At 45.2% G+C, this 72,089-nt stretch overlaps 2 protein-coding genes across 2 annotated transcripts in view; both read right to left on the reverse strand.

The window, feature by feature from the left end:
- Positions 1–7,451: 7,451 nt before the first annotated feature.
- Positions 7,452–32,214, reverse strand: ITM2C (integral membrane protein 2C). Its single transcript, XM_039727970.1, has 6 exons — positions 32,057–32,214; positions 17,592–17,729; positions 15,826–16,014; positions 15,451–15,561; positions 11,080–11,230; positions 7,452–9,249 (listed from the first exon to the last, which is right to left on the reverse strand). Exons 1-6 carry the CDS (start codon positions 32,168–32,170, stop codon positions 9,158–9,160), a joined length of 795 nt encoding a protein of 264 aa, XP_039583904.1. The 5' UTR covers positions 32,171–32,214; the 3' UTR covers positions 7,452–9,157.
- Positions 32,215–52,334: 20,120 nt separating this feature from the next.
- The window catches only part of CAB39 (calcium binding protein 39), a 41,276-nt gene continuing 21,521 nt past the window's right edge, over positions 52,335–72,089 (reverse strand). The window contains exons 3-9 of the mRNA XM_039727932.1: positions 65,677–65,841; positions 61,804–61,922; positions 59,546–59,714; positions 58,490–58,549; positions 56,717–56,782; positions 55,758–55,901; positions 52,335–54,941 (exon numbers count right to left, since the gene is read on the reverse strand). Of these exons, the coding sequence (XP_039583866.1) occupies positions 54,753–54,941; positions 55,758–55,901; positions 56,717–56,782; positions 58,490–58,549; positions 59,546–59,714; positions 61,804–61,922; positions 65,677–65,841 (912 nt within the window). The 3' untranslated portion in view covers positions 52,335–54,752. The remainder of the gene's footprint in view (positions 54,942–55,757; positions 55,902–56,716; positions 56,783–58,489; positions 58,550–59,545; positions 59,715–61,803; positions 61,923–65,676; positions 65,842–72,089) is intronic.

Below are 72,089 nucleotides of genomic sequence, written 5' to 3' on the forward strand. Positions count from 1 at the left end.
GGAGCTGGCAGCATGACGACTCAAGATTTTAGCCTTTATAGTTTTCAAATCCTGTGCTGCATTAATGTATAACTCTAAGCTTCATATAAAGTGTTAACTAGTGTCTTCACGTTTTGGTCAGACAAAACAATTCCTGAGATCCAAGGACATCTTACAGCTTCAGGCCCCAAAAAGTACAAACAAAAGTGAATTGGGGGGAGCAAACTGGGGGTAAGTTACTTCATTAGCTGAAGCTGTAATTGGAGGATTAATACCTGATATGTAAATGGACCAAAATCATAATTGTCTGAAAAACTGGTGCCCATTGTCCATCTTGGGCGTAGCCTCTGTGAGCATTTTGCACTGCCCAAGGTGTGGCTGTTGAAGGCCTTCAATAAACACCCACTGCATTCTCTTAATCTTGTCTAGCCTCTGTTTTAGGTAGCCCCTCCAAGGCATCAAGCAGACACAGAACCCTCTCCTCCCCAGTAAAACCACTCTTTTTGGCCACGCAGGGGGATGTGAGCAGTGCCAGGATACCCCACCACAGCTGCGTGGGGCTAGGATTACCCAGCCCACACGTGTCACAGCACACAACTCAACAGGCTGAGACACACAAATATTAGAAGGCCTTCATCAGTTTTACAGCTCCTGCACCCAGCCCTGCACGCTGCTGCCCTTCCAGCAGAATGTAAGAACAGTGGCTGTTTATGAAAAATCTAGGGAAAGAAGCAAACTGAAGATGTAAAGCCCCACCAGCTCCCTGTGTGGATGAGCACAACACACTGCTCTGGCAGAGGTGATGCTTCAGGAACAGCTACAGCAGATGAACTCAAATTGTCAAGGAGATTAATACCAAATATTTACCTTTTAGGGCAATTAAGCAACTTCATCAAAAGCACTGAATGAAAGAAAAGTGCATTTCTTTTGCAAACTTTTTTAGAGAATTGTCATGCTTTCCTCTTCCCACTTAAGATTTTAGCCAGCCATTTGATATTTGGTAGCTGCTGTTATAAAGGCAACTTGGTTTGAGTTTGTTTATTGTTGGCTCATGCGTTTCATGGGCTAACACTAAAATACTGGGTCAGGGAGAAAGAGTGAGCATTTCTATTCATGACATCTTAATTGAAACTTTTTTTAAAGCTGTTATAAAGCACAGAAATAAAAGGTGCAAAAGGCTTAATGCAAACCTGCTTCATGCTTCAGAGGGGCTCAAGCTACGCTGCAACTGTCTGTACTTCTGCAGCATTCATTTGTCTTGGAGAGGGGTGTGAGTGTCAGCTCTAAGCACCTCCTTTCCAAATACAGCAAAATGCTTCTCAAAGCGCTTTGATCAGGCAACTCTTTTTCCTCAGCCTGCTGCTGCCAAGAGAGGAGCCCCTCCCTGCAGTGCTGGGGATCTGGATGTCTCCAAATGAATGGGGAACTGAGACCAAAATAGGGCAGCAGGCAGAATATGCTTAATTGGCCTTCATTTCCTTCCCAAGTCCTGGGCTCAAGCTGAGGCAAGACTGACAGCTGTGACCCTTCAAACAGGCAGCTGTCCCCAAAATACAACAAAGAGCTTGGTAAGGACCTACTTAGGGCAGTGTCTGTGGCTGGCAGGCCAGGGAGGTAGCACAGAGGCAGCCAAGGCCTGGGGCTTGGGATGCAGCTCAGTGTTCATTCCCAACAATCCCAGTGCCATCCTGCATGACAAAGGCAAATGTGACCCAGAACAGCTGCCATTCCCCTGGCCATCCCAACAGCTCCCATTGCCCTGGCCATCCCAACAGCTCATTCTCCTGGCCATCCCAACAGCTCTCATTGCCCTGGCCATCCCAACAGCTCCCATTCTGCTGGCCATCCCAACAGCTCCCATTCTCCTGGCCATGCAAGCAGGTCCCTGCCTGGGGCTAACCACATCTCCCCTGATCTCGACCTGAGGCAGTTTCACAACCACCCTGCCCACAAAGGGAAACACAGCACGTTTAAACAGTTCCTGCCAGCGGTGGGGTGGGAAATCACCTGTTTGCTGTTCCCAGCCACATTCATTGCCTGCCGTGCATTGTCTGCCACATTCACACCGCAGGGGCTGCGTGTGGTGCCATGGGATCTTTCCAGCATTGCTCAATAGCTGGGCGTGCTGTTGGTTTTTAAGGAGGATGTTGTGTTAGGCTCTCATACCTCAGTGAGCAACCTCAGAGGCAGGTGCTGCTGCAGCCCTTCAGGGTGTGTGCCCTGTGGCAAGCGTGTGCAGACTGTGCTGCAGCCAAAGGGCCATCTGGGATGTGTATAAAGCTCCTTATAATCCAGGGACTCTTCAGTGGCATTGGAGAAGGCCAGGGATGGGGAGTGCTTTCAGAAATCTGGAGTTAGCATCCAGCCCACACACTGAGCCCCCCTCCTGCTCCCTGTCCCCACAGATGGTCTGACAGCCCGATCTTGCTCTGAGGTCTTGCTGAAGTCATTACAAAGCCAAAAGCAATCAGCAGCACAACCTGGCACGTGGGGCTGCCAGCCCACACAGCCTCCCCTGCTCCTCTCCCCAGGAGCTGGGGCTGCAGATGGCCATGCAAATTCAGCCTGTAGATGTGGGTGTCTGTGCATGGTTTATTCCATCCTGAGCTTTTATTTTTCCTGAATGTTTATGCAGTGACCTCCTGTGCTTATTCTTAGCTTGTATAACAACAACGCAGCAGCTTACTAGGCTGCTCCCAAATATTTGACCTACAAAATGATCAGTCTAATCTGGAGACCAAGCTGAACTCAGCCAAGTAATAAAATGCTGCCTCACCTTACTACTTGTAGCCCTTAAAACCTAACCCCACAGCTGTGTCAGGCTCAAGCCTTTCTCCAAAGGGTAACTGCATTGGCCTGTATTTTCCTACACATCCCCCAGAGACCATTAACATGTGCTGCTGGTTTAATTGCCACAAAGAGTCCTGTATATTCAAAACCACTGAGCTGCAAATCATTCATTTCTCAAATCCAGCTTGCCAAATTTCTTTGTGCATTGCAAAGCCACTGCCCATTTGCCCACAGGTGCTTCCCAGGCCTCCTCAGTTCCACCAGACCCTGGCACAAGGGCAGGAGAAGGTACCCAAGGGCCAGGGACAGCTGCAGCTCCCAAAACCTCTGCAGAAGGTATTGCTCTGATGACACTGCTGACACTGGGACATTTTCAGGTGGCAGCTCTGGGTATCCACAGTACCAGAGAATGTCAGCTTACAGATGCTTCTCTGAGTTTTACTTGCAACAATTTTTGGAGAAGGGAGAATGACTTAAGGGATTGACTGTCTTTCTGGCAGTGCCAAGGACATAATGACCATCTGAAAAGGGGGAGAAATGAGATGGGGCTGGATCCAAAGCCTTTCCTCTTACTTCAAGGAAAACAAGTTACTCCATGAATAACAATTGGGAGAACAGAGTGACATTCCAGAAAAACCTCTTGAAAAGAAAACAGATTTTAATTTCAGAGGTTTTCTTCAACATAAAGTTGTCTTCTTTTTGGAAACTTCTTTCCCACTCAGACTAGGAGAATATTCAATCATTGCATAATGTGATTTCAATTCAAATACAGATCTAAAAGTTCAAGTACGAAATTACATACTTGGCCTTTTCACATTAATTAATCCAAATCAGTAGAGTAACACACTGGCTTTCACTGGAGAACATCTTTGTGCTAGTGAGAACAGTTAATTAGAGCTGGCACAAACACCTTCCATATCCAGCATGAATAATAATATTCCCAGAGCAAATTTTCTCAGCAAACTTGAGGAAACATCTGATTCTTGATTCTTCAGCCCACCCACTTCTTCAAAAATTTTAAATAGAAAGAAGGAGTTAATTGATGAGCAGCCCCTGTGCTCTTCCTGCACCAGCTCCAGCCCCTCCTCTGCTGTGAGCTGCCAACACCAGAGGTGCCTGAGCCTGTATGATCAGTCCCAGTGCCAAGGCTGCCCTGCACGTTGTGCCACTTCTGCAGCATCCTTCTGCTGCCTCCAGCAGGACATCACTCAGTGACAGATGGGCCCAGGACAGGGGCTGAGGCTCTGGGATGTGCTGCACCACTCAGGTCTGCTCCGGATCTTCCCCTCAGCTGGGGCCTGTAGGGTGAGCTCTGCCGTGTGAGACCACCTGGGAGCACCCCATGGAAAAGCGAAAGGAGATGATGGGGAAGTGATCACTGCTGTGGAGGTAACTCCAACCTAAATCAAGAGATTTTCCTTTCATTCAATAGACACCAAAAGCAGCAGCCACACAGGGACAACCATGTCTGCTCAGCACTCCCCTCCTTACCTGCAGACACAGCAAGTCAGAGCCAGCTGAGCTCCTGAGGAAGCAGAGAAACACACGGGGTCATGTACACAGCAGCCAGGAAAAGCAACAGCCAGTGAGCGTCACCCTGTCCTAAAGTCAGTTGTGTGCTAAAAAATGCCACTCATCAGAAGCATCTGACACACAAGGGTCTTCACATTGTCTAACTAAAGAGACTCAGAGATGCAGGAACTCCTCAGCTGAGCAGCCAAAGGCATCCTCTAAGAGATGTCCTTACTCTTCAGAAACAAAGACTCCTAAATTAAATATGACAAGTTGGATGGTCCAAATGTTGCTTCAAGCTTCACTTCTCTTCCCAGTCTCATAGGGCCCTGCTGGCAAGTAAGGCTGGACACTGTTTTGTAGATATTTTGGTCAACATAAATGTTTCTTTTAACACAAAATGAACAGTGTTTCATTTATTCACATGCTACTTCACCATTTTAATTCAGGATTTTTTGATAAAAATTGTTTTGAAACAAGAAATAATAATTTAGCTACTAAAATGTCAAAAACAAATGCTTTAGTTTAACATCAGGAAGTTTAGCTGCTTCCACCCCTTTTTATACTATTACTTTTTTTTTTAAGCTGGAAATATTCACTAAAGCTCAACACATATGTATAAGAGACTCTGTTCCCTCACACTCTGCTTTTTTTTTTTCATTTAATCCAGAAAACATTCCCTGTGATGGAGCTGCAGCACCTCAATGATTTCACTGGGACATCAGGAATTCTAATTACCAAAAGAGCAAGTGACCTGGGAAGCTATTTTTGTTGATCACATAGCTGTCCAAACATGCCTTTTTCTCTCTGGGAAGCTGTGACAACATCCATAATACTTGTTCCAATACCATTCCGGGTGGGATTCAGAACAAGGGCAGCAAAATGCTTTGGGAACAACCTGCACATCCTAAGGCACATACATGAGCACGTACAGGAGAGAGAACAGCCTTTCCTTAGCTTGGCATCATAATACTCCAGAGAGCTGCTCCTGTTGGGAGCAGTCCATCCCCAGCAGGGACATCTGGCAGCTGCTGCCTGCCCAGATCCTGGTATGACACATGAGCAGGATGCAGCCACGCCCCACCAGAAAGGGCTCCCCATCCTGCTGGTGGAAAGCCAGGCCCTCCATTCTCCATCAGTGCCTGAACACTCCTTGTCCCAAGGCTGCAGAGATCCCCAAGGGCTGCACATCATGGGATGGACTGGACTGGAAATGCAACTGCAGAGAGCTTGTAATAAATTAAAAATTCATTTATGTTTTATAGGAGACACTGAGGTACCTCCCCTCGACTGCTAAGTTAATAGTTTCCCAACACTTCTTTTTAAAAACAAAACAAAACAGAGCTTGGAGGAGGATGCTCCTAGATCTAGACCAACTTTGACTTGCTGTGCACTGTCTGGCAGAGCTAAACAACTGCCTGAGCCATGCTGCAATATGCAAGTATTAGAAAGTAAATTATATTTGATGCCAGCCATTATTACAGTGACCCATATTTTAGGGTTTCAACTGCATCTCTGCCAGTCTTCCTAAAGCAGGTTTTATTGCCAAGCTTGTATACGTGCCACCGTTCAATCAAATAAAGCAGCCTTCTGCCACAGGGTGAGCAAGATTAAGTAGAACTGATTTAAGTGCTCTTAAGAACAAGGGGCAACAAATGCAACCTCAGAAAATAAAAATCTGAACCATGAAGGAAATTTTGAAAACACAGTTTCACAGCACAAGCTGGTTTTCTCTGGAGTGGACAAGTCTCAGTTGGCTGACTCACTGCTATCTGGATTTACTGGAATGCATCAATCACATTTTCAGTATCAGCATTTCAGCCTTCAAGAGGCATGTCTGAAAGGTTCAGGTTTCCCACAGAGTGGTGCAGAGTTGCTTCCTCAGCCCAGAGCTGATAGAAGAAGAGGGCAGTCAGGTAGAGCCAACTAGGCCAGCCTGGGAGAAGAGGCTTTGGCAAATACAGTTACTGTAAGGTGCAGCTCCCCTCAGAACCCCAGGATGGAAAAAGCACCCATACACTGAAGAGTTAAATGCAAAATTCAGCAAAAATGACTGTAATGAGTGAAACATGAAGTTCCTCCCTGACTGACCAGAGACTAACTGTAAAAAGAACAGTCAAGTTCAGGAAAAATATTCTGACACTTTCCAACCAGAAGGATGAAACAGGAGGAGAAAGCCTGGGAGGGCACTAAGGGACCCCTCACTGCTGTGTGTACTGAGGAAAGGAAAAATCCCAAAGGCTGGCCCTGCAGAGCCAGCCAGAAGGCAACTGCAGCTTAGGTACAATGGACACATTTTTGTAGAAATCAAACAGCTGGAGGAGCAGGGCTGAGCACAAAGATGCAGTGGCCACGAACCACCCAAGCAGCAGAGGTATCTGTCTGCTTCAGAGACCTGAGCTGGGCTACTTCCCCACACAGGCTGCCCTTGGATATTGTAAATGCACGGCGAGCCCTGTGGCAGGGAAGAATGATGCATCTGACTCCATGTTGTCAGAAGGTTAATTTATTACTTTATGATACTGTATTATATTAAAGAATACTATACTATACTAAAGAATGCAGAAAGGATACTTACTGAATGATAAAAAGATGATAATGAAAACTCATGGCTCTGTCCAGAGTCCCAATGCAGCTTGGCCCTGATTGGCCAAAGAGTGAAAACAACTTGTCCAGAGTCCCAATACAGCTTGGCCCTGATTGGCCAAAGAGTGAAAACAACATAATCCACAACATAATCAGTGAAACAATCACCTGTGGGTAAACAATCTCCAAACACATTCCAAAGCAGCAAAACACAGGAGAAGCAAATGAGATAGGAATTGTTTTTCTTTTCTCTGAGGCCTCTCGCTGCCTTTCAGCTTCCCAGGAGAAAAACCCTGGGTGAAGGAATCATGTTCAGAGAATATGAATGCCACACATAGGTGTCCCAGGGATAGGAGAGGGGAAGGGCCCTCCAGAGCCTGCAGGCATGAGCAGCTTCCCAGTGGGTCAGCCACATCCCCACAGCTCTCCATGCCCTCGGGAAGGGCCTCCCCACTGCAGCATCCTCCCACTGCCCAGCTCCTCCATCCCACTGGGCTGGACACCCCAGCAGCTGCCTCCCATCAGCAACAGCTTTGTGGGGGGCAAGTGCTTCCCATTCCAGAGAAACACACACACTTCACAGATCAGAGGTAAAAGACTTTATTATCCCATGGGTTTTTCCTAAGAAGTAAGATTCCCACCAGACAAAATATACAAAGCATCTTATGTTTTCTTTCTACAACTGCATTCTCATCCTATGGAACAGTGACCACATGAGCTGACCCCAAAGAACCAAGGTTTGTCCTGACAGCTGCGGGACTGCACAGTTAGCACATCCAATGACCAGTTACATCATGCAGAACCAGAGGGGAGGGCAGGAGGCCTGTATGGCACCTGAGTGCAGGCTCAGGCTTCTAGAAATGAAGAGGAACGCAGGGCTTAAATTTACCAGTTACTGCCATTAAGTGAACCAATTCTCTGACCCACTTCTTGTCATCCTCTTGGCAATTAAAGGCTGGGGCTAGCAGCAAGTTATTGCTGGGAAAACACAATGCTAGAAAAATAAATGCCCATCTGGCAGTGGGAAACTTTCCACACCAACCTGCAAGAAGTGCACATAATTCTTCATTTTACATCAAGCTTAAAGCAGAATGAAACCAAAGTTCCCTCCTCTACTTGACAGAAATTAATATTTATAGCTATGTTTATGTAAAATAATAAATACTCAGCCTCTAATGATATACTAATTCCTATTGCAATACATGACCATCCTGAGATCCTGTTTTGTTTTCATATAATTAACTCATAAAATTAACACTCAGAAGTTTAAAATATATTAACTTTGCATTTTGGTTCTGCTGAGTTAATGATTGTACTTGCATTTACTTTATCCTTCCTCTTCCAAAACAACAAGCTCATTTCAACAGATGGTGAACAGGTCCAGATTTGCTGGAAACCAATTAAGAAGAATGTGCCAAGTTGAAACTCACCCCATTCTCTGAAGCCAAAAAACTGCCTGCATTTCAAGAACCTAATTAGTTTGAACTACATTTATGGAATGGAAGAAAGAATATTTAATTACTCTGCAATTCTTCTGCCTGATGATCAATAGAAATGCAGTTTTGTTCAAACAATTTCTCTGCAGTATATTGATCAGCTGAATCTTGCCTTGTGTCCGTATCTGTACTCCACTGGTGCCTGCAGATAATGTGATACACAGCTGGACTACAGTGATTACTATCAAAACAGCTTTCACTGGAGGAGTTACACAAGAATACACACTGTTAAAAGATTTGAAAAATCTGCTTCTTGACTTGCCAGTAAGTATCAGTTCTGCTGCTGACACCACCTTCCCTCTGCTGAGCTCTCAACCTGCCCTGTCTGTAGCTTCACAACTACTCCTTTCCAAAGTGCACCTGGTTTAGGTCATTATATCAGCCCCAAAATGGAAATCCTCCCCTTGTGCATACACCCTCTGTCCCAGTGCCATGGCAGCCTCAGAGCAATATCCCAGCCTGAAATTGCTCAGACAGGAAAAGAGCACCTATTGCCAGCATTCCTATTTCTCAGCCATCTCTTCTACCCAAACCTGCTCCCAAAAGAGATTCCCATCCTGTGGTGTGGAAGAAGCTGCATCTACCCCCAGCTATCTTGGAGCACTGTGTAAATTTAAGCCCAGCCAATATCTTGGGTAGGTAGCAGGGAAGAAAGGGTCACAAAGGACCCCAGAGGTTAGAGCTGCACAAGCTGGGGGCAGTATAAAAAGTAGCCAGATTACCATGTCTAAAGAGAGGGCTGAGAGCATGTGTGTGCAAGCAAAGCCAAGGAAGGTTACATCTGGAGAGTGGCTTTATGACTTTTGGCAGATAACAGTTTCGACCACAAAAGTGTTTTCAAAGTGACGAATGCGATGACAGTTTCCAGCCTCACGTCGACTGATACCTAGAAGTGATTTAAAGAGAGGAGAGAGGTGAATCAACAAATTATAATCTGTAAAAACCGAAGCAAGGAGGGGAAGGAGAGCAGATGAGATGCAACTTCCAAACACTGAAATGGGGGGACAACATAGCCCATACGGAAAGCAGCATTATCTGTTCTATGGAAGAATTAACAATCTTCTCTAGGATACAGTCCTGCAGTAAGAGCTGCTATGGGCTGAAGGAGCCATCTGCCAACAGCTGGTTTCAGCTGACAGCCTCTCAGTGTTATCTCAGAGACCAGAAAGCCCCAAGAAACCAGCAGAAGTCACAGGCTGGTACAGAGCACAGCCAAGAAGTGTTTAAAACACCTGCTCCTTTGTATCCCTGCATGCCTGATCCTGCTGTGGCTCCAGCCTGGGCTAATGCTTCCCCCTGGGTAATACTTCCCCATGCCCTCCAAATGCAGGTCCTCAGCTCTGGGCAGCTCTGCTGGCAGCTCCTCCCCCCTTACAGCAAACCCATGGTGCCCCAGTGACAAGCAGGACCGTGCCAGGGCTCCATGGGAGCAAACCAATGTGTGCCAGCAGCTCCTCCATGTCATTGCAGCTCCCACGGGGAAAGCACCATCAGCTACAGCCATGGGAACCTCTGCACCCTGCAGCTTCCCCGGAGATCCAAACCCCACTGACTGTAGGTCCATGTTCCAGGTGAGCCTTTAAGCATATCTTAAAAGCAACTTAATACAAATACTGCTATTAAAGAGTATTTTGCAGCAATGTTACCATTTCAATATAAGGTACATATTGCTAATTTCAATGAAATCATTTTTACACAGTCCGATGTTCCCTCTTCATAATGCTTTCCATACTATTATGAACTTAATTAATTAAAGGCAATTTGCAGACCTAATCTGCTCTGAATAGCTGCCACTGAATCAGGTGCCTTCATTAGGGAAATTTTCCAAACAATTCCCAACAGCACTGCTATTAGTGCAGCCCCAGGAGCCCACGTGTAAATGAATTGCTGGCTCCTGCAATCATTTTTGCAGGATTTGTATTGGGCTGATGGATGACACAAACACAGTAGCCAGCACCCGTTTGCAGCAGCATCCTGAAGTTGGGCTTGGATTAACTGGATGGGAAATGCCTCAAGACAAACCCCCAGAGGGAAACCCAGCTGTGACCATGAAGAGGCCAGCATGGCTGCACCAGCCACAGTGGGGCTGGGACATGGGGTGAGGAGCACGGGCAGGGCTGTGATGAGGGTGAGGACAGGGGCAGGACTGTGACATGGGTAAGGAGAACAGGGCAGGACTGCGATGAGGGTGAGGAGGATGGGACAGGGCTGTGATGTGAGTGAGGAGGATGGGACAGCATTCTGATGTGGCTGAGGACAGGGGCAGGCTGTGCTGAGGCTGAGGACAGGGGCAGACTGTGGGGTGGCTGAGGACAGGGGCAGGCTGTGCTGAGGCTGAGGACAGGGGCAGACTGTGGGGTGGCTGAGGACAGGGGCAGGCTGTGCTGAGGCTGAGGACAGGGGCAGACTGTGGGGTGGCTGAGGACAGGGGCAGGCTGTGCTGAGGCTGAGGACAGGGGCAGACTGTGGGGTGGCTGAGGACAGGGGCAGGCTGTGGTGAGGACAGGGGCAGGGTGTGGTGAGGCTGAGGACAGGGGCAGACTGTGGTGTGGCTGAGGACAGGGGCAGGCTGTGCTGAGGACAGGGGCAGGCTGTGGTGAGGACAGGGGCAGGCTGTGGGGAGGCTGAGGACAGGGGCAGGCTGTGGTGATGACAGGGCAGGGTGTGGTGTGGCTGGACAGGGGCAGGCGGTGGTGAGGACAGGGCAGGCTCTCACGCCGGCGGGCGCCGCGCCGCCGCAGCCGGTACGTCTCCTTGCCGCTGCACAGGCGGTAGATGAAGGAGCCCAGCTGCTCCATGTCACTGACGTGCTCCGTGGCAATCATCTCCTCCTGGATTATGTACGTCTGAGGCAGGTATGTCCCTTTCTGAAACGACAGGGTTTCCACTGAAATAAGGCACAAACACTCCCTGAACTCAACTGTTTCATGCAGAGCACCATGGACAACCAAACTGTAGAAAATTCATTCGCTGCTGAGGCTCAAGCTCCACTTAATGAGGCCAGTTAACATGTGACCTTGTCCTCGCAAGAAACTGTCCCTTGCTACTAGCACAGTGCACACAAAACAGATGAGATCCAAAAATGGAATGATCACATAAGGGGTGAAGTCAGTGTAGGATCAACCCTGTTATAAACTGACCCAAATTTTAGAGCAGGATGCCCAAAACTGTAATTCTGAGAGTACAACAAAGCCATCTGGAGAGAAATAAAAGCTTAACCAAAATTCCAGGAACTCCCATGAAATGTGCACTCTACATTTACTTCAAAAGAGAAAACCCAATACCACCAGCCCAGCCCAGATTTCAACATTCTCCTCTCCTCTCTGGTCCATTCAGCAGAGCCACAATGATGTCCTGCCCTTAGTGCCCACAGGAATGGGGACTGGAGATGGGCCATGGCACCACATTCAGAGAAGAACTGAGCTCTCCACACACCTTCAGTGCCCCAGGAACATCTGGCACAGTGACATCCCTGCTGTTGGGGTAGAGGCTACTATGAAGGCCAGGGTGATGAGTGAAGTGTCATGGCAGAAAGCTACCAGGGCACGGAAAAAAAGGGGTTTCTGTGTGTCCCCCAGAGATGGAGGTCACATCTTCCCCTGCAGGAAAGAGTTCAGCTCAGCACTGGAGATTCTCTGCAAGCTCATTCCCAGGTGCTCAGGGCATCTTTCATGTTTGGACATTGCTGTAGGAACAAACAGCTGTGTAACAAGTGCAGCCTGTGCCAGGGGGCACTTGTGAGTAGATACTAACTAGATCATGAAGCAAAGAATCACCTCTGGTCCCTTTCCCTTAACAAGAGTCAAAGAAATAAAAGAACTGTCAGACCCTGGGGCCAAGGTAAGCATAACTGTTTCAAGTTGAAAGGCATAGCTGGGTGTGTGTTCTGTCCCCATCTGCAGAGCTGGGCAGTTCTCTGCTGTCCATGGGGCAGTTTTCTTTATCTCTCCCACAGCCAATCCTCCCTCCAGGAGATCTCTGCTGTCCATGGCCACTGAGTGTCCCTGCAGGGCTGATCAAATTCCAGCATCCCATGGGGAGATGCTCTGCCCAGGGCAGGAGCCAAGCATTCCTACCTGGATACAATCTGAGCCTGGAACAGCACAGCAGCCTTTGCCCCCTGCATTCCCAGAGGAGCAGCTTTCTCCTGCCCTGCATTCCCAGAGGAAGAGCAGGCCCATCTCCAGCAGCCCTGGAGCTGCAGAGGAAAACTCCAGCGTTGTGCAGGATCCCTGCTCCAGCAGAAGCACAGCTGGCACTGCAGGAGGGCTGAGCCCCCATGGGATGGGACTGTGCCCCCACACTGACCCACAGGGGACAGGGCATGTTCTGGCTCTGGCAGGGTTGGGGTTTTTTTGTACTACTGCATTTGTATTTTTAATTTTCCTAGTAAAGAACTGTTATTCCTATTCCCATACCTTTGCCTGAGAGCCTCTTAATTTCAAAATTATAATAATTCAGAGGGAGGGGGTTTGCATTTTTCATTTCAAGGGAGGCTCCTGCCTTCCTTAGCAGACACCTGGCTTTTCAAACCAAGGCAATAACCACGGTGAAAAGCAAGCAATAGCAGCATTATTTCAGGTATCACCTCTTCTGTTTCCCAGGACTGGTTATCTCCACAGAGACATACCTGGAAACACACTACCTTAGCTCAGTGTTTTGCTGCTGGGCTGGCACAGCCAGGTAGATCAATAAGGCTGTCCTCTAACACTGCTGGATTAGAGAATTAGTGCCAGTTTGTACTACACTAACACTACAGCTCTGCAGGGAATTCCATTATTGATTTTCAGGGGGAGAAGGCAGAGGGGCTGTGAGATACAAGCAGTTCCTGGCAGGGCTGTCACAGGAACAGCCAAGGTGGGAACTTGGGATGTGCCACACCCTTGGCCTGGACAGAGGGCTCAGAGAGACAGACATGAGCACACCAGCCAGTTTCTCCACTGTCTCAGGCTGAAAGAGCTGTGGCAGGTGAAGGGGGAATCACCATTCCCCCATGGCAGGACTGTGTAACAAAGACAATACCTTCAAGTCTCTGCCAAGAACCTTCAGCAAGCTAAAGCTCTGAGCATCTTGTGTCCTGCAAGAGATGTGGATCATCCATCATTTAACTGGGTCACCTCCAGTCTCCTGCTGCTGCATGGGGGGAGCATCCTTTTATGTCAGACACTGATGCAGCCCTGGTCACTGAACTGTCACACCTGTGCAGAATAAAGCCTGAAAGAAGCAGGCACAGGGCATGTGGCAGCCACTCTGCAAAGGGGCACCCTAGCACCAGGCTGGCTGGGATGAAAGAGCAAAAGAGGTTCCCCAACTCCCTGTGCTGCCCTAGTCTGCTGGAGTTAATTGCTGGACTGTGATTTGATTCCAGAAACAGGAATGCAGCCACTGAACAGGTCCAAAACTAAACTTTCTGCTGGGAATTAGTCTCATTCATTAAGGACTTGACTGCATTCAGAAATACAGAGAAGGCAAAAATCTCCAAGTCCAAGGACCAACAAAGCTCACTCAGCATCCAAAAGGCAGCACTTTTGAGCAGCAGGACAAGTCATAAGGGCACAAAGATCCTTCCTGCAACAGGAATAAACCTGAGCTTTCTGCCTGACCAGCAAGGCCACCCCTCCCACATGTGGCCATGAAGATGACAGGCCCATAGGATCACAGCTAATTCAGCTGGGAAGGACCTCAGGACTTTATCTCACCTGGTCTTGAAAACCTTCAAGAATTTCACGGAGGCAGTACAACCTTCCTGGATACCCTGTTCCACTGCTTCACTGTCCTCATGGTGAAAAACTTTTTCTGAGCCCAAAACCAAGCTAACCACTTTAAAAGAATGTCTCTAAGGTTAAAGCCTCCAGAAACAGACTGGACACTACTGAGCACCTATCTCGATAATCAGGAGGTTACTTAAATTCACACCTGCTTTGGGCTCTTCAAGCACATAAGACCACTTTAATTGTATTGTTATCCCCTTTTTAAATTAAATGACAATGCATTATTTTTACTGACCGAGAGTTCATATCTGTTATTTTAGGATGTGACCAACATTCCCAATCTCTCCGTTGTTTTCCCTCAGCTTGTGCAATCCTGCCTTTTCCGTTTCCCTCTGCCCCAGGGACTGGTCACCTGCCAGGATCAGAAGCTGTGACAGGTCTGGAGTGAGCTGTAAGTAAATGTGTGTTGTACTCCTGCGGGGTTCCCAGTACATTTGCCATACAGTCACAGTGCATGAAATTGTGAGGACTGCTAGGAAACAAACTGGGAGTCTGACAGGGACTGGAGATCAGGCTCTCTCCGGGCATAACTGTTTGTCTCTGAGCTCACACTGCAAAGTTCACCATACTGCACACAGCAGGAAGTGAGCAAAGAGAATTTAAGAAAGAGTAAGAATTTGATTGTCTTTTTGTCCCCCCTTTCTTTTAAACAAACCCTCACAGGAGTGATAAAAGACCCAGGCTCAGTGCCTTGATTTACCTGCAGAAGACTGAGACAGATATGGACCTTTTGCAGTCTGAAAAATCCTGTGCTTTTTTCCTACTGTGAAGATTAAATAGTATTCTATTTTAAGATGGCTGCTTTCAGCAGCACAGGCTTCTGAACTGAACAAAATCGCTGGTACTAAACCAAATTAATGCTGGCTGTGAGCATAACTGCATGAGCCCAAGCCTGGTGCTGCAGCCCAGAAGGGAGGGCAGCACAGATTCCCCCCAAAAGGTGAGTGTTGAAGGCCTGTTCCTCCCCAAGGAACACTGAGAGCTCTGCAATTGACAAACCACAGTGCAAAACACAGGAGGGGGAAAGGAAGGAATTTTTTCTTTTTTCTCTTGATTCCTACAATCAGTAAACACCAGAGGGAAGGAACCTGCTGCTTCTCTGTGTCTCCCTGGTCAGGCTGATCATCATGCCAGCGTCACTATGCTGTCTGCACAATCACTACTTCAGCTAAACCTGCTGAAGCCTTCACTCTCCATGAGATTCAGGGCCAAGGCTCACTTCCCCAGACACAGCAGCTCTGATTTCCCAGGAGCTGCCAGCTGGCAGCCAGGAGCCCACTGAAGGAAAGCATGCAGGAGCAGGGCTGCAGCTGTACCTTCACGTTGACCAGCAGCTCCCACAGGTTGCGCGGAGGCATCACGATGGTGGTGTTGAGCTCGATGACGTAGCACTTGTCCAGTGTTATGTCATGATACGCTGTCAGACCCTGCATGCAAGCACAGGAACGACACTGAGCCTCTGCAAAGAACTCTGGCTGGGAAAATGGGTGAGAAGAGGGATTTCAGGGAACACAGGACACTGCATTAAACAAACCTCCCTACCAAGCAAGCAGAGTGGGTTGGAAAAACCTGGGGAGGGCCTTGGGCAGGAGGACACTCAGAATAGATCATGTGACAACAGTGACAGTGCTAGGCCATGAACACAGAGCTGGCCCCATGCTGGGCCCCCACAGGCCCCAGGAGCTCCTTACTCGCTGGAAATCGTGGATGATGTCTGCAGGGTCACTCCCTCCAAACTGGGGCACTGGGATGTTGATTTGCTCGTAGTTCTCTTCAATGTAGATCTTGACATCCTCGTGCAGCTCCAGCTGCCCTTTGAAGGGCGAGTACAGCGAGTCTTCGTACAGGACCCCGCAGTGGAACACGCTCTCACGGGGCAGCTGTGGGGACAGATCCAGGCAGGGTACAACACAACCCCCCAACAGCTACAGCAAGCGTGGGCAGGAGTGTACCCCTACTGGGTAACACTCCTCAGATGTTTGAAGATATTTTAAGATCAAGCTTTTTACCAGAAAACATTCTTGGTGAACCCAGTGCAAACGACCCCTGTGAAATGATCACATCTCACTTCATGCTAGCCAGGTCCAAACAGAATAACGAAATCCCTGCCAGCTTTCATAAGCAGTAATTCAGAAAGGCAAACTGACTGCCTGCAAGCTCTTCTATTTCCTCACCAGGCTGTTCACATCCCTCCATGGCCATGGCTTCCAGTAACTGCATTTTTCTACAGGAGGCATAGAAGAAACTGCCTATTTTCTAGGAGGCATAGAAGCTTGGGCCAAGTAGAGAATCATTTCTAGAGGCCTTTGTAGCTTGGAGTGCAAAAGGAACAAAACAAAGTGGATTCACCCCGCAGTAAAACAGAAGCTGCTGTTCTCTGAGCAGCCTGGGAGGTGTCCCTGCCAGGGCCTCCCTTGGGGCCAGGACTGCTTCTCCTAGGGAAGTGCCTCCACCAAAAGCCCAGGGACAGGAGTCCTCACCTGGGACAGGGCTGTGTGTGAGGGGAGAGCAGCCCTGGGGCTGTCACAGTATTTCCAGATGAGATGTAAATGAGAATGGGTAGTAAAGCACTGATGATTTCTTGAAACAAAGACTGCAAATTAATTTTACAGCAAGGAAATTTATGGAGAAAAGGAGTATATAAAAAGACTCTTCTGCTGAGTGGATAAGTGCTGGCTGCAGAGATGGAGGCAGCAGCAGTCCTGGGAGAACTCATTCACTAATAGCCACTCCACAGCACAATGAGGGCTGCAGTGCAAATCAGTGCTCTGGGGTTTCTTGGCTAAACACTCAGCAAGCCAGAGCTCAGCAGTTTCCTCCTCAAAAAGCAGCTCTGCCCTGTCTCATTCCCTGTGTTCTGACCCTCCACAGTGCTTCCAGCCCAGTGCCTTGGCCAGGCCAGGCCAGGCTTTGCAAAGACTATGTGGAAGAAAAGGTGCTGAATTTAATGGAGTTTGTGGTCTCACTTTCTACATCATCTCCCACTTAGTTCTTACTTCTCTGCTTACTTTATTAATAGCAGCACCTATTTTTGTCACACCCACAGAGTTTCTCTGTGCTAGAGCCTACCAAACCCACTGCAAAAAGCTGTTCCCTTGCCTGTACTCCCCTGCTCTCTCCAGGTTTGCTCTCCCCTTAACAGCCATGCTTTCAGACTGCTGTACCCCAGACAGCAGTGATGTGGGGTTTAGAAGGTACAACTGGCAGGATATTTTTATGCAGTTGAAAAGAAAGCAAAACGAAGCCATAAGGGAGGGTTTCTGGAAGGCCCTTCCTGGCACTGGGAATGGAGGTCAGCCTGAGCCTACCACCTTAAGAAATGCTCATCTGCAGTGCCCAGCAACCTGGCTCCTGAGTTAGCACAGCGCAGGGCAACAAAACCCAGCAGCACCTCTCTCAAAGGTGGCCTGGCTGCTCGCACTGATGGAGCCAGAAGTGCTTCCCACGTGTCTCCTACCTGGGTGATGAAGAAGTATCTGTAGACGTACATCGATGCGAAGACCAGCCCCAGCAGCAGCACCAGCAGGCCCATGGTCAGGTAGCACACCCCGCTGAGTGACGACCGGCGGCCCTGCGCCGCGGGGCCCGGCTCCTCCTGGGGACACAACACCAGCCCTCAGCTGCTGCTGGGCCACCAGCAGCCTGCTGGGCCCCCAAGGGTGCTCTGGGGTACCAGCAGCCTGCTGCTCCATACAAGGGTGCTGCAGGGCACCAGCAACCTGCTGTCTGCTCCAAGGGTGCTCTGGGGTACCAGCAGCCTGCTGCCCCCCCCAAGGGTGCTCCCAGGGCACCAGCAACCTGCTGGGCCCCCCAAGGGTGCTCTGGGGTACCAGCAGCCTGCTGCTCCATACAAGGGTGCTGCAGGGCACCAGCAACCTGCTGGCCCCTCCAAGGGTGCTCCCAGGGCACCAGCAATGCACTCTTCCATCCAAAGGGTGCTCCAGGGCACCAGCAACCTGCTGCTCCATCCAAGGGTGCTGGAGGGCACCAGCAACCTGCTCTTCCACCCAAAGGGTGCTCCCAGGGCACCAGCAATGCACTCTTCCATCCAAAGGGTGCTGCAGGGCACCAGCAGCCTGCTGCCCCCCCCAAGGGTCTCCCAGGGCACCAGCAATGCACTCTTCCATCCAAAGGGTGCTCCAGGGCACCAGCAACCTGCTCTTCCACCCAAAGGGTGCTCCCAGGGCACCAGAAACCTGCTGTCCTTTCCAAAGAAGTTGTATTGTGCAATGAACAGGGCAGGCACTGCCCTGCACAGCTACTTCAACCCAGCAACAGTAAAACACTTGAGCATTTTGCCTCCCTTACGCCAGACACACAAACAATATACATTATATAGCTATATATTTCTATGTATTGAAAAACAATGTGTGTCTGTGTGAACATACACAGACATATGTATCATCAGCTTCCCACCAATTGTTCAGAACAAAGACAAGCTTTTTTACAGTGGGATGTAAAGACTGACCAAAAATAAAAAAATAAAATCAGGAACTCTTAGTTCCTGGCTACTGAATGTAACAGCATTTATGTATTTATAGTCAAAATTTTTAGCTTAAATGCTGCCACTCATGGCAGAATTTCTAATTGGAAATTTTTGTGATGGGAATTACTGGTCCCAGAGAGGTACCTCCTGGCCCTGCTAAGGTGAGCTGACACAAACAGATGCACTGATCTCAACTTCATTTTCAAGCACATTGCAGCACAGCTCCCAGGAAAATGGACAGAACATCAAAAGAAAACAGACCTGTCCTCTTCAGAGTGCTGCCCAATCTACACAGACAGTACCCAGCTCACCTTGTCACAGCCCTGAAAACAGAGGGCAGCGCAAAGGCAGGGTTACCTCCTGGAGACAGCTCATCCCAACCCCTGATGCTCTTGTTTTTACTACCAAAATAACCCTTCAAATGTTAAGCAGAATGATGTAAGGCCTTTCAGAAGCAGATGAAAGAAGCTGGTTGAGAGATGCCCCAGTTTCCACAGAGAAGAGCTGAAAGCTGCCCTCAGCTGAGCAGGCAGGCTGGGGAGAGGCACCAGGGAGGGCTCTTGCAGATTAACTCCCTCTGTGCAGTCTGAGATCTGATGTGTTTGACTACAGACACTCTCCACAGCTACTTGGAGACTGCTACGAACGGGAGGAACAGGCTGGAAAGCAAACATCAGCCTCTCATTTCTAAGGTTCCTCAGTTCTTAAAGGAAGAGATGTTTCTCCAGAATAATGTGTTCAAGACCCACAGGGTGCTGCCAGGGCTGAAGCCCCAACAGGACAGGGCCCTGCGCCCCTGCCACCCTCTGGTGGCATCTGCCCAGCTCTGCCCAGCCCAGCTGGCAGCAAACCCCTCTTTCCCCTTTCCCTACCATGGAGCAGCCCTTGCAAGGGCAGCAGTTCAGTGCCAGGCTCAGAGGCATCATTCCTGTCCCAGACTGGGACACCCCAGCATCACTGAGGCACCTGTGGGGACCCTGCCAGGTGGGGATTCCCTGCTCCTGCCCTGCGCCTGAGCTCCACTGAGATGCAGGAACAGTGCCAGAGCCAGGAGCCTGCAGCCCCTCTCCCACCCACTGACTTTTTATTCCTAGCCACATTCAGCCTGGTAACTGCCAAGACCAAATTGCTTTGGGAGAGCTACAATTCCAGCACACCTCCAGGAGAAATTAATCTACATTTATTTCTCCTTCATCCCAGCTGCTGAAAGACCCACGGCACCTGGATTCACCTCCAGCTCCCTGCACTGAAGGATCACTGCAATCAGTTTGCTGCTGCTCCTCCAGCAAATAAAAGGGATGAGCAAGCTGAAAACTATTACATTTTTCCTCTCCTACTGCAGACAATGGGCAGCAACTCTAACAACCATAAAGAACAGAAAGAAAGAAACAAAAAAATCACATTACCAGAGGAAGTTTAAAGGCTCTCTGACATGAACCACTAGGACAAGGAAGTCATGCTGGATGTCAAGTGTTTCACAAAACCAGCTTTCCCCAGACACTTGTCACCACAGAAAGAGTGCAGACGGTGGGGGTGAAGAGCAATGAGACGATCTGCTGACACTGAAGCAAGGCTGAGAAGATGTTTAATGCTCTGCAAGTGAACCATATCCGAAGGGTGCCAGGCTGCTGTGCAGTTAATGCACCGCTGCTCCTGCGGTGGGCTGGAGAGAGGCTTCATGAGGACACAGCCACTCAAAGCGAAAAAAATACTCCCAATAAGAGAAAAGCTGTGTTTGAATAATGGTAGAGAGGGGAAATAAGCCCACAATGGTTTGCTACTTGCTAGGGCAGCTCTTTGCATGACCAAAGACACTGTGAGACTTCTGACCTCTCGCTGCCAAAGATGGATTCTGCTCCCTACAAAATATTCCTGGCTTCAGGAAAAATGCCAGAGCTTTGCGCTGTGGAAGAAGGTGGGAGAAGCAAAGCAGAGCTTTTATCTGGAAGAAGTTATTAAACAAGCCCCCAAATTTTGAGGGAGGAAAGAAAAAAATCAACAGCAACCATTCTGATGGAGCAGCAGTTTAGGCAGTGGCTTCTGCAGCCAGCCATGCCAAGGGGAACAATTAACACAGTCCTGCAAAATACTGCATAAAAATCACCTGGAAAACCTGACTAAAAATGTGTGTCTCCATCCGCCAGCCCCACAGATGGAAAGGACTCCAGCCTTTATCACTGTGAATAAATCACAATTAAATGCAGCTACAGCAGTCTGCACCTCGGCTTGGGGCTGGAGGCATCCCCAGCACTGAGAGCCCATGGATGGAGCAGTGCACAGCTCTTCATCCAGGATACGCCATCTGCACCAGCCTGGAAAATCCAAGCTTGTTGCACAGGCTGCTGCCCTGCTTGTGCCACTACACACCTCCTTCCCCACAGGACCCCCACTCCCTGAAGTAGAACTGTTTACAAACAGGGTACTCTAAAAAACAGAAAATCCATCACAGATTATTTCCATCTCTTCTTGCCTAGGAATGCCTGGCTCCCCAGCAAGGGGAGAATAAAACTTGGCAGCAGGGTTTTCCTGAGCAGTTCATACCCTCAAGGTGTGCATTTCCAAAGGACAAAAATCAAAATATTAACACACAAGAAAGCTGTACATTCACCAGATATTTAACAATATTCCAGAGAATTCATTAACCAGATGCACTCCTTGCAAAAAGCCATCCTATTAATTTCCTGCCTTGATCAAGGTTGGGTTTTTTTGGCCAAGAGGAATGGGAAAGGTTGGGCTCAAAACCATCCCTGGGCAGAGGCAGGGACAGGTATTTCAGCTGAGTAAACTGGCTTTCCTCTTTTCATTGTTTTAAACACAATATTCCAAGAGCTGGATGTATTTTACACAAAAATGAACATACGGCCCTTCCTCCCCTCCCTGGGCTGAGCAGAGGACAAACATTTATTTGTTTCTCCATGAAAGAACAGAAGGAAAAGCAAGAGCAGTGGCAGAAGGGCAGCACACGCACAGTCCAGGCAGTAGAGATGTGTATGTGTGGAAGATGCACAGACACACCCCCAGCTCTGCAGAGCATCCCACAGCCTCTCCACGCAGCGATCCCTTCTTTGCTCCATTTTCCTTGGCAGTGCCACTTTGCTGACCCTACAGAAAGGGCTGGGCCAGCTCCCTTTCCAGGGGACCATTTCAGAACAGGCAGTGGGTAGAGTTCCTTATGCTCTGCAACCCAAGGGGAAGCCACAGCTCGCTCTTCCCCTGCATGGACAATGGGAGAAAAAGCACCCACCTGTCACAAAAAGCACCTGCACATCTTGGTTTTTTGCCTGGCATTGTTCTGATAATCCCTCATTCCTGGGACAGTCAGAGGCAGCTCCACACAGAAGCCTGAGCTCCCAGACATGCTGACTCTGACTGCTGTCAGGCATTCAGCCCAGCACCCGCAGCAGACAGGATATTGGAATATAAAAAGGAATTCCTTCCCTCAGATAAAACAGGCTCGTCACTATGACTCAGTGCCCTGCCAGCTCACAGGGCCAGCACAGCAACAGAGTACAGGCAACAAATACCCAGATGGGAAAGGATGGAGGCATCATACAGACCATGGGGTAGAAGAGGCTTGAAAGCAGCCTGAGGGGTGGGGGGAAATCCTAATTCAGTCTTTGAGGATTTTCTTTGGAATTTCAGGTCTTGCTGAGGGCATTATGAAAATGGCTGGTGTCTTGTTATCCCTGTTTGGTACTGAATGGTTAAGGAACAGTTCTCCCACAAGGGCGTGGGGGACAAAAACCTGGTTGGGTACAATATCTGGTCCAAGGTTTGGAAATCAAGTTCAAAGGCCACAGTGAGTCAGAGGAGGGAAACCTCCCAGACACCTGTGGCTGAGCCAGCCCCCCAGCTTCACAGCGCTGAGCCTTTGGACACAGCGCTGGAGGAGCTGCTAACAAGAACCATAACTGGTGAGATGCTGCCTTTGGAATTTCTCATTAATACAGGAGAAGGTTATAAAAATAGAAATGTAACATTATTGCTCCTTCATCACCCATGTCTTGCTGAAGATGACAGAAGTGAGAAAATTAGAAGTGTCGTGTCACGCCTCGATCCCTTCCCAAGTCACACATTGTCTCAGCAGAGATGGGCTCAGCTCGTGGCCCTTTTCTGCTGCTGCAGCTTCAGAAACAGAGCAGGCCTCCACAAACCCTGGTTCCTGCATTTCTGAAACACACAGCCTTGAAATCTTTCATTTTAGGTGTAGCAAGGCCTGACAGACTGGTGACAGAGATTGGCAAGTGTCTAAATATACACCCCCAACAGGAAAAGAAGCGTGGGGTGACTAAAAATAGTAGATGTGATTTTGATGACTGACAAGTGAGGAGAGAAATGCAACGCAAAGGGATGCAGTTTGGAGAGCAGTGCCATGTAAAACATGTCATCACTCTATGGGACACTGTTCAAGGGAGCAGCAGCCTGAGCTCTCAGTGTTTGATGCACTGACATAACTGCAGACACTGCCATGGCTTCCTCAAAGGATGCAGGCTCCAAACGTAAGAAACCCTCATCAGAACAATCTAACTTACCTTGCAGTTCACTCATTTCTGGTAGCCAAAGGCCAATATGGACTATGGGAAAACAAAAAATAGCAGGTCAAGGTCGCTACCTCCAGCACATCAAGTCCCATATTCACAGCAAAATCAGTAACTGCTTTACAATACATAAGCACTTGCAATAGTGGCACCTCCACTGACTTCAAGTGGAAAACCACCACAGCTGATTGCTGGAAAACTGCAGTGCTGCCACTTACAGCAGGTGTAAGCTGGAAGGGACTGAGCTCTCCTCTGATGTGATGGCTTAGCCAGTGTCCCCTCTTGGGGAGGTGACCCCCGTGCCTGTACCCAGAACCTGCTCTTTCTGCTTGTGAAGCAAAGCCCCCACCCACCCACACCCCTGCTCCCCGCAGGGGCTGGGCACTCCCTGCTGCTCCCGGCTCCAGGAGAGGCACGATACACTGTAAGGTGGAGAAATCCAGAGCTGCCTCCCAAAGACAGCCATCCATGTCTGTACTCAGGAATTCCAGCACAGGGGAGCTCAGTGGTGCAGAGCCCCCAGGGATGGCCAGAGCGAGCTGGGTGGGCAGGCAGGCTCCAGGCTGGAGCACCTGCCAAGCTCTGCACAAGAGAGGTGAGAGACTACACACAGGGAACAGGCAGACATGGGAAGACAAGAAGAGGGAGAGGAACAGAGAGATAAAATATCACAGCATATCACAGGCATCCATCAAAGCACCCCCAACACTCCAAAGAAGGCTCCTGTGCCAGATGAACCAAAAATGAGTCCTGTGTTCAAGAGCAGTTATGCTTGGAGAGAGGAGAGGAAGCAAAATGAGGAGAATACTGGGTAAGCCCGTGGGGGAAGACTGCCTGAGGAACTGCCCTGGCTGAGAGGGGTCAGAGCTCTGCACTGGCAATGAGAGGCCTCTCAAGGAGCCCACACATGGGAGGAGAGTCCTTCCAGGCTGAAGGGCATTTCTGATGCTCTAGGTCAGAAAAGGAAACATGTGCATGCACAGACAGAGAGGAAAACACACACACACACACATATATATATGGCACAAGGTTTCCAAGGCAACCAAAGCCCTGCTCACAGTCCTTGCTTGAGCAGTGCTTGCACTAGCCACCCGACAGCATTTCCACAGAGAACACAACTTTTGGACTCAAAGATGCCTGGAAGCAAAAAAAAAAACAAACCCAAAAGCTAGCTGGTAATTAAGAGACCATCACAGCTAAAGGCAAAAAAGTTGCAATAAATGAATCTACTCACACCTTTGAGTGACACCACAGCATGTGACTAGCAACAAAGCCACCTGCCTCAGGAGTCACTTCACAGTGCTGGAAATTAGAATATCAAAAACAACCACTGGCTAATTAAAACCCCCAGCATTGTTGCTATACGACAAAGACAGCAGGATGTTAAAAATGCAGCCTAGCATGTGGGAGCTCCTAAGCACTCAGTGATCATATTTTCCTTCTCCCTCACTGGCAAGAGAGATATAAATCCCCCTCTTTTCTGCTTTTTTCATCCCTTGATGGAACTAAGGGGCTGTTTCTCCTCCCTCTTTGCACAGGGGTGAGGAATTAATTTCCATATTTTTGTTTTGTTTTGTTTTTTTGGCAGAAGCACAACAACTTCCAGCTGGAATGATTCCAGCCTCCCTCTCCTTCTCCCAGGAGTACAACCATTCAGAGCATTAGCAGAGCTAACAAAGCCCCTGGTAAAAACAAGACTGTTCTTACCACGCTCACAGCTGAAGCCCTGAGCATCATGTTGAACAGAGAGGCAGGCAGAGAGAAAATAAACAGCTGTGACAAAGTGGCAAAAAAAAATCCCAACCTGGGCATTTAACAGCCTGACTGCCAAAATACTGATTCAGATAAACACAGCCTGATTTCCAGGCCACTCACTGCAATAATGGGGAAAATCAGTCCCTGCCATGGAGCAGCTCCAAGACCACAGCTCAAAGGCTCTGGAGCACCTGGGCAGACCTCACCTGGGAGAGGGAAGGAGCCAGCACAGCCATGTGAAGGCCATGGGTTGTTTAGGGGTTTTTTACAAAAGACTCCCTGAAGTGGGAGGCGGCATTAAAAGAATGGGAATCTTCCCCAGGAGTAGAATGGAGGTTAAGCTTTGGCACTAAGCCTCAAAACCTCTCTAGAGCAATGATAGGCAAAAGGCAGCTCAAGCAAGAGTGGAGCAGAGCAGCTGTTCTGGGAATAGGGGAAGGTCTTAAACTGAGAGGCTGGCAAATTTAAAGAGAGCCTTGACTCAAAAGTAAAGACATATGCAGGTGGGCAGACACCTGACTCCTTAAAAGACCTCTCACAAATGCCAAAAATATTCAAGAACACTGCAAAACTGAGGTAAGGAAATGCCAACAGCTTTCAGCTTGCTCTTGGTGTAGCTCAGCCTTCCTTCTCCTCCCAGGTGAAGGGAAGAGAAGCTGCTACCAAAACCAGTCTGTTTGCCTCTACCATCATGCAGGGCTTGGAAGAAGCAAGCCATGAGCCTGCTTCATGAGCCAAAATGCTGAGCTGTCCCTCGGGACACACTCCCCTTGTCCCAGACTGCAATTGTACAACTGCTCTCCTGTAAAACAAACCAAGCTAGCAGCCCATGCAGGGGGCCCTGGCACAAGGCAAGGGAGACAGAGGCTGATTTTGCAAGAAGTGTGAAGGATTGGGTGCTGCGGCAGCACATCTGAAAGAAGAAAATGTGACAGGGAAAAGACACATCAAAAGGTTTCACACTATTTCACCTGAAGTTTTTCACCTCTAGTGATGCCTTTGGATGCTAATGAAGCACCAGAGCAGAGCAACAGCTGGGCCCAGGACTCACCTGGACACTGCCACTGGGCTCTCATACTGCTTCCCTCAAAAGCTCCATGTCTGGAGAGCTTTGGGGTGTGTACAATTTAAAATCACAGCACCGACCTCGGAGCTGGCACAGTCAAGGCAGGCAGAGATGGTCAAATCAGGCATTCTGGATCTCACCAAGAGCAAGCCAAGCACTGCTGATCTGGCTATGGTCAATGAAGCCAGCATGTTCTCCTCACTCTTCCTCTAGATGTGACTGATTCCCAAAAGCTGGAAGAAAGGACACAGCCATGCCCAAGATGCCCAAGAACATCCTGCCTTCTGCTGGTTCTGCACACAAGAGGGACAAGTCCCAGCCAGAAACCTGCACTGATCACTCCGAGCAGAGGGGCAGAGTCCAGCATCTCCTGGAGGACAAGTTCAATCATCTTCAAGGAAACAGACTTCAGGTTACAGCATTTGCTTCTTCCCTGAAAATCAGGACTTGCACAGTGTCACACCATAAAATGAAGTCACTACTCCCTTCTGGAACACTGACAGCTATTATCTCTTCTCCCAGCAACAGTATAGGAAAACTCTGACAGTCAATCCTACACTTGAAAATTTACCACAAAGAAAAGGTGTCTAGTTTAACAACAGCAAGGGAGAGGAGGCAAATTTACCCTTCTCTTTGTTGTTCAAACTGACTTCAAAGGTAGTGCATGGCACCAAGGAAAACAACTCTAAAAAGCAAGTGCAGAGAGATAAGTGAAAAAAAACAGAACCCTCACACTGTCCTCCTTCAAATGGTAACACTGGCATTAAAAAAAAACCCCAAACATTCCTAGGTTCTCACACATCACTTGGGAAGAAAATATGTACCTACACGTGAAGATACCTTTTCCATCTCCTGTAACCCTGGTAATGCGCAAACATTTCACAGCACAAAATCAGGAACTGCAGAGCGGCCCATGGGAACACCTCACCCTCCATCTCTCCAGACCTGCCTGCAGTGCCCTGCTGGATGCAGCTCCCTTCTTCTGGGCTTCTGTCCCCTACTTACTTTTGGTTCATTTGTACCCTTTGAAATTATTTTTTTAACTATTTCTTGGTTTTATGTGTTTTGCCAAAAAGAACCTCACCAAAGCCGCTGTGCCCAAAGCAGGTAAATGCAATAGGTTCTTCCCATGTGAAGAGCTCCTCCATGCAAAGCTGGGCTGGCTCCAGCTCTCCCCCAGCTTTGAGAGAACACAACCCCCTGGACAGCTATTTCCAGTTCCTCACTCTCCAGCTCTTCAGTCTACATCTCTTTGGTGAAAGACAGCTACATGTTTCAAAATTCGGTTGCATTTATAATGTTTCTGCTTGGAATAGATATTCTCTGTCCTAATCCCTCTGCCAGTTTTAGCCAGATCCTTTGTCATGCTCAGCTGGAATATCAAATATTCATGTCTGGAGTCCAGTAAGACACTGAAGTCTAGTACTTCACTAGAGCAGATCCTGCAAGGGGTCCAGAGACATCTTTCTTTTTCCAATTCAGACCTTTTTCTCTGGTTCCAAAGCATCCCCAAACCACAGAAAACCAAAATCAAATGACAGTGCTTCTCTTTAAGCAAACAACTCCGTACAGGCCACAAAAAGAAAGCACCATTTCAGCCCACGTGGTTATAGGAGGGTTGGGCAAAGACCAGGAATAACCTTCTGTCACAGAAGGCTGCTTCTTAAAATTAGGATCTACCATATTCAACTCCCTAAGCCTGAACATGGTGAGAACCCCCGCAGCTTGAGAGCCTCAAGCCTGGACTCAAGCCTGCAAACATGTCAATGAGCACAATCAATCCACACTGCTGCCAGCAAGCTTTTCCTTCCTCTCTCTGAATTTACAGCTTGCTTTGTGAAAAAGCCTCTTTTTAAAAGAAGACTCTTCCTCACATCCCCTTCCCTCGCCATCTGTCTCCCACCTCACAATATTCTGCAAAGAAGTCCCTCACAAAACCCAACACTGCATTGGCACAGCAGCATCCACAGGTGGGTGTGACTGTGCTTCATGTGCCCAAAGAGCCACTGCTCCTCCACCTGCCCCCTGAGCAGGAACCCAGCTCTGGAGCATCACTGCTCAAGGTGCACCAAACCCCTGGGAGAGCCAGAAGCGGCACTGCTGTCCTGCTGCCACCACAAAGCTCTGATCCTCTTGGGCTTGCTCGGGCAAATGCAAAGCATTCCCAGCTCTCCATGGCCAGCTGGGCATCAGGAAAGGCAGGGGAGCAGGGACACAGCACCAGCCCCAACACTGAGGCACTGTCTGCCTGCTTAAGAGCTCCACATCCACAGCAGACCTGCTCCTCACTGGGGAGATGTGCAGTCACAGGGAACAGAGCTTCCTGGGCACCAGAGGGGTCCTCAGGGAATGTGTTCCTCGTGGTTTTCAGGCTTTGCCCTGCAATTTCTGCCAAGCAGGGCAACCATGCTGGGTGTGGGAGACGTGGCAACAAGGAGGAGGCTGGGACAGCTCAGGCAGGAGCTGAGGCACCCAGCAGACACAGGTCCTGAGGTGCAGCTACAGAGAAACCACCCAGACACAGAAGGGTTGGGTGGATCCAGCACCAGGCAGCAAGCAGCTCCTTGTGAAAAACTTCTCCACACAACCAGGAAAGGTGTGATCCAAAGACCACTGAGTCTTGTCAAGACTTTGGGAATGCAGACAGGATGAAAGACATCAAATCAAAGCCTGGTATTACTGCAACCAGCCAAGAGCAAAAACCATCAGTCACAGCCTGCAGACAGCATTGTGTGTACCCTGGAAAGCCCCTCACAGTCCCCGGGGCTGTGAGCCACTGCCAAGGTGTTTCCAGCAGACTCACCAGGCTGTGGATATGAAGGGAGCTCTCCCAGTCCTGCTTGGCCTGTAAAATCCTTCTCTCCACCAGCCAGGCCTGAGCAAACACTGCCCTGCCTTGGACACTCATCCTTCCAGAGACAAACAGGACTGCACGAGCAGTCCTTTTCCAGAGGCAGGACAAGAGGCTCCTGAGAGAGCAGCCCCTGGCTCACACAGATGTGTTCCCCCCATCCCATTTCCCCCACCCAGCAGCACTGAGTGCTGGGCACAGCCCTCAGCCGGGCCACTGGGGCAGCCAGAGCCCACTCTGGACAGAGAGAGGGCTGAGAGGTGCCCTCCAGCGCTTTCATCTGCACCAGGTCAGGCAGCAGCTGTTAATGAAACCCCTTCTCTCTGGCTCTTGCACTGCCTCTGCCAAATAACAAGCAATTATTAGAGGGGTGCACAAGGGATCAAAAAAAGCCCCAAAAAACCCAACCCAAATTTTGACCAGAGAGCTCCAGCTATCAGTTTTATTTGGTTCCTGTGGATTTCAACATTCATCACAATCACAAGGAGAATATTTCCCAGGGCAGTTACAGACACAGCCTATGTGTCTATTTCCATTTTAGACTGCAAATATGGAGTTCAATTAAAACTTACGGAATACTATTTTGCATCTGAACAAATATTTTCCAATGAACACAAGGGATTATTTTACTGGCTGCACAACCTCAAGCTACCTTCTGCTCAAGGCTGCTACATCCCCACAGTTCCTACTTAATGACAAGATTGTTTCTTCCATAATCTCTTAAAGTCTTGCAACAGTCTCAAAATTACATTGATTTTTCTGACAGGAGTTCAAACTGCATATTCTTGCTGATTCAAGCCAAGCTGTGCAGGGTAGAAACAAGGCTCAGCACATGCAAGCTTGCTGTCACGACTCCTCACCTACCACTTTTCAGGACACATTAGCATTACAGACATCTTCCTGCCTGCTGCATCTTTGCATTCACCGAGCACCTGCCATTCCCAGGCTGCAGAAGCTGACGCTGAATCATTTCCCAGCTCTGGCTCCTATCACTGGGATTGAAGTTATGAGATCAAAGAGGAAAGGAATGCAGAGCATCTTGTTTGCATGTCACCAATGCCATTCTGCTGTGAGGCAGCTTGAGAAAGACACACACAGACAGAAATTATTGGCAGCAAGAGCATGGCAAGAAAGCCTGGCTACGGAAGGACCAACACCACCAGATGGGTGTTTAACAAAGGTAAAGGTCCAGCTAAGCCCAAGCACAACAAAGAATCCACTCTCATGGTCTGAAAAACATCATCAGGAAGAGGCCACCTGATGTCAGTGGATGTGCTGCTCCCTGGACATCCTCACACTGCACAGACTCACTGTAACCCACTCCTGCCCTTGTTTCATGGGTCTTATGTGGATGTTCTTACATGTCTGTCTGCTGGAATCAAGAGACTCTTGAGGAGTCTTTGTTCTAAATTTGTGTTTTTAGGTTCCTTTGTAGCTCACAGAGGTGGGCTTAAAAGAACACCACCATACCTCCCAAGAGTCAGAGAAAAGCCCAAGGCAATATAAAACCCTCAAAATTTATTATTTGCTACCTAAGCCAATTTCATACATCTGGCAGGACCTGAATCAGAATAATTTTGATTCCTGGGATCTGGCAGCACTAATGATAGAAACAAGCTTCTGTACTTTATTACTTTTTAAACTGCTTTTCTCACAGTGTTCATGAGAAATAGACAGATCCTGCCTGAACTCGGGCAGGATCAACAGAAGAACTGAGTTTCTGGCTGTGGAAAGCTGGTTTAATGGCAGGATGAGCTGGAAGCCCAGCGTGACAGTCAGCTTCCAGGGCTGGACATCAGAAGCAGGAAGAAAACCAGCACCTTAGTTTGTAATTAGGAAATACAGTCAGGAAATCACCAAGAGGTCACAGTCAGCCACGTTCCCCCAGGTCTCTGCAGAGCTCCCTGGCGTGAGATTAACAGATGCAATCATGACACACCAAGCACAGCCAGACCCTGGCAGCAGAGCCGAGACCTGCGAGCACATCGTGTGTGATGGGAGAGATCATCATGGTCTAAGCGACTCTCTGAACTCCGCAGAGCACAGCAGTCTCCTGAAGCCCCTGCTGCAAAGCACTTCTCCAGAGCAATTCCCACTTGTCTGGTGAGGCACGAGGAGGAACACTCTGCACTGCTGCAGGAACAGAGCAAAACCACAGCTCCCATATCGGTTTTTGAGTCAGAGAGAGACTAGGGTTCAATAAACGATCAGACCACATGCAGAGCCTAGGGATTTGTGAGGAATACAGAAATACCATTCAGGACTCCTCTGAAGCAGGAGCGCTGTAACAAGGCACAGGGGATGCCGGGGTCAGGCCCAGCTCAGGATGACACCCTCACACCACTCAGTGTGGAATCCACCCAGCAGGTCCACCCTCGCTGCTGTAACAAGGCACAGGGGATGCCAGGGTCAGGCCCAGCTCAGGACACCCTCACACCACTCAGTGTGGAATCCACCCAGCAGGTCCACCCTCGCAGCAGGGCTGGCAAGTGGGGCTCTCCAGCATCAGAGACTTCACAAAGACCCAGCTCCTGCCAAACACAACCGTGCCTGGTTCACTGTCCGTGCTGGAGAGGGGCACTGCCCGTGCCACCCCCGGCACTGCCCGACAGCGCCTGGCCCACACGGCCCGGGAGCGACCCACACAGCTCTACCCAGCCCACGGTCCGCACCTGCTACGGATGTTCCAGTGCCTTCGCTCCCCTTGTGCCTGAAGGGATCCCAACCCTGCAGGCACGAGCATGGCTCCCCTCTCCTCCCCATCACCTGAAGCCAGCAGAGCGGCTCCACATCACCGGGTCAACTCCCATCGGCAAAGCATCTAGAGGTCTGTGCTCTTAGCCCCCTGCTTCCCATCCTTCTCCAGCACCATCTGCTTTCCTCCTCCTGCCTCTTCCCCGTGCCAACCCAAAGCCCTCAAAAAAGATGTTAGGATTTGAAATCCACCCATGTATGACCAATCCGAAATTACATTCCCGCAGGCTAACCCGCCCGAAGGGACGAGTTCCGCTGCCACAGTGTGCGCTGGGCATTCACTCCCGCGCCCAGGGACGGCTGCCCGCGCCACGCCGCCGCTACCCTGCCCCGCTCCTCTGAACTTCGGGCGCCCACCGAGCCCCCGAAGCCGTCGGTAAAGCCGTCCGGCTTCTGCCGGTGCCCGTCCGAAGCAGCACCACACCACCGGCACCCCTCGACCCCCGCCGCCCCTGGCCCCCGCCCCACTCACGGCGCCCGGGGGCAGCAGCACGGCGCCCGCCACGCCATCGCCCCCCGCCGCCTTCTCCTTCTCCTTGTCCGGCTTGAGCGCCGCGGGCGGCTGCTGGACACCGATCTTCACCATGGCCCCGCTCCGCCGCCACCGCCGGCCCCGGCACCGCCCCGGGGAGGGGCCGCGACAGCCCGCTGCGGGCACTGGGCGGGCACCGGGCCCTCACAGCCCCCGGCGGGTACCGGGCCCTCACAGCCGCCCTGGGCCCTGTCTGCCCGCGCAGACCCGGCTGCCCCAGCACCCCCGGGCCCCGGGACATGGAGCGGGTGCAGCGGCACCCTCGGGCTCTTGGGGCACGGCACTGCTGACATCGGGTCAGCAAAGGGGAAAAACCAAACCAAAGTACCCCCGAGGCTGAAGCTGCAGCAGCCCGCAGCAGCTGTACACAGAGAGCAGCTGTACACAGAGAGCTGTACACAGACGGCTGCTCCAGGAAAGCTGGAGCACCCAGCCGCTCCTCACTTGGAGCCTCAGAACAGGATCCGTGCAGTGCAGCAGCTGTACACAGAGAGCAGGGGTTGCTCTGGGAAAGCTGGAGCACCCAGCCGCTCCTCACTTGGAGCCTCAGAACAGGATCCGTGCAGGAACTAGGGTGGCCTTTCCCCCAGGCTCAGCTCCGGGAGCACAGCAGATGGATTCCCTTCATCGTGGGGACAGTGATCCACTAAATGCCCTGTCTGCCAGAAGCAGAGCGTGGCATGCAGAAGAGAACTGGGGGAGGGTTGGGTTGCTTTTGTCACCAGATGATGGCTGGGGAGCAGCAGGGAGCACCGCAAGGAGTAAAGAACACATGTTGACAGTTTTGTTAAGTAAAAAAAATGGAAAAAGCCCATTAACAAAACCCTCTCTGCCAGTTACAGGTAATAAGGAAAGTAGGAAATTGTCAGTGGATAAACACAGCACTACCCTTACATTGATTTGGTCCACTTAAACATAGTATTTATTTATAATAAAGTTGTTATGAGCATTTTCTTTTGATCCAGATGGGTTCATTATGTACTGAGTGCTTTACATCATGTTTTGAACTAAGCCATTGATAAATTAGTGCTAAATTTTATTTGTAAAAGGCATCTTTGGCAAGGATTCAACATTGACTCACAACAACAATTTCTCATAGTGCTGACTCGCATTGTTCAATATTTGGAGCTGTTTAGTCCTCCCAGCATCCCACCCTGTGGGTAAAAGTTACAAGGGGATTACAAGTTTTATCTCACACAGAGATAAGAGGCTGCATTTTCACAATTTTCACAGCCTCTAATTTCAGGAGCTCATACTGAGACAAGATGGTCTTGAGTTTATGGAAATGGGAGTGTTTACAGCCAGATCCAAACATCTCACACTCACCATGCAAACCGGGCGACAGCCCATGTTCCCTGACTAAAGGTGTCAGACAAATGATAACTCTTCTAATTACATCTGTGCTGTACCACGTGTAGCCTTGGAGCAAGGAAATGTCCAGAACAGGGCAGAAATCTGCTTGTGTCCCTCTTTTAGGTTGTTTAGCCCACTCTTCCTCAGGGAGAGCCCTCTGTGTGACAAAGGCTGCCTCACCTCTTCTCCTCCAGCCCCGTGCTCCACTGGGCAGCTCTTGTCTCAGAGGAGAAACCTAAAGCCAGGATGCAGCTGAAAAAGTGATTACAAAGTCATACATCTGGTTAAACCAGAGAAAGCCTGACACTAAAATCTTCAGTTTAAAGGCAGAAGATAAAGAAAGTTAGGGTTTGTTCTTTCCATTTATGTCTAAGGTGACTCTGGACCCCCACCCCCAGTCAGTCTGCAGGACTGCTGGGACAAGTCTGCAGTCAGGAGAGTAAAGGATCCTCTTCCAATATTTAGGTCATTTGTGACCGATACTGAAAGAAAGAGGCACAAGGCTCTTGATGTTCACCAGGGCTCCTGACAGAGCTAGTCTATTGATTTTCTGAGAGGCAAACAAATGGAAATGCAGCATCACACCATGGCCAAGCCAGCAGCGCAGCACCAGGCAGCAGTGACAGTGTGACTCTGCCCCTCCTTGCATCAGCCTGTCAGCTGCTGGGTCAGCCTGGTCCTCTCCAGAGCACAACTGATTTCCTGCTTCAAGTGGGGAGAAGCATTGATCGCCTGTGTGAGACTGACAGTGCAGAGCTGGTGTTGGGGTGTCCCCTGTGCACAGCCGGGGCCAGCCTGGCCTGCAGCACCCTGTACAGCATGAACTGGCCCCCAGGAGGACATCCAGAGAAAGAACTGCTCCTGGGGAGTCACAGAACCTGCAGGACGCTGTTCATGTTCACGTGTTCTTTTAAATTATTTTTTCTTTTATACATGGTAATATGCACAAGTGCCTCAAACAATCCTTGAGTTTGCAGTATTTGTGAACATAGCTGGAATACTGGAATATCACTTCTGCTGTACCATAAAAAACTGCAGGACTGACAAGGGAGGCAAATTATTCTCAGGAAAACGATGAACCCAAAACAAGTAAAGGAAAATGTCAAAATAATTATAAAATGGGTCAACATTAAGGGTGTAAACCGTTAAGCATCTTTACTTACTTAACATTTCAAGACTGGGTCTCAATACAACCACAGCATTCTGTGGCATCTCCAGATTTCAATTACATCCCTGGATAAATGGCTTTGCAAGAATTAAGAAAAATCACACAAGTTATCACAGGCCGAGTTTCAGACTAAAAGGTTTGTCAGTAAGAAATCTCCAGCTACAGGCCCTTCAGCTGGGGGCTCAGAGGATAACACTGACAATGAACTCATCGTTCCTAATGCTGCTGAAAACCATGTCTCTTGGCTGCAGTGGAGAAGTGACATGCTGTTACAGAACATCTCCCTCAAATCTACTGTCTTTTCTATTTTTAAGCAAGCAGGTTTCTATTTAAAACTGCCACCTTACCAACTTCCTTAAAGCCATCTGCTGGTTTATTAGTCTGTGACAACAAAGTTTCCATCTCTGAATGTAATTAAGTGAAATCCCAGGGACAATTCAGTTGCCTGACCTTTCATTAAGAATAGCAGCATGGTAGCACTACTCAAGAAATGAACAATTGGGACCTTTAGAAACCTTTATTAAACTGTCCTCTACCTTGCCACTTCTCACTTTTCAAAAAAGAACTTATGTAAAAAAATGCCAAACAAACCAATACAACAGAGAGAGCACAAGATAACTGCTTTAATATATTTTGAGCCAACCAAAATGTTTGTAGTGTATTGATCTGCATCTATTTCTGAGGTCTGCCTGGTGTCTTAGCTGTCATCCCTCATTGTATCAGACTGGAAGGAAATGAGAATTTTAGAGTCCTTAAATCATTCAGGTTTTCCACTGCAGTTCCAATAAGGGCTTGTCCTAGAGAGCATGCCTAAAAATGAACAGAACTCTGTAATGTGCTGAAAATATACTTTTCTTTTCCCTTCTTATGCTTGATCAACTAAACAGAAAGGTTTAGGTTGGTCTAAAAAAAATAAACTGTTAAAGAAATCATAATCTTTCTTAAAGAAGCAGACCACAAATGCAAAGGATGTGTTAATGTTTTTTTGTTTTTCCTTGCACAATCTACTTCTAATTATCACACATAATTGCATGAGGTAAAGCAATTACCTGTAGCCAAAGGTAAAGAATCAATCCAGTGGTTTCCATGGACAGCTACAGCTTTCATCTGCAGATGAACTGAGCTGAATTTCTTGTCGCTCCTGGGAACCTGCCCCACCAGCCGGGGCAATGTGTCAATCCCTGGGACAGCTATCATCCTTTGTCCTTCTTTTCTTTGAAAAAAAACCCTGATGATTCAGCAGCATCAGGAAGCCTTGGGCTACCTAGGAGGGTAAATGGAAAACTATTACCATTATATACTTCCAAAATAACAAGAGAGTAATTTTCTCCTAATAGTAGAAATTATCCTGGATTAGTCTCCCTCCTGGAAACTAGCAAGCTCCAGGTATCTTGGCTTTCTCTCTTTTACAAACTCTTGTGTATAAAGGCCAATACTTAGCATCCTTCAATCAGTAGCTGAAAAAAAGTATTCTCATTTCAAAAGGTGTGCACAGACCAGATGCACAATGGCTTTGACCTGAACAACGCTCAGTTAACCACGGCTGGCAGCACTGCTGAAAGCCAGAGCCAGGGGCTTGTTAACATTTGGCTGCCTGTTGTGGCACCAAAACCCCTTCACACAATGTGCCAAAAAGTGGGGAGGGATGGTGAGAACAGGAAGGGAAAATGTGGCTTGGAGACAGCACCCAAAATACCCAAGCTGTATTTTTATGACATGGGATAAGCAGGGAGGATACCCAAGACAGCAAAATTGCCAGGACTGTTGTATAGTTTATACTTTCTATGATTTAGATGGAGATTTTCCATTGAAGCATCCACAATTTACCTGGAAACTTGACAGGTGTTCCATAAATCAAATTACTTCAACTTTATATAATTTCTGGAACCAGCAGAGAATTCGAGCTGGTGGGGAAGCACTAGTGAAAAAAACAGGATCCAAGCCTAAAAGCCAAGAAAGCCCAGGAAGTGAGAAGGGCACTATTTCCTACCTTTACATATGAATGCAAGTGTTAAGGCACCAGGGGAGAAAAGGAATGTAGGGGAGATGCTGGTTTAGGATCAAAGGCTGGGGCTAGATTGAAGTAGTTGCTGGAGACAGTGGGTGTGAGGTGTCAGCCCCACGGAGCTCAGCTGCATTCCTGTCCCATGCCCCGAGAGCCCCAGGTACAAGAGAAGATGTAACCTGAGCTCTCCCTGCCCCCTTCCCTTCTGTCACCACATTTCTAGTTCTGTACTCAACACCTGGGCTCTTTGCTGTACCTGCACCAACCTGGAAATATTCTTGTCTGGCATTGAAAGAGGCCAAAGGATGTGGAAAACCACAGACTGAGCCAAAGCCCCCATCCTGCCTGCCAGGGTTCTCAGACCAGAAGTGGGGAGGGGATTTGGGGAGGCTGCCTTGTGTGCCCCCACCACAAGGACTGTTATCTCCAAGTCATTAGGCCTGGCAAAACTCACTATCTGGCAGGTGCAGGCAAGTGATCTCTCACCATGAGCTCTGCCAGAGCAGCGTCTGAGCCAACAGAACCATTGTGGGAGGCTGCCTAGTGCAGATGCAGCACAGTGCCAGCCTCAGATGAGAGGGGTGAAGCACCACTGGCTCCAGTTTCTGTGGTGCCAGGTGCCCAACCCCAGGAAAACATGCCTGCACAATATCAGTTCTGAGCACAATGCATGTTTTAGTCAGCTGCAGAAAAGCCAGGGAGTTGAAGGAGGTATTAGTTTTCACCAGCTCAAGCCCATCCATCATGCAAGTAACCTACTGTGAGCAAAGGCTCCACCTTTTTATTTCCCAATGTTCCTCTTCTTCAACAGGGACTGTTTACAAGTGTAAGGAGTGACAGGACATGGGACAATGGCTTCAGACGGGCAGAGGGCAGGTGTAGACTTGGCATTAGGAAGAAATTCTTTACTGTGAGAATGGCAAGGCACTGAAACAGAGCGCTCAGAGGAACTCTGGACAGCCCATCCCTGGCAGTGTTTAAGGCCAGGCTGGATGAAGCTCTGGTCCAGTGGGAGGTGGCCCTGCCATGGCAAGGGGATTGGAATGAGATCCCTTCCAACCCACACCACCCTATGATTCAGGATTTATTAAGAGTGAGTGACCACACTCAGCCTGAATAAAATGCTTTATGGCAAGAGCAGAATACACTGAAGGGAAAGGAACATGACACTGGAAATCAGCACCAGTTCTCCAGCAGAGTTTAGGCTGGGAAGGAGGAAAGTGTCATCTGCCGGCAGCTTGACTGTTGAAGAGCTGCTCTGAAAGCTCAGCTATAGCAACTGTGGTGTTCTGGGACAGCCACAGCCTCTGAGTGAGTCTGCTGCCTCTTTTAATCAGCACGTCTCCATGAACATCTCAGGATTTTATGTTACACTCCTAGAGAACCATCATTGCCTTGAACCCAAGAGGGATGAAGTATCACAGGACAGTGTAACAAAACTAATAATCCCTAGGAGATGGAGACTTTCATGTTAACCAGGTGCAGGACTGTAAAAGGAAGAGCCTGAATCTCCTCTGCCCTCTTTCACTTCTTCTGTCTCTGTTGAAATTTCTGTCTGATGCCCCATCACTGCCCAAAATATTTGCACAGCAGGCACCCTCCTGCTTTCCCTAGTTCCTTAGATTTGGTACTTCAGTGCCTTGCTTGAATGCACTCCTGAAAATGCACACCAAGAAGATGAGAAAAAACAAGAACAGCAAACGCACAGCCAGCATGTTAAACAGAGGCACAGATTGGAGTGTGCAGCTGGGGACCCAAGGGAAACACCTGCTTGGACATCCTCAGTTTTGGCTTCTGCTTTGGGAGGGTGAACAATCCTTCTGTTCACACACCTGGTTTGTCACACCCCAAACTGCTGCAGATCAGGTGGCATGGAAGGAAGCTGCCACCCCCTCAGCAGTGTGTGACATCCTATCATACCCATAACTGAGTTAATACCAAACAAATCTCAGTTTTGCACAGCTGACAGAGTTTGCACTGAGAGACAGAACCTGTTTACAGCATCAGGACATGTTACACAAATTCAAGCAAGCTTGCAGTCAGCAGAATTGATCTAACCTTGCTATGTAAGAATCCTCTGCTTCACAGCCCAAATGAAACAAAAGCCAAAGCAAGCAAATTAAACTACATCCAGTAACTGCCATGCTCCTGTTCAGAAGGTCCCAGGGACAAGGGAATGAAGATGACACCTATGATGATGTTCAGTGATGCTTCTTTGAAAACTGGCATGTGACATGGAGGAGAGCTGCCCATTGATTAGAAGAGGCTCATGGGGTCAACTAGACTCCAGCACATTTAGCAGTCAATAGTGTCAATGGACAAGCAATGAAAAATACACTTGGATTAGTTCTAATGCAGCTGATTACATGGGTGCAATATTCACACAGCTGAAACAAGCTCCCCACACTCTCTTGTCCCCTACACTGCCTGACACCTTTCTGCCCAGGAATGAGGGCAACCCAAATCAGTAGATGCCCCAGTTCACCAGCAAATGCCCGAAGTACAGCGCAATCTTTCTCCAGCCACCCTCTGTTTGGAGTGTGGGCATAGCAAATCCAGATGACTTCATGCACAGAGCATCCTTTAGTGGCAGCTTCTATTACCCTGGGTTTTTATCTTCAAGGCCTACCAAACTGCATCCCTGCCCACCAGCCACCCCTGTTCCTGGGAATGTGTATTCCACTTCCATCCCACACGTGAGAAGCCATCAGCTGGCAGATCATATGGACACAGCTCGTGCCTGTTCTGCAGCAAAGACACTGGTCTGCAGAGCAGCTAAAGTCTTGTCACTGCCCAGAGGCAATATTGTCAGGTTGATATTACAGCTGGAGTGCCATGAACAGATATTCCTCCTGTGCTTTTTCAAAACACCCAACACAGCTGCATCAACAGCTGCACAGTTGGTTGTGCCAAGGGCAGGCAAAGCAGTTTCAGTACTGCAGGGTGGGACACCAGAACACTCTCCTGAATGTTTCAAGCATGACTGGGGTAACTCTTTGGGGTATTGCCACAAATTTGCTTCTAAGAGATGGGCTGCTGTATGCTGTGGCTCCCCATTTATATTGAGATTTGTCTTGGTGTAGTCCTGGGGTGCACATGTTGGCCCTGCTCTGCCTTCACGATAAACCTGCAGTGCCCTGTGTGAGACAGAAAGTTGGCAGCCTCATTTTAAATCACTTTTGGGTTTGATTTCATCAGTGTTTTTCCAGATTTTTATTTATGCCTTGTAAAATTTTCCAGAAAGCAGAAAATCTGTTCAGTCAGGTCACATTGTGAAGAATATGCCAGTTTGTCCTTCCACAAGTCATCATGACATACTCCCCCTTGTCCCATTCTTCTCTGCCAAAAGGAACTCAAGAATCTCTTGATTTAAGGAATTAAAAATAGAAAGGAATTAAATATATATAATAAATACATATTTTTTAATTCCTGTACTTAAAAATATATAGGAATTTTAAAATCTCCTACTACCAATATTGTCCAAGAGGAAAAGGTAACACACTGTGGGACTCCTGAAAACACACAGCCAACTCCTTCATAGTGATAAAAAAAAAAAAATCCATACTCTTGTTAGGAGCTGCTGTCCCATCTCTCACAGAACTCAGTGAGACACCCCATAACATGAACCCATGAACATCTCCCAGCCAGCAGCATATCAGGTGGATCCCTGGATGAACATACTGCACTATTCATGAGCTGAAAGCACTTTATGGATTAAAGTTCCTTCTTTTCTGGGTCAAGAGAGACGCTGCAATGCCCCACAAGGCAGCACAAGCCATACACAGAATATCCACATTCCACACATGACCCTGGCATGGCACATAGCAGCAGGTTTGCATGATGGCAAAAGAATGTGAGAAGTCCTCGTGGATGTCAAACATACCTATATCTATATACATATATATATATACACATTGAATTGGCTCAAACTCCTCTGAAACATCATCTTCCATAGTGAGGGATGGGCCTAAGAGGCAAGAAGGTGAAGAGCAATAGCATGTATTTATTTTTTCAGCCATCTCAATCCTAAGTTCAATGTTTGGGCATAAACATCATGTGTTTTCCAGGACAAAATTTCAAGGAAAAAACAGGCAATAAAACCTGTACCCCAAAGTCTCATCTCACAACTCATGTAAAAATTTTAAAAGGGCAACAGTACCTTAAAGCAATCCAATTTGTAAAAATTTGTATTTTATGAGCAATGCAGCCTGCAGGTTACTATAGCAGCCAGATCCATCACCTAGGTGACCAAGCACCAATGATATCAACATTAACCTATCCCCACACACAACCTCACACTGTGCACGTTAGCAGCCTTCCATTTCTTGGAAGTTTCTCTTCATACCAACAGATGGACAGCAGCAGAGCATACGGACAGTCTGCAGGAGGGGTGAGCTCTCCTCACAGCACCAGCCTGCCTTGCTAAGGAGGATTATTTCTGACAGCACCACCTGTGGTAGTGCTGGGCACTTAAGGCAACCAACATGTGTAACCTGATTTACTACCAGAATAATAAGTAGCAACTTGCCTGAAAGCTCTTTGGAAAGCTTCTGATGGCCAAAGAGTCCACTGAATGTAGCAGAGGGTCTGAAGCATAAATCCAGCCAAAACAGAGAGAATGTCTGGAAGCATTGGCAAGGTCTTCCCCCAAAGAACCATGACTTTTGGGAAGCCAAACTTTCAACAAGGAATACCAAATCCAATAAATTCCCAAGTCAATACCCTACCTCTTCCATGGGAATTATCTGTTCCAAATGAGGCCAAACAAGATGTTTCAATGTTCCACTGATGCTGTTTAACTCTGGGTATCTGAGGAACACTCCTGAGTAGAGACATGTTTGTTTACAACCAAGCAGCACATCACTGATTACAGGGATAGATTCAACTCCAGACTCCTGGAAAATACTCACTTTTTTCCCTAACAATGTTACATAATTGTTAGCTTCTGTAGTCTAAAGGGATTTTGGTTGCTTGGGCTAAAGGAAATTAAATGGAATTAAGATTTTTTTCCCCCTTTTGTTAAAGGCTGCTTTTATATCCCACCGAGAAATTACCCGAGACAGAAATCTCTTTTTCCTGCACTTTGATAAATAGGGATGACTCATTATTTCCCCATTTTGCTTTAAATATCCTGCCATCCTTGTGGTTTGCTTTGTTCAGCTATTCTCTCAGCTTCATACAGCACCTGCTGTAATGACACAAGAAGTCCTCTGTGGTTCTTGTGCCCTTTCAGTGCATCCCCTTATCAACAGAGCACTCTGCCCTTTACACATCCCTCACTTTACTTACCCAGCAGGCACTTGCACCCCCCAAGACAGCTTTTCTTTGATCACCACTTCCTAGACATCAGGAGACTACATTATCTTGGCAAAGCCAAAAAAACATAATACCTTTCCAAGCCTTTACCCTCACTGAAGCACACTCAGATTTGGGGCTGCAGTTTAAATTTTTGAATAGACTGAGTTGTTACAGATTCATTGACACTTCATGAGGTGGGGAAATTTATTCAATCAAATTTATTTGTTTGAAACCTAATCCTTGTCTTTTGCCCATCTTTCACTGCCTATTGCCCCCTGTTCCTTGTGCTCAGTAAAGACAGTGATGTCTTTACCTGCTTATCCATGCACAGGTTGAGTAAAGACCATTAGAAGCCAAGCCCCTTTGTAGTCCTGCAGAACAAAAGAATAACTGTCTTCCTGATAAAGCCAGTTTTCTTCTCTGTCTCTCGCTGGCTGATGATGGGATAACACCAGCAAAAGAAAACAAGATCAAAGCCATAGTGCTGGATCTGAGAAGATAAAAGAAAAAATTTCAGAAAGAAAGGAACATTGGGCAGATGAGAGAAATAAGAAATGCATTTCTGCAGCAAAGGATATTTTACACTGAGGCTAGACAAGGGCAGAAGATTCTAGGGAAAAACAGGGCCTCTGTGTTCCATGGAAGACATCTACTGGGGCCTGAAAGATTCAACCTCAACACAGAGAACACTTGAGCAGTGGAAAACAAAAAAATAGGAGCATGGAAACGAATAAATGTTTTATTGTTAGCTGAGAACTGTACATTCTTTGTTGTTGACAGATGCAGCTTGAATTTTGCAGAGCTTTTTTATCTGCTTGCTTCCCTCATGAAATGCCCTCCAGAGGTGATCCAGGAGTGCCCGGGGCTCCCACCCTGTCCCTGCAGAGGCTGGAGCTGCCTGGGGGGCTGAGGCTCAGCCTCAGTACAGGAGCCAAAGCCCAGACTCTGTGAGAGGAGGACATACCTGCCTTCATTTGCTGATGTCAGATAGGAACAGTGTGACCTGGAAGCTTGCAGGGGACTAGCAAGGTGAACAGAACACATGGATGCAGTCAACTGCTCAAGAAGCTCTCCCTGTTTTTTGTCTGTGAATTATATTAAATAATGTTTCTTTAGTTCATATCCTTAGCAGTCCTCTTCAGAGGATCGGGCAAGGTCAGGATGCCTTTCAGGACAACTGGGTACCTTTAATGAATAACTGCACTTTAAGCAGTGAATTTAATTAAAATGCATCACTACACTGGAGAAAATATCCAGCCCTTGTGACACTGTGCAATAGTGCACTCAGTGTAGAGATACAAGATAAACAAGGAACACTCCGACCTTGCCTATCATCCTGCATGACTTAACTTCCTATTACTTTTTACCTTTTTTATTTCTCAATTCCTAGTTACATTTATATATTTAGAAAAGATAACAGGCTGTGTGAACTTTGCAGAAGTGCCAGCAGCTGCTCAGGTGGAAATCTTGCCATGATGAGGTTGCAAGCATGCTCAACTGTGCAGAAAGAAAACTTCCTTCACAAAACATCTTGGTCTTTCCTGCAGGAGCAATGGAATGCTCAATTGTTTCCACTCAATGCCTCTCAGAAACCTAATGGGTCCTAAATGCTGTAATCCCATTTCGACTTTCACTTTTATCACTCTCAAACCAAGAGTGCAGCAGGAGAAGGCAGTAGGATTTTGTCTGTTGTTGCAAAGTGCAAAGAGCAGCCCAAAATGGCACCTGAGAGGCAGGAATGTAAAGTTTCCTCTTTTGTATCATGACAAACAAGAGAAATGATGTTATTAATCTGTTTCTGTGTGGGGAAGGCTCACACTAGAGAAAACCCAAAAAACCAGGAGAGAACTGCTTGAAGAGATCATGAAAGGAGACCTTCACAGGCAGGGGGCAAAGAACCTTTGGATTACTTTCTTCCCTTTTTAAAATGCATAGAGGACATGAAAGAGGTTTTTCAGTATTTCTTTCTTATTCCAAAAGGATTTTTTTTTTTGGTTCCTGCTTCTGTTTTACATTAAAAATTCAAGTCTTGCCTTGAATAGAAGGCTCTGAGGCAAACAGCATCAAAGACACGCACAAGTCAGGATCAAGTACATTGGTAAGGACATTTGATTAGTGCCCATCTTGCACTGGACTTTAAGGTAACAGATAAAAGTCAATAAATTTGAAGATTCAAAAACCAACCCAAATTTAGTTCAGCTGCAACAAATACTTTTAGAATAGTAAAAAATTAACATCTTTAAATGGTTTAGCTTAAAAAAAATAATGTGCCCCCAAAAATTCACAGTTGTTTGGGCAGAAGAAACCTGTCCTTCATACTCAAAGTGAAATTAGTGATAAATAGAAATAATGATAAATGAAGTGCCTTTTCATTGCCTTTGTGTGGTGGTGAATAGGGTCTAAGTTACCTTCTGAAACAGACTTGTATCTCACACCCCTTTTCTGCTGAAGGGAAAAATGCTTTCTCAGCCAGCTGGCCTCTTTTCTGAGTAGGAAAGCAGCAGCAGAGCTGTTAGAGAAGGACTGGAGATTATTTCTTGTGCAACAACAGGACAAACTCCAAGGCTGTTGTACCTACAAAATGCCAGATGATTTTCTTCATTGCTTGTAGGAGCAAGAAACCTCTAAGACCCTTGGGTGGTGAAACTATCTGCTAAAAACAAAAATACAAAATAAAAGCATCTTGTAACACAAACACGTTGGATTTGGAAGTCAGCAAGAGGAAGCAGAGATGGTGCATCTGAAGACATTTTCCCAATTTCTTTCTCAGGGTAGATCTGAGCTTTCCAAACTGAAGTGTTATTGTAAGACTTTTTCCCTGTTCTGCATGTGGTTTTGGTGGATTTCTTGCTGAATATTGAGTTAGGGATGCTGAGAGCCTGCTTGTGTTCTCCAATTCCTGTGGCTATGTTGCCCTAGTCAGAATTAAATGATACATTACACCCTGAGTCACCCTCTGCTAATGCCTGCTAGATGTTTTCTGGCATCAAGGTTTAGAATTGGAGCTCATTGGAAATTTTCCACAGCGGAGATTTTCTGTTTCTGAGAAAACAGGAATTTTCCATGAGGGGGGAAAAAAAAAGTTGCTTCTGCCAAAAACATTTGAAAATATTTGTTTGCAAAGAGGATCAAAAGATAGTATTTCATTTTGAATTGACTTGGACTAACCAAACTGCTCAATGCCCCAGGTGATCCACATGAATTTTGGATACTTTCTGGTGGAGACAGTCCAGCCAGAGCCCAGCCTCAGACAAAGAGGGGGCTGTGACTGCAACTTTCAGATGGCCCCGTGTGGCTGCGGATTTCTGACAGCCACGAGTGTCACAGGTGCCTGCTGGGCAGGGCAGGGCAGGGGGTCACAATCTCCCAGTTACACAGCAGGGTCACAGCAGCCCCATGCAGGCTCTCCAGCAGTGAGACACAGACCCAGACAGGTTCTCCAGTGAGGGAGGAGGCACTTCCCAGTAACTCCCAGATGCTTTCTGAGCCAGCATTTCCACCTCCACATCCTTTCTTCTCTGCTGGAACCACGTCCTCCACTCTTCCATCCCTGGTCCCTACCAGCTCCCATTCTCCTTCCTCACCCCTCACATCCCAGGTGCCGCTCCTCAGTGCCACAGCTGCTGCCCCTCAGCAGCTCCACACTGGCAGTCACTGGCACTGCCACCTCCCTGCCTGGCTGCCCTCACCACACACAGGCACAAACTGCCCATCACATGTGTGGAGTCCTCCATGCTGCTTCCCACCAGGAACTTCAATGGGAGACAAATCCATTGATGCTCTCCAGTCTTTTGCCCCTTTAGCAGAAGTTTCTCCTACAGCTGAAAATGCTCCCAAAGCTTGGTTTTCATTTATTTTTGTTTTATAACAAAACCACACAACCTCTCATACTTGTGTAAAAGGAGGCCCCTGTCTACCCTCCCAGTACCCATCAGGAATGTCCTGAGATCTGGAGTCTCTGGACTGTCAAGCCACCAGTAATCTTCTTTTCCTGTTTCAATGTGCTCTGGCTCAGGCCACAATATGCAGATAAACACCAAGGAAACAGATCCCAAACCTGATGTCACCATGAACAACCAGTGCGTGGACTTTGCTGCTGTAGGGGCAAAAAGGAATGGAAAATTGCCCACTTTGGAGTCTTCTCTGAAATGTGGAGAACCTCAGATGAGAGCTACCAGTACTCTGTCTGGGTAGAGACCTTCTCACTTACCTTCTGCCTCCAGAAGTTAAAGGCCACACACCAAGACAAGGACATTCAAATTAATATCTTCTGGCTGTCACTGGACATTTGTCTCTTGGTCTATGAACTCCTTTCTTCATCTCCCTTCAAATAAAGCAAAACCTCCCTGTACCATGAATGTAGCCCTGCAGACACTGCAGAGCCCTCAGAAGCAGGCCACACATGTGCAGCATGTGGAAGGACCTGAAGGAAGCAGAGCTTTTGGGCAGCACTTGTTATCTGCAGCCTTCAGACAGCTCTGAACTGTGCCAGAGGTTAAGGCTGGAGAGGTGTGCACATGTTGGCAGCAAACCAGCCTCTGTCAAGCAGCAGGTAACAGGGACACAGCTGTCACCCCCCAGTGCTGTCCAAGGGAGGCTGCAGGGCAGTCCTGAGAACAGCCCTTGTGCCAGGCCACGAAGCCACTGCTTGGGGAACTCTTGGAGCTCCTTTGTCCCTCTGCTGTACCAGCTCAAACACTCTTGGATTTGCCATTGCCTTTTCTCTCCTTGAGAGTGCTGATAATCAGGCAGACAGCACTGCAGGGAAGCAAGGTCTGGCTGATGCACTGGTGCTGCAGGGAACCTGCAAGGGTCAGCATGAACAGCGGGACTCCCACGAGGGGCAGAGGTCACTCTGACACTGTCACTCCTGGTGGCAGCACGAGGCATCCAACAGCTGCAGCACAAAGTCTCTTAGAACTAATGGCTGAGAGCAGAGGAAGCAGTGATGCATCTCTGCTGCACACAGTGTCACAGGGTGACAGTGGCTGACCCTGCCAGCTGGTCTGACATCGGGGGAGACTGTCCCAGCCACCACCTCCAGCCCAGGAGGGACAGGGCAGGCTGCAAATCTCACTGACAGAGCCCATCCCTGCCCCCAGACACCCAGAGCTGAGTGTTCATACAAACAGGGCAGCATCCTGAAAGCACAGGCTGCTTTACAAATCTGTAACCAGCTGCGGGTACAGCTGTGTGGGGCTGTGGAGAGCACCTGGCTTCCCAACACTGGCTGCCCACCAACCACACACCAAAGGCCTCAAAGCAAGGGTCACTCTGTGCCACTGCTGCTCCCATCCCTCTCCACATCCCCATGTACCAGCCAGTGCTGAGCCCCACATGTGCAGACCTGGGATCTACTCTCACTCTATTCTCTATTTTCTGATAATATACAAATAGTATTTCCTATAGGAGACCATGTTAACTACAGCAATGATACTGGATGGTAAACTCTTTACACCCAGAATAAAAATGATCAGGCAAATGACTATACTTCTTACCTGCAATTACAGAATAGTTCCTCAAAAATACAAAGAGCCCTCTGAAAAATGAGCTGAAAAGACAACTGGCAGAAATCAGAAGGGAAGTGCAAGAGTGAAAGATGTGATTTGCCAAGAGGATTGGGATTTTCTAAGTGTAGAATCAGACTCAGTAAGAGAGAGATTAACTAACAGAAAACAGAAGTGCAGAAAATATGCTTTATGGACTTGGAAGCTGAGAAGCAAGGAGTGGGAGCATCAAAAGAGCTAAAGAACATTTAAACCCTCCTACATCCCCAGAGCAGAAACAGCTCATGAGGCTGAGCACACACCTGAGTCCAGGACAGGTAACACACAGCTGCTGCCCTGCTGTGCCACCACAGAGCTGCATCCTTCCTCAACCTGTGCTCTTTGGCCTGTGCTGCTCCAGGCTTTTTCCTGCAGGTTTTAAGCTGATCTGTGGCATGAGACAAGAGCCATCAGGTCAGCCAGCAGCCTGCACAGCACAGGGCAGCTGGAGCACAACTCATCCTCCTCCTGGGGGCTGGCACAGCCTCCACAGCTGGGATGAGCCAAACCCACAGGCCACACCATCATTTGGCACCTGGGCTCTTACCTGCCTGACCTTGCCTTACCTGGTTTTTCAAAACTAGACTAGAGTCTACTGCTCATTGTGGAAAACCATCAGACCACTGATCAATGCAACCCTTATTAATGCCAAGGTCTGGCACACCTTTATTAGTAAAATAAGGCTTTATTTTTGAAACTGGAATGTCTAAAATTGACAATAACTCACTGTAGCCATGAATTTAGTCTACCTGAATTTTCCCATAGGAACCCTAGAGCAGAGCACCCCACAAACATGACACCAAATGTGCACTGCAGTCATGTGTTACTAATCACCAACCTGCCATGCACAGTCAAGGGAAATTTAATTTACACCAGTCAAGGCTGACAGAAATAGCATTGCTCAGAAGAAACGTTCAGCTAGAAGAAATAACTCATAACTTAATGCTGTCTTAGAAGTTTCTGCACAAAAATTTAAATTATCCCAATGTTAGTTTCAGGTTACTCTTGTACCAGAGACATAAGGGGAAAACCTTTTAAAATTGCAAAGCAGCAGTAAGGAACGAGTTATGTAGTATTTTAATATTTTCATTTTTGTCACCATGTCTCTCCCCTTCCACCTGCAGGTTTCACCCAAACTTTGTGAACAAACAAGCCAAAGACCAGCATTAGAAATGTGTGAGCTAGGTTCCTGCTTCCCAAATAACACCAAGAAGCAAGAACACTTTCAGCATCGGCCCATCACAGCTTTTTCACATTTTGGTCCCTGTCAAGTACCTGGTTTTTATGTCAGATAAACTGAAGCCAAAATTCCAAGCCCACCTGTATAGTGTGTAGCATATTACATATATTGCATTCTGATGGCCTCGAATCTAGGATGGCAAGAAAAATCACCTTTTAAATTATGTGATAGAGATTTTCAAGCTATTGACAAGCTCCAGTGTACTCATCTTACACTTTTCCACAGGTCTGTAACTATCTCTGCTATGTTTGCTTTATCTGTGCTTTCTGTCCTTCTAGAACATCCCTCTGAGATGATTTACAGCCAAGACTCAGCCCTCATCTGCAGCTCTGTGTGTTGTAAGGGTTCCTCAAACCTGCAGCACGTGCAGCATCACCAACTTCAGCCCAAAGGATTTGCCCCCTGAAGAAACATGAAAACCCTGCTCTGCCCATCCACTGGGTTTGTGGGACTGTTCTCCTAATTCAAGACACAATTGCTAGGGGAAAGTATGTTTCAGAAAAGGAGTATTATTACTGTCAATCCTTAAATGCTGTTTCCACATAATATGGATATTAGCTGGCACAACCCAGCACTCTGTAATTCCAGAGATGGAATGTGAGGAAATTCAGCAGCTGCAATCTGAAGTTTTATAGTCAGGTGAATCTCTGCACCTTTTACTCTCTCCAGACTGTATTTCTCAATCTGTCTAGGTGTCCAGAAACCTGAATTACAGTCTGATTTCTCAAACTGTCACTTTTTCTTTTAATTCCATACAATCTGAAGATGCTGTTAAAGACCTGAGGCCAAGAGCTTGGCTGGCTCATATCTCAATTGTTTAAACTGTTCAACACTGCATTCCTTATTTTGATGCCCTGAATTATAGTTATCAAGGTTTATTTATTAATGTTGCAATACAGAACATTCTTAAGCTTAAAACAGGTCTAAGAAACCTACACAGCTTTTATTCTTGTTTTATGCTGAAATAAATGCAAAGCTAATCATTCCTACAAGTCTCTGAACAACACTAAGCACATTAAATTCAGTTCAACATCTCTGAATTGTAGAACCTTGTTAAGCAACACTCACATTTTTATTAGCCTGAGTTTCTCCTTGGTGGGATGTGAAGCACATTCCCAAAGGCTGCCACAAGAGGAAGAAACAAGAACTCTTAATGGGATCCTCCATGACAGCTCAGTGCAAGGAATTTGCTAGGGAAGAAGTGGGAAAACACCTATTGATGATTTAATTTCAGGCAAGGAGAATCAGACAACTGCAGTCATTTATCTTGTTTTTTTTCTAAACATATCCCACTAAAACATATCTAAATTGTATCTTTATATTACTGCACACTGTTTATGTTCCCTCATTCCAAACATGCTCTCTTGGTAAGTTCTGCAGTGCTGCCAGCATTAGGAACACCTAAGGCCAGTGTCACCCAGGTGCTGTCACCTCCAGCTGTGGAACACCCTCCTTTGGGGCACATAATCCTGTACACTGGAATTACACAGCCCCACACAGCACAGCTGGAAAACTCTCCTGCAATGGAAAACCTTTAGCCTTAAGGGTCCTTTTATGGAAAGTGAGGGTGCCAGTTCTGGCCAGGGCGTTTCTGAACAAGGAAACAAAATATCCTTACTTGTGCAAATCAGAATCTCCACCAGGAGCCCTCTGAAAAAGAGCTTGCCTTTATTCTTTGTTCTGAACACAAAACACTCACCAAAAATCTAAGCTGGCTATAAAACTTGGGTTTTGTGGTGGTGCATCAACAGATATTTCAAAACAGGAAGCAGAACACAGGACCACAGAATGGTCTGGGTTGGAAGGGACTTTGAAGATCATCTCATTCCAGCGCCCACATGGGCAGGGACTCCTTCCTTTAGTCCAGGCTGCTCAGGGCTCCATCCAGGGATGGGGCATCCACAACTTCTCTGGGCAACCTGTACCACTGCCTCACCACCCTTACAGTAAAAATTTCCTCCTACTATCTAATCCAAATCTGCCCTCTTTCAGTTTAAAGCTACTCCCCTTTACCCTGTCACTCCATGCTCTTGCTAGTGTCCCTCTCCATCATTCTTCTCTCAGGAAACAGTCAATTTCCTTGAAAGAATGAGATATATTGATGTATACCACTGCTCCCTCCTTTCAGCTTTTTTCCAGCTGAAAAGTTGTGATTTTTGGGATGTTTTGACCCACCTCTAGTCATGTGGGATTTGAACTGGAACTGCCCTGGTACACTTACAAATATAGATGATATATGCCAGAAACAACTCTTCACAGGTTCAGTGTGCTCAGATTAAGCTGGACACTGATTTAAAGAGGTAACATGTAAAAGAACAAAGTAATGTTTTCCTCGTTATGATACAAACCATCACTTTGAATTGCAATGTGCTGGAAAGCTAAAAGAAACAGCACTTAAAACTGCCTGACAAAGGCCAAAACCTTTGGAGAAAGGAATACAGATATATCAGAGAAATAACCACAAAGGTGACAGAAAATAAAGGCACTGCACCCAAAGAGATGGCACCAGCAAACAGCCATGGGAAGAAAAGCAGCACAGACAGGGAAATAATTCAACACAGCTACGAGCAAAAGTCTAAAACAAAGGGGGCAAAAGGGGAAGAAGCAGAAGGAAAGCTGAAGAAGTTGCCTGCAGGCCATGAACAGAGGGAGACTTACTGACAGCAGCTTTGTCCCAAGGTGATCCCCCAGCTCCTGGGACAGCTCCTGCTCAGGGTCCTGGAGGTGCCAGCTCAGAGGGCAGGTCCTGCTCATCAGCTCTGTGGAGAAAGCAAATTGTAACAAGTCAGGGAAACACCTCCTTGCATTTGGGGCGCTTCCTCCCACCAGGGCTGTTTCAAACATCTTGTCAAGTGCCCGACTTGTCCACTCAAAATTTGCCATTTGTCTGACTATCTGTACTAATTACCCCTTCCCCCTGCAATCTGGGATCTTCCTGTCTGTGAGGAAGAGAAATGCCAACATTTTCTACAGAGGCTCAAACAGGTGGGGTCTCTAGTGGGGGCTATCAAAGACCAAATATTTCTGTCTGCAAAGTAATTATGTTCCTGAAGGGCAACTTCTTGTTCAGGAATGTTGCTGAACAAAACCACCTGCAGAACCTGCAGCAAAAGCTCCTGAATGTTGTTCAGAACACAACTCTCTCCTGATGTTTGCCACCTGCATCAGCTGGGGCAAACACATTACCTGTGAGAGTAGCTCCAGAGGCAGTGAGGAGACACCGGCGACCAATTACAGACTCAGCTCCTGAAAATCAGAGAAAAGGGAAGGACCAAAAATGTATCAACCAACCCTATCAGATCCTGCCTCCAGCCACAATGCAGGAAACAGCATCTCCTCTTTGCCATAGCCAATAAGAAATAGAATCAGCAATAATAATACAACAAAGCAAGGGAGGCTACCAACAATGAATTAAAATTGATTGCATCTTTAATACTGCACTTTATCTTAATTCTTTTAAAATGTTTGTGCGAGCCAGAGTTTCTCATGACTTAAAATTATTTCATATTTAAAAGGAAGAAAGCTGAGCCATTCTAAGGCAATAAGGGAGACCTGATACACATCCACAAGAAAATGATCCTCTACAGTAATACAGTAAAGAACACACATTTTTCTTCAAAATTTTATTTTAATTTAAATTATGGGGCCAGCCAGATTTTTTGGGTACGAAACATTTTCCTCAGGAGAAATGAAATGCTACCACGGAAATAGAATTACAATTGTATACATCTCTTATTATTAAAAAAAAAAAAAAAAAGAAAAAAGAAAAAAAAAGAAAAAAGAAAAAAAAAGAAAAAAAAAAAAAAAGCTTGCATTTAAATATGTTTTGGTAATACCCTTAAGCCTTCAAGCAGATAAGAAACCACTTCCAGAACAAGTTTTTTAATATGAACAGCACATCGAAGGAGCTTTAATTTAAATACAACTTCTTTTCGAAAGCCAACATTCAAATGTTTCCACATATTAAAAAAGTCACCATAGCCATTGATTCCAAGGCCTAATATAGAGAAACCTCTATCCCAGTCCAAATGTTTTCACTTCTTTACACATAGAAATCTTTAGCACGTCTACATCTTTCTGAAGAGGAAGCCTTACATGTTATGGTGAGTAACTTGACAAATAATGTTTCCTCCACTCAGCTATGATAAACCAAAATATAACAGACAGTTAGTACTGAGCTACAACACCACCTCATGCCAGCTCTGCCTGGCATCTCTGGGAAGAGTCAGCTATTTTCTTTCCTGTAAGCAAAATGATTCTGTTTGCAAAGGACACGTTAAGAACCTTTAAAAGATCAATTCTAATGTTAAGAGCAGTTTTAACCAACCGAGTGAAAACACTCAATTTTCTGGAGCTCTGGGATTTTCCTTGTGAAGGCTTTCAAATCAGTTCAAACATCACTGATTGTGAAATATTTCAAATGGGAAGAGGACAGGAAGCAAGAAACATTTTCTGTAGCATTCACAATCATTCAGTCATGCAGAATTGGAACTTCCAGACCCCAGTCCATGAGTTTTTGCTTGGTTGTGATCTCAGCGTTACTATATGATGGATAGATACAATTTTAATAACATCATTTAGCTATATTTAGTAGATTCCTTTTGTATGGTCACAGTAACAAAAACATGGTGCAAAATCAGTTGGGTTTTCTGTTTTTATAAATACTGATAGTTTGCAGCAATGAAGAACAAAATCAACAAAAATGAGATCATTTTGTTATCCTAGGACACCTATGAAATTGCTTCTCGAGGTCGGAGGGAATGAAATCACTCAAACAACTATTGTACTGAGTTATTTACTGTAAGAAATGACGCACTGCAGGCTCCCCACAAGTCAGAGGAATCAATATTAATTTAGCATAATCCTTGCCATTTGCAGAGCTGGTGAGCACAATGCTAGTGTAATTAAATAAGGCCAATATTACCTGCTAAGAACATAGCAGAAAGGGTTCCAGTTCTCTGTTTCAGTCTACCCTAATTGATGGCACCCCATTAGATACGTGAATACAAAGAATTTGTTTGGGTTTGGGTGTTCGTTTCCTTTTAAATGCTGCAGTACTTAAGATTGTTAAATCAGCATTTCCATGTGATCTGAAGTATTCAATTACATATGAGCATTCATTTTGCAAAACTCAATATTAGGTAATAGTTACAGACTAATACAATAACATTCCTCTGCTGTACAAATTAAATCATATTTTAAAGAAATGAGCAGCCTAGGAGTTATATACAAAAGAAACCAGCAAGCATTGTTGAAATGAAATGCAAAATGTCACTGCTAGGTCTACTGTCTGAAATACCTTTAAAGAAAAATTAACAAAAACCCTTAGAACATATTTCCAAGTTTACAAGTCAAGTCTCAGAAAAATCAAATCATGTCCAAAAAAATTCTATAAAGCGGTGAAAGGCATATATACATTTTCCTTATCAACCTTGAGATTTCACTCTTTTAAAAGTTGCTAAGTTTCAATATCAGTTTATTTGCAAGACAACTGTTTATCCCAATAAGCTCACATCTTAGATACATTTCCCCTTTGATTACAAATAAAGCACTGCACATTTTTTTGTTTTAAATCAAGGCATATAATCTTATACTATGGTGCCAGGTATGCACAGGTCACGTTGTGCTCATTATCTCAAACAAGGTTAAGTGCAAACATACAGATTTATTCAGATTTGCAAGCATGCAACCTGTTACTTAACTACATGAATACCTTCTCTCCTAGACCAAACTAGTATCTATATGTTTGCTGTCACGAACCTAGAATCTTTCTTTTCAGGACTCCTAAAACAAGCAGTGTCTTTGAATTCTGAAATGACACAAATATCAAGAAAGTCCACATTGTGCAAGAAAGCAGCAGCTATGTTTCTCAACTTGGACTAAAAATGAAAAGAGAAAAACAAAAACCGTTCACTGAACAGCAGATTAGCAGTAATGTTCCTCATGAATCGATAAGAGTGCCTGATGCTGAATATCTAACAGCAAATGCTGAATTTGGGTTTAATATTTTAAAGGTTTATTGGAGTTTAAGCTTCTTGCTGTGCTGGTCTCTTCAAATCCCTGATCTGTTTAACTAAATAGGTCTTCTCATCATTAAATTGTTCATCCTCGGTCCTGTCATTCTGAAACTTGCTGAGGAACTCAATAAGTTTGGTCTGGTTCTTTAGAAGGATGTCTAATATAGGCTGTGTCTTGTTAGGATTGGCTACAAACACCTGCAAGAAAATAAAAGACATTGAGCACAACAGTGAGAAACAAAGATTAAGTTAAAAAATATTATCTAACAAAATACTGATGATGATAAATTAAAACTATGTTTTAATTATCCCACTATCACACCAAAAAAACTGCAGGTTTTTTAATAAAATTACTTTTTTTAAAATCAGGGCATAAGCTGAAAATCAGCACCAAAGTAAATCTAGTCTGTGGGAGGTGACCGGCCTCAACAGCCTCTGCAGAAAGCACTGAAGACACTTTATGGTTAAATTCTATGGCAAATGCATGGTTTCGTATCATGTGCAGCATCTGATGGGAATCTCACACTTCACTGCAAACTTTTAGACCTCAAGGTATAACTCTTAGCTGCCTGTCTGCTGCAAAGTCAGAAGCCATCTGTCATAATGTTCAAATTACAGTTCAGGTGACCTGACTGAAACAGTGCTGTCCTTCAGAGATCATGCAGTGTGACAAAACCACTTTAGAATGCCAGGATTTTGTAAGGAATCATGCATTCCTCCTTATCTTCATGCATTCCTCCTTATCTTCATGCATTCAATTCCAAAAGTTTCTGCGAGATGTTATTCTGACAATCACATGGAAGTCCCTAAGTGATTTCTGAACGGTTTTCAAAAGATAACCAAGATATCTATTTGTAAAGATGGATCATAATCAAGCAAACATCAGTGCTCCCTTTATTTAATCACTTAGCAGACACTAAGGTAAGCTCCACTTAGGCTCAGCTAAGCAGTTTACTCAACTAAACAACTCCTGGTCAGATTCCTTCTGTTTCATGGTGGGCTTTTGTAACATACCTTGAACACATGGAAGGCCTCAAACTGAATGTTACGACTCTTGTCTCGTAGAAGGTTCATCATTAGTTTGAGGTTCTCAGGTTTACTGATGTACTTTGTCATAATTGTGAAGTTGTGTCTGTCCAGTAACAATTCACCGAGAAGCTGAAGGCAGAAAAGAATGAAAAATGAAAAAACTACTAACAGAAGATTGAACTTGTATGTGAATGCTTTCAGACCCCCTGAAGTGGTGTGGTGCTCTGTGAATGCAGCACAGTGGTCAGGAGATAAAGCAGCAAAAGAACTAAGTGCCCTAAATTTCCATGTGCAGGTGCATTTTCCCCTTATTTCAACGACACAGTTTCTCCTTTTCCTCAGAAAGTGAAAAATCACACTTATTCCCCCTTGCAATGAATTGGAAAGTCTTTCCTTTTTTCCTCCATTACTTCACTATTTTTTCCACTTATACAGAAGCTATTCAGCATAGAAAGAATGACCTTTAAATAAAAACCAAAACCCCAATAAAACAGGTTAGTACATCAAATGAAATATTGGCTGGTCTTTTGCTACCTAAAGGGTTTAGAAGGGTTTTGCTCACAAAGATCACCTTTACTTCAAGCTCTGCATTACATTTATGTTCACTATTTCTTACCTACTTGAATGATGGCTTTAGGCACATCATGTGTATCTTTGTTAAATTATTTAAATGTAACCAGACTTGCTGAAGGGAAAAAAATCAACAAAAATAAAGAAATTTGAGGAGCCAATTTTTCATAGGGAGAGAAATTACTTTGGTCTGTGTTGGACACTAAAATATATAAGAACTGGACAAAAGAAGCTGATCCCAAGAATTAAAATGTCTGAAGAATGAAAACAAATACTATTCAAGAATGTTACAGAAGCCATTTCAAATAAAGTTAACTCACCTTGAAAATACAGGGAATCTCTCTGCATTTAAGAAGAAAATAAAATTGCCTTACCTTAAGTGACTGTCTCTTTGTCACATAATTTTCTGAATGAAGTAACTTCTCGTATTCACTGAAGAACTAAACACAGAATAAAGAGAAGGGTTAGGACTTTTTCAAGCATCATAGGCATCTTCTTCCAAATTACTGCAACAAAGTGGAGAAGAGACAAATCCCTAACAAAACCAAACAGAATCTGAAACCTCAGTAGGTTCCTGTAAGTCACTACGTTGTCACTACTTAGGCTTTTAAAGCACATACAAAGTTAAACACTGAATAAGCTTTAAAAAAATATGTATTTACTCTTTCAAGAGACTTTAATGTTTAGACCACAGGGCAGTGGAAGGAGTTTCCTCATTATTTATTACCAAAACAGGCTGCCCAGAGCAGCTGTGGCTGCCCCATCTGTCACTGTAAGACATGAAATAACACGATGCGGACACGCTTTTTGCCTTCTCAAGGTAAAAAAGGGAAGCTTATTTTCTGACTCCAACATTTATAGATTTCCAAAAGTGACAGTGGATTGGAGGGTGAAAGTGCCACCTCTCCAATGACACTGGACAAACCAACAGTCCATCAAATTTCTCCTCCTCCATAAAAGAATGCAAACCAATAAGTTATTTACAGAAAGTGTGTGAGAAAGTTCATTGCAAGAATGTAAACATCAGAAGGCTTAGAAAAACTTAAATCAGGGAGACAGCCATTCCTGAGGTGTCCCAGGCCAGGCTGGATGGAGCTGTGAGCAATCTGCTGTCGGTGCCGTGGCAGGGGGTGGGACCAGGGAGTGTTTGAGGGGACAGCTCCCAATTCCCAGGGACACCCTGGAAAGCACAGCACGGGCTCCCTCTGGAGGAGAAGCCAGGCTGGCTCCCACAGAACCACATTCAGAGTAAGACTGATGTCTTGCACTCACCAGAGCAAACTGATTTTTCAGTTTGTGCAGGGTTTTTTACAAATGCCCGAGTGACCAAGTGGAGTTGCCATTCAGTGTGTCAAAATGTGAGGACATCACCGAGTCAGGCAGGACTAAAATAAACATTTACCTTGCACACTCTTTAGGGTTTTTTAATATTGTCAAGTTTTACTATTCATGAGTAGTCTTAAGTTTCATGGCAGTAACACTGTTAAATACAGTTTGACTTTTTAGAAATACATTTATCAAAATCTCTTAAAAGTTTCAGATATGATTTCACAGCAAGAAGAAATTTGCTTCAATGTAGATGAAGAGGTGAGCTAAGTACCAACTCTGCACATCTAATTTCTCAGAGCCTCTTAACTGGTTTCCCAACAGTGCCTAAAGCATTATTAAGTAGGTATTTCAGGGCTAAAGCAAGTAGTCAAAAAGAGAATAATTTTGTCTCCTGTTTAAAGCTGAGTCACTCAGAGGAGGTATTTGTGATTTAGTGAACATGCCTGGAGACAAACCTTTAAAAATCAGTATGATTCCAAGTTTGTCAGGTTTGTTTTTGTTTTTTATTTTTAATTGCTTGTGAAGTCTGTGAGTTTTAACCAGAGTAAGATTTAAACACTTAAATGTCGAACTGGTTCCAAATAATCTGTTGAAAGGCAAAAAGGATTTAAGTCATGTAGCTGAAAATGTCAGGATAAATGAAACTCTCTAACATTATTTGTTTTGGCTTTAGCGGGGAGGAACTGAACCCCAAGTTCAGTTGATTTAATATTGTGTGGAAATCCCCAAAACCAGAGCTAAACAAGGAATAAAACAGATTTCTTCAAATAAAATACACAGTACCAGAGAGCTCTAAATATGAAAAGGTGTCTGCTCACCCTATCGTAATGTTGTTCCAAAAATTCTGCACTTAACAACTTGTGTCTTGTAAGCAAATCCTGTAAGAAAGCACAAACCCAGTACTGTCACTAAAAGTATTTAAACAGCACAAAGACATTCTCACACACGTAAGACATTCAATCCAAAACTCTGCTATTTCATTAAACATGCTATTTTAGGACCTGACTGCAATTACCTGGACACTGCTCAGGATCTTGGCATTGCTTAGGAAAGATCTGTGATGAGTTAACTTTAATTCTCAGAGAGACAGCCTGTGAAATTATCACTGAAGAGAGCTATTTATGGATCAAGGCCACACTCTGCACACAGCTACACACAACTGAGGTTAAGACCCACCATTTGATCTTGATTAATATTATGCTTATTGTCCCCACAACTGATTATTTTAGGGACACAAAAATTGGGCCACAGAAAATTTCCCCAGACAAAGCAACAGCATCAGATATCCTCAGGAGGAGCACAGGAGGAGCTGAACTGACACAGACTGGGAGAACACCTGCATTCAGGTAATGCATGATACAGCTCACTCTCCAGAACAAGATTTTGGGGATCAGAGGTACTGTGTGTATGCACAGGTGTGCTTTGCATTCTGAGAAATAAGGAAGAACAGTGTTCAGCTCACCCATCTACATCACACCTATTTTCTTCCCCTCTGTCAAGGCTTGTTTTGCCAAGAACACCACTCACAGCAGTGGGTGCACAAGGCAGAGAAACACAGAAGTGTCACTATAGGACACGAAACAACACGACATGGACTCGCTGCTCTAAGGTAAAAAAGGCTTTTTATTTTCTGACTCTAGCATTTATTGTATTTCTAGAAGTGACAGTAGATTGGAGGGTGAAAGTGCCACCTCTCCAATGACACTGGACAAACCAACAGTCCATCAAATTCCTCCTCCTCCATAAAAGAATGCAAACCAGTAAATTATTTACAGCAAGCGTGTGAGAAAGTTCATTACAAGAACATAAAACAGGCCTAGAAAATCTTAAAAGAATCAAGCCAGAAGCACCAGTTCCAAGGCTGAGGACGTTACCTTGAAGGTGGCGAATGCATCGGACGCGATGTCAAACGTCGACATCTCCACGTATCTGAAGAAGTCGTAGAACTGCTCTGACCACAAGATGATTTTAGCTAGTGGCTCGTGCCGGATGCATTCCCTAAGCATTATCCCACAGTTCAGAGCAATTTCTGGAGATTCGTACCTAGTCACAAAACCCAGCAAAGATTCTTTATGAATTTATAAATTTAAAAAATTTACATTTAATTAAATTTATAAACGTTCACAAGTAAGCACTGCAGCAGCACATTGTTAATTAGAGTGTTCAGTACTATCAAGTAAACAAACCCATAAAAATGAGAGGTACTTATTCCTGCATTAAACTCCATTTTAAAATATTTCAACTAAATACTGCTGAAATAGCTGCCGGTTACAATTGTAGCAAATTCAAAGAATTTTCACAAACTAAATAATTTTTTTAAGTAATTGTATTTTATATTATTATAAAATATTTTATACTTTTTATATCATACTATATTTTATACTTTATATTATTATAAATAATACATGTACTTTTTTGTTTACACAACTAAATAAAAATACTTTTTTTGCTCTCAAAATCGGTTTTCTTGTTCCACATTGGTGGGATTGCAGACATCTGGAAAAGCAGTAAATGATTTGCCTTGAAAGCTGCATGCTTAAACATGACAGCAATTTACATAAAACCTTCCATGTGAGCATGAGGGGTTAACAACACTGGACATAAATTCAGATCTCCTCTTCCATTAAACCATTTTTCAGCGTCAGTTGCTGCTCTGCACATCATGGGTTCCAGCTTCTGGAGCAGTCACAGCCTCTCACATGCCTTCCTGCCTCACACCTCCAGAATCCTGCCTCCTAAACCAGTGGAAGCCAATTCAAATTCCCCACAATTTGAGGAGAAAAGTATCATTGTGCATACTGAGCATTAACTACATTACCCTATTAAAAAAAAAAACTGAAATAATTTTCATTAAATCCTGCAATACTCTCCCATTCATCCTGTCATGGAGATTTGAAATCTACCGAACATTTTGCAATTCATGCCACAGATTTAATTCACTTAAATTTGTCTCAGTTGGATATCAGATGTAACATGCAAGTTGTTAAATGCCCATTTCAAACAACCTGACTTATATGAGTTTCAATAACCCCTGTGAGGATAAAGCTCTCTGAAGTGTGACAACACAGACTAAAAGTGAGCACCAATCTGTGGCAGCCCCCATTCAACCACTTACCAATGAGAACATGCTGAAAAAGCAGTTTTCTCTCTCTGCACCTCAAGTATCTTTGCCTTCTTTTGTAAATTATTTTGAAGGCACACTGAACCAATAATTTCTTCTGCATTATGTCACAACTAATATTTTCTTTTGTCCCTCTGACATTTAAATGACATTACAGGCAAGTAATGCCACCAACAGGCATATCCCACTGAGATGAGTGGCCCTTTCATAAACCCTTGAGTTATCCCAGTAAGTGGAATAAGTGCTCCTCAACTACAGCAAGCTTACCCAGAAGCTGTAGTCAGATTTATTAATAGCTGTATTTTTTTAAATTGTTTATTAATGTTTGATGAGCTTGTCTATCCCAAAATATCCAAGTGGAATTGCAATTTTCAGAACTTTCTTAATTAAAGTTATTAGAAATGCAAGCAGTTATTTTCTGCTTTCATGTTTGGGAGCTGCAGCTCTACATGTGTTCAGTATGGCAGGACTCTCCAATATCCAGCACTCCAGATATTCCAAGAAGAGAGGAATAAACAGTTGTCTGACACAATATGCCATGGATCATTCTTTTTTTGGTCAGGTTTGTGGTGGTGTGTTTGTGTCAATACAGCAATATAAATCACTACGAATAAGAAGTCTAAGACAGGCCAGCAAACTGAAAATTATTGTGGTTAAAAGGAAAAAGAACAGCCTTCAACTGTTAATGAGTAAGTTCACAGGAGAATAGTTTAAAAAGGCTCAAATAGCATACTGAAAGGAAAACATCTTACTAGCCCAGTAAGAGCACTTCAGAGTACTAACAGTTCAGAATTTTCAGTTGTATTTCATGCAAAAGTAGATGGCTGGGGTTCTGTTACTTAAATTTTCCTTTACTTAGGGAAATTACAGACCCCAAAACCAAAGAAAAAGAAAACAAAACTAAGCATATAGCAAAGGAAGAGCAAACATGTCAGAACTCACTGCTTCTCTGTGCATTTAAAAAGCCCTTATTTCATGTAAAAGCATATTTATGCTTCACAGTGCACATACCCTTTTAATAGCATGAATAAGATATTCTGTTGAGTGCAGATGTATTCAACTGTGGGAGTTCTTGTACCAATTTGTCTTCTGAGAATGTTGTTGAAAATTTGCGCAACATCTTTCTTGCCCTGTCAAAAACATCAGCAGTTAAACACAAAATATGGAAGTCCACAGGCAAGTTAACAATGAAACATTATCATCACCTTGTGCAGCTGTACTGGGGGTTCTGCAGTTCAGGCAGCCTCCATACTCTGATCTTGACCAGATTCTTTTTCTTTATGCCCATTTCAAATATGCCAAAGCACTCAAAACATGACACCACGTTGCAGGCAGATCACGGGGAATTTACATTCAGAAGTAAAGCCAGCTGATGTAGCATCAATCTCCTGGGCTTATTTGATATTTGATTTTGCTAACAGCATGACAGTTTTTAACTGTGCTCTTGCCTGGAAGTGTATTCTTCAACATTCCATTATCCTCTCCCCTTGTCTAGGGACACACAATGCCACCATTAAGAGTGTGCAGAGCGTTTCCAACTGCAGTGTTAACATCCAACTTAGAACTGCAACTTATGGAAGTGGAATAAATAAATGAGTGAATAATATACACAGAAATCATCCACTGACCTAAAATGCAAGTCTCACATTTTTCAATTCACAGCAGCAGTATAAATAAGACCAGGATGCTGGAATTCAGCACAAATTATACACAAAAAAATTCACAAGCATAGCGCCAGACAGCGTCAAAGGAACTGGAAATGTTTTTTGTTGAATAAATACACATCTCCTGTTTATTTCCTCTGAAGATGACAAACTGGTAGACATCTAACAAAAAGGTGGTTATAAACATAAACATCTTCCGCTCTCATTCACATGCACCATTTAAAAGCCAAATTTCTGCAATTAACTGCTGTCCACTCTGGACTGCACAAAGAGACCTTCAGGATTATGTGTTATCAGATCTACTCCAGAAAAAGACCAGGCCAGCTTGTACTAAACTTGGACCTGCAAATAAAGGCCTGTTAAGCAACTCCACCTACAGGTTCCCTGAATGTTCTACACCAAACCTAGATGTATATAATGTTTCTTGACAGGCTCTAGCTGTGCTGTAAATCTCCTGAGTAACACCAGGAAGCTTTTGAGTAAAATGCAGGGCTTATTTAACTAGCAAGAATTTTAAAAACATCATCAATTATTTAAAATCCTTTCAGTTTTCAAATCAGTGTAAAAAAGACTGCATGAGAAAAAATGAAATGTTTATGAAAACGTAGGAGGACTGGAGTTTTGCAAATGGCATGTTTGTGAATTACCATGGACAGTTTTGCTGGAGTGTTGTTTTCAGGATATAAGAGATTGTTTGTAAACCCTTGTTTTCTCAATTACAATTCCATTGAAAGCCAGCCCAAAACAACACCAGAACTCTTTGTTCTGAAATGAGTAGAGCACTGTTTGCAGGAATTGCTTGACTCAAACTCCACATAATATAATCATCAACTCCCATTCACCAGCGCTGCGTTTGCCTCGCAGTCCCAGCAAGAACAGCATTTCCTTCTTATCCCTCCCTGAGCTGCCTGCGGCACACTGCAACCCCACAGCCAGGTTTTGTCACTTTCTTGTGCCTTGCCAAGTGACCTCATGGCCCAACAAGGCCAACAGTCACAACAGCCAGAGGTGAGAGGCACACTGTGCTTGTATTGTCCTCTCAGCAGAAGGATTCAGCTCCCCTGGGCAAAAGGCAGTTTTGTTCTGGGTGGGTTTTTAATTCTGCATTTAAAGAATCCCAAAACAACAGAACAAGACACGCAGTTTCACCAGGGGCACCATCTCTATCAGTGCAAACCAGCAAGGAGATAACTGGTAAGTGTTAGGACTGGTAAGGAGATGGTTGTGTTGACTGCTTTAATGGAAAGCAAGCTTCCAGGGAAGGACAACACTTTAAACAGGCCTGGGCACAAGGCAAGAACTGGGCAATTACAGTTTTCTTCATTTAAACATCCAATTTGTTATTTTTCTAGCTTTTACTTCTTACTTTTCTATGGGTTGTTTTCACCACAGCAATTCAGATTCAAGCACAAGATTTGAGACAGTTAAAGACACAACGAACAATCCCTGTCTATTCCTGTTCTACAAGGAAACCTTCTTCAGAAGTGAGACTGAAAGGGAAAAAAGTTTAGGTTGTCACTGAATAACCTGCAGCTGTGGTGGGAAACCAGAAAGAAAAAATTCCAGACCCATTCTTCAAGTTTAAAAACCACCAGAAAATCAAATATGTATTTTGATCAGTAATGGAATAATTGCTTCAAATGCAGTAAACCCATACAGACATCTGGGATATCAAAGGCAACATCTGAGTGGCTTTGTAACAGCTGGGAAGCTGGAGCACATCTGGAGCACATCTGGAGCACAGGTGTGTTGACATTAACTCTAGGTAACAGCAATAGCTGGACAGTGCCAGCTCCAGCCATAAAAAGCAGATGTGGTCCAGCCTAGAAAGCAGTGAATGACTCGTTCTCCCTCCAAGGGGAACCATCACATCCTCCTGAAACAAAGCAGCACAAGAGCCACAGGCAGGAAACAACTCACAATCTTTCCATGTCCTCTTAATGAAAAGCACAGTTCTCCCTAATGAGAGCAAGCCTGTGCAAATCCTTCCCATTCTTCATTACCAGAAGATAATGAAGGTTTCCTTTGCTAATAACTGGGCTCAGTAAACACCAGGCTGATACCAATCTAGAGGTCAGCAGAATCCAGATGACGTTTCATGATTTCCTTTCTTCAGCAATTAAAGGCCATCCCAGTTGAGCATTCTCTCTCAGCTTTCCCAGGTTTCCTTGCTTATTTAACAACCTGAATGTTTTATGTATGGTATAAACACTTGTGTGGGTAGGGAAAAAATACCACTGTATTACAATTAAACACAAATCAGAGGGAGTTATGGGTGGGGTGGAGGGGAGAGAAGAAAGAACAGGGAAGAAAGCCATTGTTTTTGGAATGTCAAATTACAATAGGACTTTAAACTGTTGTGTTTGTATTGTGAGCAACTTGTTTATGAACAATCCCATTTTTAAGCAATCTTAAGAGGGATGATCTTTATGGTTGAGGCTGTGAGTGAGATGCATGGATTTGGCTCCTTTCCTAGACAACCATATGCCTCTTGAGAGACCTCAGGGAAAAGAGAAAAATCCAATTGTACTGCAACATCTCATACCTAAATAAGATTTTTCTCCATGGTGCTAAATTATTCCATGTAATGTGGTGACAAATGCCACAGAAGCTTGTGGAGAGATACCTTTAAATACAAGCAAGTATTGCTATTTTGAATTGATCAATAAAAACTTGGGTTTGTTTTTTTAATAAACAGAAAAAAAGACAGGGAAACCAAAAAGGTTGCATCACTTGTTTCTAAAAAAGAGAGAAATACTGGACTATTAATAAAACTAACAACTTTAAATTATGTATTTAAACTTTTTATAAATGTTACAATAATTCTATTACTTTTCCTAGCAATTTGATGCAGCAAGATGAACATATAGATACATCTTGCAGTATTAAGGTTTGTGTTTGCTATGGGATTACTACTAAGAGATTAACCCTTCTGTGTACACAACAATTCAGAATTATTCCATAATTTTAACAGAACTGTACCACCAGATTGAAAGTTTATCTGCTTCAAATCTGTGTTGTTTATATGTCTAAATTCACAGACTTCATCTTCCATAACTGCTCAATCTGCTATGCAGTTTGGAACAGTCTCTAATGGATGTTTCATAACCACAGAATAAAAGCTGAAGACTGAAATATCTTAATCAATTAAAGTGGCAGGAATTCAGATGTGTTCATTTTAACACAAAGAATGTAAGAAGTGTCAAACCTTCTCTCTTACCTCAAAATCAATGAGCTGCAAGTCAGCTACTAGGGTACTAAGAAGACCACTGTTGTATAGCTCCTGAGCAAGCTGTGCCACAGCTTCTGTTTGGGGTTCCTTTTCATTTGTGCCATACAAGATTTCTTTCATGGCAACAAGGTTTTTTGAGACCTCCTCCGTCGCCTAAAGAAAATGGGAAAACAATACAGTTAGAGAACAATGTCATTTGTCTTTCTGACTGCACACTCCTTTATTCTTAACATCTGCAAACTTCCATTGGGGGGAGGAATAATCAGGAAATGACAATCTGGTAAAAAACAATAGATATTCTTTCTGCAAATAAGACTGTTATGAGACTGGTATTTAAAAAAAAAAAAAAAAACATAAAAAGCACAGGCAAGACATACACAATTTAGTTACCAAAGGTAAAAATCTCTTCCTTTTTACTGCCTTTTAACTTCCCATTCAAAAATCCCCTAAAGAACAGCAATAGAATGAAAAGAACCTGACAAAATTTCCATTCAGTAAAACAGTTGTGTAGGATCAGAGTGGAAAACATGACATGGAACCTTATGCCTGTGCCTAGGGAACTGCTCAGAGACACCAAACACATCCCTCCTGCAGATTTTGCACACATCAGGTTTTGCCAAATACTAGGCTCCCATTCTAGTTACTGTGGGTGAAGTCTTTCCAACAAACAAAACCTCAAGGAGAACTAGCTCCAACTTTCAGGTTATCTCAGCACACAAGAACAACCTGGCCAACAGACCCAGAAAGAGATCCATTCAAAAGGACACAATTAAACATCTAAAATCCTTCCCTGCTTGAAGCCCACTTTACAGAAGCCAGACAGGTCTGACTTGTCACTTGTGAGGAATTCCTAAGCACCCAGGATGAGCTAGAGCAGCATTTAGCAGTGGAAACACAGTTATCTCACAACCAAATAAAACACAAATCAACAAGAATACTTCTAAACACCCACGTCTGAATCTTGAAACGTAGTTGTATTGGACCAAAAAAAGGACTACTCCTTTCAATATGTACGTTTACTAAGCTTGGGGGCAAAATGCTGAAAATGCATAAATAGCTGGTTTAATTATAATGGTTCTTCACATGCCTAAAAAGTCTGAATGGTTTGTAAGTGCACTGATTTTTAGTAATTAGATGAACTTGCCAACAAAGTATGCATACACTTTAATGTAAAGTATTCATGATTGATAGCTCACGGAAAATTAATAAAGTGAAAAAATTACCACTTTCTGGATATTGCCAGTCTTGTAAAGGCTGTGTGAAAAGATTTCTCATTTGTGCTTTTTATCCAGAGAGGCTTGGGATCAGCATGACCCATGCACTATTCAAGCTAAAGCCATTCCAGCTTTGCTAGGTATGCAAGCAAGGATTCCATGACCTTTAAGGAAGCTCTGTATCATTTTTAGCTCCTCCACAACTTTCCACTCCCTGCTGCCTCCCTCTTCCTGTTACTTCAGTTCCTAGTCACAGTTGTCTCCTCCTCAATCGAAATCCCAAGGGATTTTCTGTGCACTGCTGGTAAGCCAGCAAGAAGCAGGTGCTCAGTAAGACCACTTTGATTCACACCAGCTCCTGAAGAGGTGAAATGGGAACAGCAGCTCACCATGCTGGAGCAGAATTACACCACACAATTGTTCTCTGAAATTCAGAGGAAACAGCTCTCTTGCAGAAGAACAGGGACATCTGTCAGACATGGAGATATGAAGAGATATCTTTGAAGGATGGCTACCAAGGGAAGAGGAAGCAAAGTCTGTCCCTGCATACTAATGTAGAAAGCAAGATGAAAGAGGAAGAAAGGCAGCTCAAGTAACTGCCTATTTCAGCTAAAACCATGGCAGTATTGAGGACATGCCTGTAATTAAGAAGGCGAGTGGAGAATTTGTCCTAGCAAAATGCCAGGGAAGAGGACAAGCCTCCCAACCCCAAAACTTTAATAATCACACTAGAGCTCTCCCTCACCACCAGCCCAAGACAGACACCAGCAATGGGAATGCTTGCAAACCAGGCAGAAAATAATGCTGTGTTTCCAAACACTGAGCACTTAAAAAAACCAAAAAGCCTTCTAGTCCAACATGAACATAGAGCTTGGGAACTTCAGTAAGAGACAGAGGACTTCAGTGCCCTTCACAGCTGTCAAGACCACCTGCATGTCCTTCACTGGAACTTGGCATGGCACGAAGCTTTAGTGGGAAGCAGCACTTAGAGACACAAAACCATTGAATCACTGAGGTTGGGAAAGTCCCTTAAGCTCAGGGCTGCCACTAAACCACATCCCTAAGAAGCAGCACAGCTTAAGCTGGAAGGTACCTCAGGAGGCCACCAGGATGCTGGAGGCAGAGCCACCTCAGCCCTGCCAAGCTGGCTGGGCTGATGGCCAGCCATGCTCCAACAGCCCCGTGGATGGACACTCCAGCACCTCTCCAGGCAACCTGTACCAGAGTCTGACCACCACGCACCAAAGCACCCGCCTTGCATCACTCCGGCCTCATTTCTGGGTATCTTCTGGAAACTAAGGTTTTCTGGAAGTATTTTATCAGTAATCAATGTCTATCAATGCACTACACTTCCATAAAATAGAATATCCTTACACTTCTGCTCTAAAATTCAACATCCAAAGGACTAGAAATGAACTCGGACAAATTTCTAGAACCTCCTTACTCTTGCACATTCCATGAACTCTCAGACATATTCCAAATACAAGATGTGCAGACCTATTTTTGCCATTTCAGATGCAGAATGGAATTTAGATAGTTACACTGAAAAATATAATGCTACTTTAAATATTGGTGTGAAGAGCCAAGTAAAAAAACACTAAAAACAAATAAAATCAAGGAAGATAAGAGAAGCTTGGCTAGCATTACTAGCAAGATTTTTCTAAGATACTGAGATCTAAACTGCCTAATGCACTGCTCTCTTTTAAGAGGGGAAAAAAATCTCTAGACAAAGATCAAAATACACAATGAGGCTCATCCAAAAATCCAGATCAAAAGTGGAACAATCAGACAACATATGTACAAATATAGAAAATATACCCCAGTACAACATACGACCAGGATGTACTTTATACATACAGAACATCTATACTCTCCATGTATTTTATAGAGAGCATAAGATATATTTTATATAAGAATATATAAAACAGAATATATTTTATACGTTAAGATTTTTATTTTTTAAGTATTAACATCTGTATTTATATGCTCTCAACACTGATTAGGAGCAACCTGAATTTTAGAGAAAAATTTCACGGCAAGTCATATTTGAAATTTAATGGTGCCAGAAAATTATTACCCTCTGAGGACAAGCCACACTATAAAAGTTAAATGTAAAGCAAGAAAAATAAAGAAAGTACTTACTTCTCTATGTTTATGAAGGACAGAAAGATATTATTTAAAAATAAAAGCAGACACCATGAAGTCACACATATGACTGTTACACCAGAATAGCTACATGTCTTTATAGCTATGGTTTATTGCAGACTCTGGAAAGATCAGTGAAATACCCTAAAATTTAGTATTTCCTCAAATGGTAAGCAGTGCAAACCCCAAATATTCTATCTAGAGTTGTACAGCTGGATTATTTGGGGCTTATGAACAGTAGAAAAAGATAAAGAACACATGGCCAGTCCTGAAATATTTCCAGTGAGCTTGGCAGTCTCCAGACCCATGGAACCCCAGTGCCTGGGGGTTCTCTACACAGGGATAATGCAGTTACAGAGACCACACTATCAATGAAAACATCCATCAAAAAGATAAACCAGATATAGCTTTGAACCTCTACTGGGTGAATCATTTCAGTAGTCTAAAGCAGTATCTATCACAACTGAAAAGCATCACTTTAATAACTACTAAAATTGGCTGGGTTTCAAAACGCTTACAAAAACACACAACTCCATAAATGCATTAGTAACTACATCAGTGCAGTAGCACATCGAAAGGCCAAAACTTATTGCATGATTTTCCAGTGAACACTTAGCAAGGAGACAGCACAGAAGAGCTAAGTTCAATTAGAAGAGAAGCATGGTGTCTCACCTGCTGCTTCCTAAAAAAGGCTCTCATCTTTACCCCTTGAGTAACAGCCCCACACTGCAGGCCAAGCACTTTACTTAACCTTTAGCCTTCTTTCACCACAGATTAATTGTACACACATGCGTAACAAATCCAGGATTTTACTGCTTTGTGAATGACAGCATTAACTCCCTGAATGAAATCTGACCTATGGCAGCATGGCACAGCATCACCCTGGCACAGCTGAGCCAAGCAGCTCATGGTGCTGCCATCACACAGCTGGGACACAAGGAGAGAGGCCAACCATGCCTGCAAGGGCCAGCCTGCCTGGCATCACAGCAGGGTCCAACAACCAGCAGCAGCCCAAAGGGAGCTGCTGGGACCAGGTCAAGCCAAGGTCAGAGAGTAGTGAAGAACAACTTGATTGCACAAGTAAATATTTACCTGCACGACAGTAAATGTGTGCCACACACCAAGTGAACTGTAATGAGAAAAATGCTGGGATCAGCCAGAGGAGGAAGAGATGTCAATAAAGACTAACTAATGGAGTAGACCATGGGTAGGTGCTGCTTATGGGAAAAGAGGTTTCCATTCCCCTCCCTTCAGGCTCCCCCTCTGAGAGAGCACAGGCAGTGGAGAACAAACAGCATAAATGATGAGCACACTTCAGTTATAAAGCATTTGCCACCTCATTTCCCTTCCCACATACTGACAGACAGCCATGGCCTACTGCTAAGCACAGCACTGCAGCAGCAAGCAGCCAGGCTGTGGCACAGAGGGAGGTGGGACAAGGGAGCCACAGCCCAGCTCCCCAGTGAGCAGCACATGATTAAAGGACATTTCAAATGACCTGCAGAACTACCTGGTTAATTTTTCTCCAGTCTTCACTGAGCTCAAAAGCTAGATTAACATGTAACTAGGATACACTGGAATTTTAGATTTTTGATTATAAATTTTCCAGTATTACAGGGCAAAATGTTTCATAACTGAACAAGACATTACTATTGTTTTACATCTTTATTTTGAAGAATATCTTCCATTTTGTTTATAAAGAATGGACACACACTGTCCATGATGTAAAAATCTTTATTACCGCCTTTGATTTTTTGTTTCTACTCACAAAACATTAATGGTTTTAAATTTCAGCCTAAGCACTGAAGAAAAAAATGAGGAATTCTGTTCAAGCATAATTACACTTACAACTTCCAGGGGAAATTATTTGTCAAATTTTCTTATAAATCTGTATCTGTCCAATTGTGCAACAAAATTGTTAAAGAGCATTCTCCATGTGGTAGCAAACCCAATATTATAAAAAAATGAAAGCCTGTAAGAAAAGCAGGTAGTTCCTTAACCCAACTGGATACTTTTATAACCAATACTGAGTATTTAGCACGCTGACCCAGCACTGAAATTGCACCATTGATATGTGACAGGCTGCAAAAGCATACCCCTGGATCAAACAGCAACAATGACAAAATTACTGAGGCACACTGTATTTTATACACATCCAATCACTAATAAAGTGAAGTCATACAAACAAGAACAACTTTTGCATCCTTCTCCCCCTTTAATACCAGGCAGCAATTTTTGTGCTTCATGTACAGTGACTTTTTCTATTTCTGTTCCACTACCAGCCACAGAACTCACCCTGCCACCAGCACAGAATTCTTCTCCAAAGGAGGCCAAAAAGTTATATAGCAGAAAGGATCACCATAATAAAAGGGATAATGAAAGAGAAAAATATGTTTAAATACTGAGATATGGGCATAAGAAAGTGTTTGTTCTTTTCTAATAAAGGCTACTGCTCAGACCTCTCTTTTAACTCCAAATTCACTCCAGTAATTTCTACAGACTGGACAGGAAGAGGACACAAATTCAGGGAGTCTGCTCACAGAGCTGTGCCCTCAAAGATCTGATGACTAGTCCATAAGATATTGAAGAATTTTCTCCATCAAACCAGTTAAAGAGTCACAACCAGAGTCACCTTCCTGAAGTCTTGGTTTGCCATGGAAAGAAACACTTCCTGAAGAATCTCTGCATGGAGATGTGGACACTGGTGGTGTGAGTGCTGGGATTCATCAGCTCCCTTGTGAACAGCAAGGATGATGGGGAACAGCAGTACTAGAGCCAGGCTCAATCCCCTGGATGTCAGGATTTAGCCCTCCTCACACTTAACCTAGTGAGTGTGGGCTGCCTTTGTTCTCCTGCAAGAACAACGTGTTACCTTCTGTCTGACACTGCAAAAACCACTCCAAAGGCTTAGCATATTGCTTCTTGTCAGAGCAGCAGCCTCACAGAAATGAGGTCTTTCAAAAAGGTGGAGGTGGGGGACTAAAGGCCAGCAAGAAGAAATGGTAATACCAACCTTCAGCTGCAGCATCAGAACACAGGTAC

Source organism: Passer montanus, unplaced genomic scaffold (genome assembly GCF_014805655.1).
Source record: "Passer montanus isolate IOZ18808 unplaced genomic scaffold, ASM1480565v1 scaffold63, whole genome shotgun sequence".
Lineage (NCBI taxonomy): Eukaryota > Metazoa > Chordata > Aves > Passeriformes > Passeridae > Passer > Passer montanus.

Coding starts and splice junctions, on each gene's coding strand:
- ITM2C (XM_039727970.1), bottom strand. CDS start 32,170: ATGGTGAAGATCGGTGTCCAGCAGCCGCCCGCGGCGCTCAAGCCGGAC. Junction 15,562..15,825: donor TCATCCACGATTTCCAGCGA/GTAAGGAGCTCC, acceptor GCTTGCATGCAG/GGTCTGACAGCGTATCATGA. Junction 11,231..15,450: donor AGCTGCTGGTCAACGTGAAG/GTACAGCTGCAG, acceptor CTGTCGTTTCAG/AAAGGGACATACCTGCCTCA.